The sequence below is a fragment of the Ailuropoda melanoleuca genome, chromosome 18 (genome assembly GCF_002007445.2).
Source record: "Ailuropoda melanoleuca isolate Jingjing chromosome 18, ASM200744v2, whole genome shotgun sequence".
NCBI lineage: Eukaryota > Metazoa > Chordata > Mammalia > Carnivora > Ursidae > Ailuropoda > Ailuropoda melanoleuca.
The window spans coordinates 13,952,067-14,022,951 of record NC_048235.1 but is presented as its reverse complement, the minus strand read 5'-3'; the positions used below and the strand labels follow the sequence as shown (position 1 = coordinate 14,022,951).

Here is a 70,885-nt window from a genome sequence, read left to right as displayed (position 1 = left end):
ACAAAATATTCTGACAGAAAATCACCATGCACCTTTGGAAAGAAGCAAAATTACCTATGACAAAAATACACAAAGGAAGGGTATCCCAGTGAAAGGAGCTTCCTGCTTTTGTAAAATTACGTTCTCTCTTAACTCTATTGAAATTTTACAAGTTTATTCAACTTTAAACTTAATGCCCTAAAATATAGAGCATTAAAAAATACCATTTAATCTAAATATTAAATCCAAAATTTCATATGGAAAATATCCACTATTAGGCTGTAAAGAAAACCAGATATACTTACGATTAAATGCTGACACATATTTATCACCAACAGTAACATATTCCATCTCACTGAAGAGGCCAATCCTCTCCATATCAGTTTTCCCTCCTTCTACAGGCATGGTTCCTTCTGGTGGTGGTATCCTCTATATTGACAACTTCAAAGGGTTCTTTATGGCTATTTTTTTATAGTAAAATCCTAATTTACATTGAAAAATACAGGGAAAAAATTTAGGAAAAAGGCAATTATTAAATTTCAGTCCAAATTACTTTCAGTCTGAGAATTAGCATTCACTATAAAACAATGGTCCCAAACTATGTGGGGAAAGAATCTACTTTGTGGGGCTGAAGGGAATAATAGCATTTAAAATTATCACCACAAACCCTCCCCTGGATTCTCTGTGTGAAGTATCCACAAAGTACGAGGAAATGTGTATGACAGCATCTGTCACATTGCCATTCATCTGTTGTAAATGATAAAATTGTTACTGTATAGTATAGTATAAATACTGTGTAAACAACATCTTTCGAGAAGTTCAAAGTAGATTTAAAAATCATAATTACATAAAGTGGGGTGCACTTTCAGATTAGATCTCAAATGACTGAAACATACTGCATTGTCGCTCATGTTGGAAATTACAACGGTTTTTCAGAATGCACAACACATGAAATTATTATGTGTTATTATCTTACAGTTCTTGAGTTTTCTCAGATTTAAATGAATACAAGAAATATGTCACTGGCAAAATTAGTTCACAACGGGGATGGATGGGAAAGGACAATTGTCCAAGCAAGATAAAAGTTAAGAACAACAAAACAAACGAGAATCCACAATGAATTAAGAGTATTTGTTAAAGGGCAAACTGCAATTGTGAATTTTCTTTTGAAATATCACATTAAACATTCAAGTATTTATTCAGATTTTTTTAAATTAGACTTGTTCTGGAAAGGAAGACCAAAGAGCTAAGGAATATTTGCCTCCATTTAATCATTTTGTATATATATACATACATCTACATATATATTTTCAACAGGCTTCACACTCAGCGTGGAGTCCCAACGGGGGGCGCTTGAAAGCACCACCCTGGGATCAAGACCTGAGCTGAGATCCAGAGTGGGTCACTTAAGGGACTGAGCCACCCCATAAAATTTTTTAAGTACCGACCAGATGTAGGCTCTGGGCATACATTACTGAATAAAACAAACAAGGTAAGAACATTGTACCTTGAATTTCGGTGACACTAAACACACTCGCCTACTTGCACCTGCGGCTCATCTGAGCATCAACACTGCTAACGCGTAGTATCAGAGGCGCAAGGGAAGATTCCGTTTAAACTGAAGCCTAAGAAGATACGCTTCCATTTCCCCACATTGCAACTCCTCCTCTGCTCTGCTCTGTTCTAAAAGCACATGTCAGTCAGCTGGGATGTGCTACCTTCACGTGCGGCGTGTTTCCAGGCTCCATCCCACTGCCCAACCACACGGGCTTCCTGTGCCGTTACCCGGGCTCGAATCCTTTAAATGGCTCCCAGGGTCGGCTATCACCCACACTTGTCACCCTTCGAACCCCACTCGCTGGCACCTGGGCTGCATGTGGCTTCTTTCGGTTCTCCCATCAGGCTCGCTCCAGCCACAGGACCATGGCACATGCTGTTGCACTGCATGCGAGTACTTCATGTGCTGACCCCGTTAGTTCCCCCAGTTGGCACGGACCCTCCGGATTGCAGCCCATTCGTCTGTAATGGCCTCACATCACGCACTTCTCTTCCTAAGCCCTCGCCACGGTTTACCTAACGGGTTACCGGTTCACATACAGCGTGCGAGAGCCCTTTCATTCCCAGCTGTGCTCCCACTAAACGGCTGGCTTCCCGACAGCAGGAACCGGTCTCCGCAGTGTCTGCGCGGCTCCCGCACACGACAACGCGAGCCACCGAGGGAGGAAGGACAGGGGTTCCCGCCTTGAATGTTTCCACTACGTAAGTCTTGCTGAGCACCATTGACAGAACCGTTCATTCATCCCACACACACCTTGCAAACCCCTCCTCTGGGTGAAGCTCTCTGACAGAAGCTAGGACAACATTTCAAAGGGCCTGGGTCCTGACCCCAGGGCGCTTCCAACCTAACACGAGTGAACTCGGCAGGGTCCCTCGTGCTTAAAGCGCTGAGGGGAGGGGGCGGGAAACTGGTGAGGCGACAGGAACGTGATTCCCCATTAAGAAAACAGGCTCGGAGGAGGACGGTATCGAAAGGACAACACCCTGAGGCCCCGAGGACCAAGTCACCTCTCAGAAGGACACCCGGTCCGACAGCCGAGACCAGGTCGTCTGAGGTCGGGTCCGCGTTAACTCCGCGGCAGGAGCTACAAGTGCTGGGGGCCACCTGGCGCACGCGCCTCCCGCGCGAGGCCGCACTGCGAAGCGCCTCCGCACGCTCCGCGCACCGCTGCTAACGACTGTGGCCGCACGTGTTTATTGTGACGCGTTGCCTCGGGTACGGCAGGACTCGTTCCAGAGTGCGCTACGGGAGCCTCCGTGGGGAGTTCTAAGCCGCCTCACGGAATGTACAGAAAGACTGAAGAGTGTGGGTAGAATGCGAAGGACTCAACCAATAGAATTTACTGAGAGAAGGATCCTAGGAGGAAGCCTTATCCGTCCGCGAGGAGCTGTGGTAAAATACGCCCCGCGACGTTACTGCGGTAAAATACGCCCCGCGACGTTACTGCGGGGCATGTTGGGAGTTGTAGTCAGCCTTCCCAGGCTCCACCCCTGGAAACGCCACTTCCGGGCCAGCGTGCTGAAGCCTTGCGCGGACGTCAGCGCGTCTGTCATAGACACGTAGCCGACTTGGTGAGTACCTCCGCTTTCCCTCGACCCCTGCGTTTTCCCTCGGGCTTTCGTAGCCGCCGTGGGTCTAAGCCCTGGAAAGGAGCTGGCACTGCGGGGGCCCACGGTGGCAGCTGCGAACTCGGTGGTCTGGGCCGCCTTTCTCTCGGTCTGTCCCTGGTAGAGCTGGAGGGAAACTGCCCCGCACAGACTAGAATATCCCAGCTCAGCCGCGTTAGGACTTGCGCTCCCCGTGCCGCCTCCTTCTGATCGCATTTTGAGAATGAGGGATTGTTTGGCGTCTTTGAAGGTTTGAAGAAGTGTCGGACCTGGGAAGGATAGGAGTAACTTTCTTGAAATACTCTATTCCCTTAGCTCCGGTGATGTCACAGTCCCCTGGTTTCCCTCCTAATTGCTCCGCCAGGTCCTCCAAGCCCTATCCTAGATGGGGTGTTCTTCTTTGCACCCTGTGCTTCCTCCCAAATTTGTATGTCCGGTTTTTAGAACCGTATTCCTAGCTCTAGGTCTTTATCTACTGATTGTACCTTCACTTGAATAATTCATACGTATTTCAGACTCAGCAAGTTCAAAACTATTTATTTCCACCTCTCCTCATGCCCACACTGCTCTTCCCTCCAAGGATCCGCATGTCAGTAAATCCACCATGTTGTGCCTGCCAACAACCTAGACATCATCCTTGACATCTTCCACTTCTCAGCTCCTGAACATCTGGTCAATGATCAGGTCCTACGCATTCTATTCCTACATGGCTGTCAACTGTCATTCACTCTACTCCTACCATCCCTGTCCTTGCCCTCGCCAGATCTCAACATCTGCGGTAGTTTAAGTATTCTTTCAAGCAGATCTTCGCCAGTCTGTGCCCCTGCCTGGAATGGGTTCTCCCACCTCCATCCCCATCTTTCCTTTACAATTGTTAATACTCATACCTACTTACCCTTCTCATCTTAGCTTAAATATTATTTCTTCAGAGAGGATCTCAGTTCAGAATTCTAGGGAGGCTGTAGTCCTTTCACTTAAGATCTTTTGTGGAATCATCACAACAGCCCTATGAAATAGTAGATTTTTCCAGTTTTACAGAAGAGTACAAAAGTACTGAACGATTAGTTACATTGTGCAAAATCATACAGTTATATTTGCTCTTGCCTTTTTAACTTTTATCTTCGGTATTTTTCATTGTCATTAAATATTTTTTGTTCAAATGGCAGCTGTAGAACTCTTCATCGTGCAATTGTTCAAGTGGTTGCTTAATTTTGTATGGTAGTATTGTTCGTTATTTAACTGACTTCTTATTGATAATTATTTAGGTGGTTTCCAGTTTTTTTTCTATGTTGAACAGCAGTATGATAAGTGGACAACATTGAAGTTAAATTTTTACTGAATTTTGATTATTTCCTTAGAGCAAATTTCCAGAAGTAGAATTGAATCTCATTTGTATGAGGATGAATTTGTTTTGTTTTACAATGGAATTTTGGTTCTATTTATGTTAGGTGATTTCAGAGACTATGGATATACTCTTCAGAATAAGAGGAGGCCTTGATCTAGCTTTTCAGCTAGCTACTGCTAATGGTAGGTCTGACCAAAAAAACTCTCCTTTTTTATTATAAAATCCTTGATGAAATATACTGGGATCCTGCTTCGTGAAGCAAATGAAACTGACTGAGAGAGAGGATAAACTCAAATCATATGGTTAGTGAGTTCTGTAAATTGGATTTAAACTTAGGCACTGTGTTGCAGCATCACTGCTAGCCTGTGAGGCTTCATCTTTTAGAAAAAGATGTCCCCTTTCTTTAAAAAACCTCGCTGCCCACTGGCAGAAAATTGTCACAGTAAATATAAATATCCAGAATGAGCACAATGTAAACGAGGCATGCAGATTTTTACATTGCAGACTTGCAACTATACATAATCCTGAGTCTCCGCTCCACACTCTTGAGACTCATGTTTTGTAATGGTATAAGAATTCTATGGGAGAAGTATCAGCTGAGTTTGTATCAAGCAAATTCTAGAATGCCGTCCTGTTTCTGACTTGGGCTCAGGCCACAAACAGAAATAAAGACTATCAGAAGAGGAAGATGAGTTGTGTTTGAAAGGTGTTTCATTTGAGATGCCAGAGTAGATCAAGTGCAGATTCCCAGCAGGCGTGGGGTAATTTGAATCTGAAATTTAGGGGAGGGTGGGGTGGTCAGGACTAGAGAGAGTATCTCTGAAGGACGATCATTAACACTGTGATAATAAATAAAATCACTCATGAAAAGTATGATCAGTGGTGTCAGAAACCACAGAGAAGTTCAGAAAGATAAGGAATGAAAAGTGCCAAGTTCATTGTAGGAGGTCACTAGCTGGCCATCGTTTCCTGGCCCCATGGAAATAGGAAGGGAGAGAACGCAGAATGTTCTTTCTGACTCATCCCTTCATGCTAAAAAAAAAAAAAAAAAAAAATTGCTCTCGATCTTGGTCCATTGAATCCCCACTCCCAAATGAATGAAAGTAAGTCTCTGGGACAGAGATCCAGGCATCAGTAAGCTTTCTGGGTGTTTCTAATGTGCCAGCAAGATGAGAACCATCTTACAAAGACTAAATCAAACTCATTTTCAGGCATATCTTATTAGTAAAGTGTAGTTCTCTAATATGTTAACTTGTGTGGTTAAAGCCTTATATTTCACAACCTCATATAAGTTGAAGATACACTTTACTATGAACTTATTGCAAAGTATAATTAATCCATTAGTCAGTAGATACAATAATGTAATTTCAAATGTAAACAAGGATTGCAATACTTTTTACTAAGTAATTAACAGATTTGAGTTTGTCTTCTGACTTGATTATATTCTTCCTACAATATGGAACTCTTTCAAATACCCAGTGAAGGGAATCACTAATGAGAAAATATAGAGGTAGGAGGTGCTTAACTTTAAAGACATCATAGTTTTTTTAGATTAGTTTATCTCTTGATCCTTCGGGGATAAACAGAAGATAATCCAGGAATTATGTTTGTCTTTTGTAGTGTAGCTGAAAATCTTTAACTTTAGCCTTCTGAAACATATCAAGATGTCTTAAAATCTGACTTGTTATAAGTAATCTTTTCTCTACCACAGCCCCAAGGTATTTATTTAATGAAGATATCAGTGTGATAGTTAAATAAATATTTTAATCACAAGGTTAAATAGGTTTAGGATTTAAGAATATAAAGCTAAAATAAGTATATATGTATTGTCTTCTTTAAATTATCTTCTCAAACCATGAAAATGTTTTACATATTCCAAAAATTATAGTAAATTAAAAAAAAAAATCCCTGAAAATGAAGTCAAACAAGCGTCAGGCTAACAACACACTACACAGAAAAAACTTTGACTTTAGACTACAGTACTTTGGTTATACTGTATTCTTAGTGGGATAGAGTCCAAAGAGAAAAAGAACTGCAAAGAAATTTGAATTTCATTCAACAGTTTTATTGCTATAAGTTATATGGTATTTTGAAAGTAATTGGAGTCGTCCTACGTTGCTGGTGGAATATAAAATGGTGCGGCTCCTTTGGAAAACAGTTTGGCAGTTCCTCAAAAGTTTAAACACAGAGTTACCCTGTGACCCAGCAATTCTACTCCTAAGTGATCACCTAAGAGAGTTGAAAACATATATGCACACAGTAACTTGCACACAAATGTGCATTGCATTCTTCATGGTAGCCAGAAAGCAGAGAGACCATCCATGTGTGTATCAGTTTATGAATGGATAAACAAGTGTGTTGTATCCATTCAAGGGAATGTTATTGGGCCAGAAAAGAAATGAAGTACTGATTTATGCTACCATATGAATGAATCTTGGAAATACTATACAGGGTGAAAGGTAGACATGAAAGGACACATAAAGTATGATTCCATTTATGGGACATGTCCAGAATAGGCAAATCTGTAGAGACAGAAAGTAGATTAGTGGTTGCCGTGGGTCAGTGTAGGAGGAATGGGGAATGAGTGCTGATAAGTATAGGGTTCTTTTGGGGCGATGACAGTGTTTTGGAATTAGATAGTGATGATTGTAAAACCTTGTCAATATGCTAAAAGCAACTGAATCGTAGACATTAAAAGGATGAATTTTATGGTCTGAATTTTATCTCAATTTTTTTAAAAGAAAGGCAAAAAAATTTTTTATATATTATTGACTCTGGAGAATAATTATTTGGGAGTCACGTTTACTATGTTCTACTTCTGTGTGTTTGGAACCATTCTTGTTGAAAAATATTTTTCTCGTTAACTTCCTATTTGTATTCTTTTACTTTAGAAATATTTATCAAGAAAGCACTAAAACATGTACTGAGTGACCTGTCAACCAAGCTTTCTTCAAATGCACTTGTGTTCAGAATTTGCCACAGTTCAGTGTATATATGGCCTAACAGTGACATAAACACCATTCCAGGAGAACTGAGTGATAGTTCTGCTTGTAAGAACGTAATGCGCTTTATTCAGTGAGTATGTTTGAAAATTGCTAGAAATGTTTTCAAAATGTCATTTCTTATTATAAACATCTTTGTGTATTAAACGTCTAGCTTTGAACAGGAAGAAGATACAAAACGAAAATTTATGAGAAAGAAAGACAAAAAGTTATCGGACATGGTAAGCAAGTCACCTGTCTTCTTAGTGTTAAACATTTGCAATCCTTGAATTTGGACTGGAGTGAGATCTTAGAGATTATTTAATGAAGCTGTCTTATTTTTTACAGATCAGAGATTATTGAGGTCCAGAAAGAGTAAATGACTTGTCAGAAGTTATATCTCTGTTTTACATGTCTAAGCTTTTGTTCCATATTGATACATATCTTAATATGTACCTTTTTTGGGATGCTTTCTTTGCTCCCACAAAAATATACAGCTCGAGTATGTTTCCAAATCACTTAAAAATAAATAAAAAAGAACCATGCTGAAACATGACAGTGACACATTATGCTGTGAGATAATAAATAATAAATTATTTACTTTTCTTCACATTGTTCTTAGTTCTGGTGCTTTTTGAACCATTGTTATTGAGGACCTGCCATACGCCACAAACTTGGCAAATACCGGAGATGAAAAATGGAGCTACTTCAAGGGAGGAAGTGTTTTTCTAGGCTGTTACGGGAAGATAGGGTGGCCATGAGGTTAGAGAGGTAGGCAGGGGCCACTTCAGAAGAAGCAGAACTAAGCCAACAGCTACGGTAATGGAGAGCAGGGAAGGGATCCAAGAGACATTTAGGGGATAAAATGGATGATACTTGGAAATGAATTGGATATGGGATGACTGTTTTCTTGCTTGGGTAAAGATGGGTGATGGGGAAGACATGAGGTCAGTTTTGGTCACGTGGTTTGAGACACCAGTGAGCTGCCCACATGAGCTGTTAGATTTACAAGTATGGAACATATATAAAGAACGTGTAGGCTGTAGATGAAACGATTTGAGACTTACCAGTAGTTGGAGCTTGACATTTTGAGGGGTATGGGTCAGTTATTTTGTAGAGTGTTCCTCAGTGGGGTTTGTTTTAGGTTTCCTCACGATTAGATTCAGGGGGTGCACTGTTGGTAGGAATATGACCGAAGTAATATCTTGTCCTTCTCAGTACGTCACATTAAAGGGGTACGTGCTGTCAGTCTGCCTCTAGTATTGGTGGTGGTAACTCTGCTGGTTTTCTTCTCTGGGAGGGCACTATTTTTTCCCTTGTAAGTAGTCAGTATCTCATGGTAAGATACTTTGAGGCTATCCTATTCCTCACCAAAGTTTTACCCACCACTTTCAGTATCAATTGATCATTTTTGTCTGAATCCAACATTAACCTGATGGTTACAAGGTGGTAATTTTTCTCATTTCCTTCTACAGTTCTTAGATGACATTATACCATAAGGAAGAGCTTTGCTTTTCCCTATTGATTTATTATACGCATGGAAGCATAGGTTCCTGTTTTTTGCAGTGAGTTAGAATCTGTTACTCTCATTAGTTATTTGGATGCTCACAGTTTCCAAGATTTGGCCCATGAAAGCTGCTTCTGGCTGTGGCTCCAATGTCCTTTTGACACTGTGTTTTTGAGTACTTCGAACTTCTTCCACAAGATGTTCTAGGCACATCATGTAGTGTTCATGGTCCAGCTCAGGAATCAGCCATTTCTCTACGGAGCATCCACATGTGTACCTAACATACATGTACACACACGCACACACACACACACAATGTTCCTATGTATCCACGTAAATCATATTTCTATTTCCAGTTCTACGTCTGCCTCACTCAATTCCTAACCTTCAGCCAGTGAGAAACCTGGCTTCCAGTATTCTCAGTGTTTTGCCAGATTTGTTCGAAACAGAAAGTATTTTCAGAGTTGTTATTCCATACCACTGTCAAAATCAAACTTACTAACGGAATTCAGTATTTGTTTATAGTTCCCTGCGCCTTTAGGCCAGGCATTTATAGGTCTAATGTATGTTTAAAAGTTCCTTTGGTGTGTGTTTATTGTATCTTGTTCATTCGATTTTTTTTTTTCACACTCAGACTCTACAAAAGTAGGATAATATATGAATCCTGGTGAACCTCTATACCAGCTGTAATGTTTATCAACACACACACACACACAAATGTTTAAAAAAAAATGTTTATCAACAAATGGTCAGTCTGGGTTCGTCTTCATCCCCACTCCCTTTCCATCTCTCCTCAGATTATTTTGAAGCAGAGAAGTTTTTTTTAAGATAAGATTTGTGCTTTTAAACAATTTACTGTAATACAGCTTTATGTGGCCCTTAAAAAGTCATTTTACTTGCCCTTTATATTTAATGTTCAATGTGCTATAAGTTGACTATTACTGTTTATCTTTATAGCATCAAATAGTAAATATAGATCTTATGCTGGAAATGTCAACCTCTCTGGGAGCTGTAACCCCCATCATTGAAAGAGAAAGCGGAGGACACCACTACGTTAGTATGACTTTACCCGTTGATGTAGTTCTGTCTGTTGCTCCAGAGGAAACATGGGGAAAGTAAGGATTTTGTAATATTACTGACACGTTTCTATAAGCACTCCTCCCCAGAGTAATCAGAGCCTGTTTTTAAATATCATAGACATATCCAGGATTGTTGTTATTTTAATTATGATTTATTCCTTGTTTGTTATTAAACTGAGTCATCTAGTAATTAAATGTTTATTTAGAGGAAGTAGGGTAGTATGCAAAACCTATAAAGTTCTCCCTTTACCTACACATAGGAAATATACAGTCTACTTAATTTTGCATAAATTTAGACTTCGTTTAATAATCCTGGTCCAGTCAAGTTTTTTACTGTATTTGGGATATAGTAACTCTCCATTCTCATTTATCATAGCCACTATAATTTTTGTTAATGCACTTGAATATTTCCCTCTGCAGAGTTCGTAAGCTTCTGGTTGATGCAATTCATAATCAACTAACTGATATGGAGAAGTGCATTTTGAAATATATGAAAGGAACATCTATTGTGGTCCCCGAACCATTGCACTTTTTATTGCCAGGGGAAAAAAATCTTGTGACAATTTCATATCCATCAGGAATTCCAGATGGTCAGCTGCAGGCCTATAGAAAGGTAATACCAAGGGGTGCCTGCGTGGCTCAGTCGGTTAAGCATCTGCCTTCAACTTGGGTCATGATCCCAGGGTCCTGGGGTCAGGCTTCCTGCTCAGTGGGGAGCCTGCTTTTTCCTCTCCCACTGCCACTCCCACTGCTTGTGTTTTCTCTCTCTGTGTGTCAAATAAATAAGATCTTAAAAAAAAAAAAAGAAAGGTAAAGCCAGTATACTTATTCTTAGAAAAGCTATGACCATCATTCGTTTTATATTTACTTAAACATTTCTAATAAATGGAACTTATTTTGTGATTTAATATGAAAGTGGAATCAGACTACTATTTTTACATTATTTAATTTCTGTTGACATACAACTTTTTTAAAAGTATATTACTGAAAAGATGTGCTAAACCATTTGTAACATTTTGATTTCAGACACTCAGTGTGGTTCATATGTTCTGTGCAATTTTTCCATAATGAAATAAATGAAAAGATGCGTACATGCCTTGAGCTGCTGCTGAGTGTTTATAAATAAATTCCTTTTCCCTTCCATTACTTTCAGATTTGTGGAAGAGACAAGATTACAGTTAGGGAAGGAAAGTTAGGATTTATGCTAATTCTAATTAGGATTCATAGTAATACTTTTTCCCCCACCTCCCAGGGTTATTTGGGTTTAATTAGAGGCATTTTGAAGAAAACATGATCAGCATTCAAGGAACTGAGATTTATTAATGAAATGACTGGTTTGGGAGTGTGTATTTTTGATGTGTGGTCTTGTCTGGCACCCATCAGATTATACCACGCGAGCTCCTTGCTCATCCGTCCCTGGGAGGAGGGGGAGTACTGTCGCCCTCTGCTCCGTCTCTGCCTTCTGGTGGAATTGACCTGCGGAGGCACCGGATGATCCCATTCCAGCCGCGAGAGTCCTTAGGAGACACAAAAAAGAGAATGTCAGACTTTACAAAGGAACGGTCACGTTTTTATACAGTTGGGAAAGTTTTGCATTTTAAACATGTATGCATATTTTAATTTTGATGCCATATTGATTGGTTTCCTCCAGAATTTAATCTCCACCCCTTGTATTTGTTAAGTACTCTAAGCATGACTTTTCAGAATACTGTCCTGTAATTCTATCATTGTTAATTACAATTTACTCATTTACAAGGCTGTTTCAAAACCAGTCTTTAGCCTGGATCCGTATTTTAACAGACTGTGTTATAATAAGTAATTAATTTGCAATTATGTTAATTCTCATTCTGACAAATTACAGTCAACCCTTGAATAACACAAGTTTGAACTGCAAGAGTCCACGCGTACAGATTATTTTCAATAAATACATACACTACAGCACTATAAATGTATTTTTCTTTCCTTACGATTTTCTTAATAACATTTTCTTTTCTGTAGCTTACTGTATTGTAAGGATACAGTATATGATACATATGCAAAATATATATTAGTCATTAACGTGTGTGTTCAGAAGCCTTCCAGTCAACAGTAGGCTCTGCAGTTTTGAGGAGTCAGAAGCTACATGTGGCTTTTCAACTGTGAGGGCTCAGTGCCTCTAATCCCCTCATTGTTCATGGCTTAACTGCATTTTCATTTTTTTCTGTGTTCTCTTCCCGTTCCTGTCCATATTCATGGAAAAACATACATGACTTTCATTTGGTTTTAGTTTAAATCTCACCCTCATTGACCTTAGTGAATTATATTATGTGTATTTGATAACTTCTGTAGCCAATATATAGTTAATTTTGTTTTATATCTTTAGTTTGAGTTTCTTTACAGACAGGTGAGGAGTCTAAGTTATTTAACTTTTTTCTCTTCTTTTCTATTGATTCTGATTTCGTTTAGGAATTACATGACCTCTTCAATCTGCCTCATGACAGACCATATTTCAGAAGGTCTAATGCTTACCACTTTCCAGATGAACCGTACAAAGATGGTTACATTAGAAATCCACATACTTACCTCAATCCACCTAACATAGAGACTGGTACGGTGAGTTTAATAATTATTTACAGAGTCCACTGATGGTCAGTGTCAGTAGTGATTTTTCGTGTATATCCAGTGGAAGTTTTAAGGGTTACAGAACGTGTGTCGTCTCTAAAACAAAATTAACCACCCGTTTCTTTTAATAATCGCTTAAAATAGCAGTATTCACGCTAGTCTAAAAAGGTCAGAAGTAGATAGTAGGTACCACAGTTTTCCGACTAAAATTCCATCCCCTGGTTTATTTAAAGGCTTATCCCCATTTATTTTCCTCCTGAACCTGAGAAATCATGCTAACTGAAGAGCAGATTCTGCCCACAGCACGCGGCAGCGGAAGGCCGGTAAGGTCCTGCAGCACGATTCCTCTGCAGCAGCGCCCTGCGTGCAAGTGCTCGATCCCCAGTAAGGGTAGCTCCAGGAGGGGTGGTTGGTGGAGCAGGGGGAGGGGTTCTTTAAGGGCGCGTGTAGGCCGGGAGGAAGGGGTCTCGTGGGCATCCCAGAACAGGAATGCTCCCGCAGCCCGGCCTCTTAGCAGCCCTGTGACTGGCAGCCTCCTGTCTCAGGCATTTGCTACCTCCTTGCTGGCATTTCTGCTGCTTTCCAGGAGTATGATCCTAAATGGCCTGCTTTTACTCCATCTTCTCTCAGCCTGTTTCTCATCGTTTCCAGTTGTTTCCTACCATCCTTAAAGCTGCTCACTCCCACCTCCTTTCAGCTCCATTTCCGCCCCCCGACTGCCTGATGAGCCCTGCACCTCTCAACTCCAGTTCCCAAGAGAGGAAGCCTAATTGTCCATCGTGTCATGACATTTATTCAGTATCTGCTGTGCTCTATGTGCTTTGTAAGGACATCTTAAGAATGAAAAATGAATATATGATACAGTGTCTACATAGAGGACTTAGGGGCCCACTTGTAGTCGTGGCTGTTCCACCCAAGGAGCTTGGACAGACGGGCTTCCCACAGAGAGACCCTGGCTGGACACTCACCATACATGTGCATGTGCACAGATGAGTCTCCAGTCAGCACGTCAGTGATAGAAAATCCTTTCATTCATTTTGCTTATATGGGAGGAAGTCCTGGGAGACCGCCTCCTGGTTAAAAATCTTGCTCTGTCACAGTCACAGAGTCGCCATAGGCCATCCAAAACATAGGGTCTCTGACAAACAACCTAACTCTTGTTGATTTTCCAGTAGATTATTGCATAGACGTCTTCTCTCAGACCATATTTGGAACTCCTCTAGATGGGGGGGTGTATTGTATCATAGATTTATTTTTGGTTCTTAATAGTTCCTTACAAAGTGCTTAGACATTCAGAATGTACCAAATGAATGCTGATTGATTGTTGACAATGAAATGGGTTTATTATTTCTATTACAGATATAAAAAGCATTTATACATTTTTAAGACATTATGTGATGTTTGCTACATACATATATGTATAAATTGTAAAGCATAGTAAGGAGACGAATACCAGCGAGCTCCCTACCCAACTTAAGAACCAGAACATTACCAGTCTGGCTGTGTGTTCCTTCCTTTTCTACTCTACCTCTCCACAGCCTGAGAGGAACTCAGTTTATCCTGAGTTTTATTTATATCACTCATTTCCTTTTTTTAAATAGCTTTATATGTGCATATTTCCTCAACACTTACAGTTTTGCTGATTGTGAGTTTTATAAAAACTGGGTCATTTTATATTTGGTCTTACTCGCTCTTCCACTCACTATTAAGTATCCAAGAGTTAGCCATGGTGTTACGTTGAACTGTGGTTCAGTTGTCTTTATTGCTATATAACAAATCTTTGTATGATTTTTGTCTTAATATTTTGCTCTCCAGCCAACCGTGATAGGAACATTGCTGTACGTGTTTCTTGTTATATATGTGCAACAGCTGTCAAATTGTGCTTCATTTTGCCTTCTCTCTTCTCCCCCCCCAGCCCCCGGGCCATTTCAGAGAAAGTTACAGACAGTGTGGCATTTACCCCTAAATACCATAGCACAAATCTCCAAAGAGTAATAGATTTGCATTCACGGGATAGATGTACTTTGGTTATGATTAATTTTTACTTTTTATTCTCTGCTGGATTTCATTTGCTAACATTTTAAGATTTTTGCATCTGTGTTCATGAATAAGATTGGCTACTGATTTTCTTTTTTCACATTGTTCTTATTTCGTTTTTGTGTCAGTAATATACTGGCTCATTGAAAGAGTTGGGGAGCATTCCCTTTTTTTTTTCTTTTAATTTTCTAGAGGAGTTTCTATAAGATTAGCATCATCTTTTTTTGATCATTTGGTAAAACTTACCTATAATCTGTGTTTAGCCTTTTCTTTGTGAGAACATTTTTAATAAGATTTAATTTTATTAATGGTTATAGGACTTTCTTCATTTTTCTATTTACCTAGGTTTTAGTCTCTTCCATAGTTGTAGTGATGTTTTCTTTTTCATTCTTTATATTTTTATGCTTTTTTTTCAACTTTTGGCTTTATTGACCCCCTTTATCATAACTTCTATATTCCAGTTCATCAGTTTTTTGTTCTTCACTGTCTTCTTCCTTTACTTCCTTTGATTAGTTGTTTTTCTTCTAACTTCTTAAGTTGGGCATTTTGCATATTAATCTTTTTTATTCTCTACTTTAAGGTTTTAAATTTCAAGCAAAGCACTGTTTTCACAGGTTTTAATTTGAAGTATTTTAGTTTTATTCAGTTATAGGTATCTTTACACCTCTATTACTATTCTTCTTTAATCCATGTGTTATTTCCAAGTGTTTTTTTAACATCCAAATACATTAGAATTCATTTATTTATCTAGGTATGTGTGTATGTATTTTTACTGGTAATGTGACTCTTTTGCCTACTGGTCAGAAACAATTTTTATGTGATACAGATTCTGAAATTTATTGAGACATTCATTTCCTGTGGATGCTATAGAAACCACACATTTGGCAGTTTAAAACTACAAAAATGTATCCTCTCAGTTGTGGAGGCCACAAGTGTGAAACCCTATCATGAGGCTGAAATCAAGGTGTCAGCGGATCCACGCTCCCTCCAAAGGCTTTGGGGAGAGTCCATCCCGTGCCCCATCGAGCTGTGGTGGCTGCCGGCGCTCCTTGGCTGCGTTGCTCCCATCAGCCTCTGTGGTCACATTGCCTCCTCTTCTCCCGTGTCAGATTTCCCTCTCTGCTCTCTCACAGGGATACATGTGGTTGCATTTCAGGCCCACCTTGGATAGTCCAGGAACATCTCTCCGTATGTTAAGATCCTTAATTTAATCACATCTGCAGAGAACCCCCCCCCCTTTTTTTTTTTGCTTTTTGACCATATAAGGTACCTTCACAGGTTCCAGGGATTGGGAGATAGGTATCATTTGGGGACCATTTTTCAGCCTACCACAATGTTCTAAGTTGTAAGTTTTCTCTGTGTGCTTGAGAAGAAAATATATTGTCTAATTGTTGGGTGAGGATTCTATATTTGTCTATGCCTACTCTTACCTAATTTTTTAAAAAAATAATACCAGTTTGTGGGGAAAAAAACACATGAGTATTCTTAACATTATACTATAAGAAAAGTTATATGATCTTGGCCTTTATGTAAGGATATTTAAATGTATCCTTGGGCTATAATCAATGGCAGGTTTACTAAATTGGAGAAACATTCTTCATCCCTATTATATGGCCCCTTTTTTGTTCATTCCTCTATTCCTTCCTTCATCCTTTATTCAGTAAACATTTCTGCCAGACCCACTGTAGAAGCTTGGGCCCAGAAAGAAATAAGACACAGTACTTGCCCTTATCAAACTCACATATTAGTGTGGTTAAGCAGAGATTTAAAAGTAATAAGGTGTCAAGTAGTGCTTTGAAAAATAAAAAGTAAAGCAGAATAGAGTGACAGCCAGGGCAGGAGGTGGGTGGTGAGGGAGTAAACGTGCCATTTTTAGGTTGGTGATATGGGAGGCCTCTGACATGTGAGCAGAGACCTGAGTGAAGTGAGGGTGCAGAGCTGCCAATTATTTGGGAAAAAAGTGTTCCAGGCAGAGCAAACAGACTTTGACATCAGGTTGCCCCTGGAATGTCTGAGCCTAAAGCAGAGCAATAGGGGAGAGTTGTACAAGATGAAGTTGGAGAGGAGGCCGGAGAGCAGGACTCGCCAGGCCGTAGAGCCTGTGGTAACGACTCTGGACATTTAATAAAAAGCCAAGAAAGTATAATGTTCAACTGTAGCTCTCTGAGGCATTTTTGTAAGGAACTGAAGTAACAGTCTAGTAAACCCGGCTTGGATGTATGTATAGAATATGTGCGTATATCTTAAGTTAATATGTTACTGTATTTCTTTTTATGTAGATTTATGTGGTCCAGGGCATCTATGGTTATCATCACTACATGCAGGATCGCATGGATGACAACGGCTGGGGCTGTGCTTACCGATCTCTGCAGACAATCTGCTCTTGGTTCAAACACCAAGGCTACACAGAGAGATCCATTCCAACACACAGAGAAATTCAGCAGGTACGGAACATGCCATTTAAAATTCTTATCAATCTTACATTTCATTAGCCCTGCATATACTATTAATAATGATTATTACCTCATGGTACGGACTTATTTCTGTTTTGAAGGGAAAAAAAAACATACTCGTAATCAGGGAAAAGGTTCTAAATGTAGTTTTTAATAGCTGTCTTGTGTGTGCATTTGTTTGTGTTTTTAAATACACGAAGGCCCTAGTTGATGCCGGGGACAAACCAGCGACGTTCGTTGGATCACGGCAGTGGATCGGATCTATCGAGGTGCAGCTGGTACTGAACCAGCTGATCGGCATAACTTCAAAAATACTGTTTGTCAGGTGAGGGCGCTTTAAGAAATTAGTGACGTCATTTCAAAGGAAGTTCCTCATTTTATTAAAAAAGAGGAAAATCGTATAGTTTTCTCCTTTCTCTCCCTCCATACTGTCTTTACTCTCTCTCCTCCACATTGCCTCATTGCTTTACAAATCTCATTTTTTAAACCCTAAATTTTTTGGTTATTTTTTAGAAGACTTTGAGTTGATGAGTAAACTTTGCAAATATATACTTGCGTGGTATAGACTTAATTTAGCCCAGAAGAGGAAGGTGTGGAAATATGTCAGCTTTGACTGGAGTTACAGAAAATCAACTTTTTGTTTATCCTCAAGTCTTTAAAAAGTCTTGAAAGGAGAAAATCAAACGTTGATCTATGACTGCCCTTTTTACGTTCCTCCTGGCCTTTTCCTGAAGATGTCAATAAATAAACAATGTGTTCAAATAATAGATTCATTTTTTCCCAGTACAGTTTAGCCATAATTCTAGCATGAAAATATGAGCAAATATCCGGGTCATGATCTCAGGGTCCTGGGATTGAGTGCTGTGCCAGGCTCCACGCCCAGCACGGAGTCTGCTTAAATTCTCTCTTGCTCACTCTCTCTAAAGTAAATAAATAAATCTTTAAAAAAAAGTAAAAATAAAATATAAGCAAATATTAATTAAATAAGATTGAGTTCTACGACAATAACTAGCTTATTCCTTATTAGTGAACTTCTGCTTTAAATACATTTTCTGTTACGATAACCTTAGTGGATACAGTAACGTTACCCTCTTTTGTCCACGGGCTTATGTCCAAGAACATACGATTTCACAGTTGCAGTTTGGATTGTCTGTGGAAACCAGAGCTAACAAATAAATGATAGATTAAGTAGCAAAGCATATGGTGATTAAAACGTAAACGTTTTGGCACATTAGAACTTTGTACGGCCCTTACTAAGCAAGAGTTTAGGGTTAGCCGCCACCTGGTACCTCCAACCTAAAAGATAATCTCCCTTCATCTGGCCATCTTTCTCTCTTCTCAAAAGTACAAACTGTAGGACATTGAAATATCCTCTAAAATATGTTGTACTTGAAAACGTTTTGCAGTTTTCACTTTAGCTTCACAGATACTGTCTATTTTAGTCCCGAATCTCCTGTCACGTAGACAGGGCAGGGCTGATTGGTTCTAGTCTAAGATGAGGAGGTACAGATTGAGTCTGGTGGCCAGAAGACAAGAACCCAGGCTTAAAACTCACTCTTCTGAAATTAAATCCACCCAGAATAGCCCTGTGGCCATCAAGGTGACCACTTTCACTCTTCCATTAAAAATCCTTCTTTATGCAGTTCCAGAAGCAAAGAAGCAAGGTCTTCTTTCCTTGCACCTTTAGTGGCCTTAAATACTTCGAGAGGTTATGGTGCTTTAAATTGCTCTCAAGTCAGTTCCCTACACTTAATGTTATTTAAATTTATATCATGCTTTTTTCAATAACCAAAAAAGAAAACAAAACGGTAGAGAACATTGGTTCCCAAACTTCTTATTTGACCTTAGTGTGAGAAATCGTTCATCTGATGGAGAATGGTTTCTTTCTAGCCAAGGTTGTGAAATGGCCTCTCAGGGACGGGAGCTGAGTAATCACTTCCAGACTGAAGGAACTCCAGTCATGATCGGTAAGGTGTTTTGGAATCTTGGGCTCTTTGGGTAAAGAGGAGAATATATAAAATCTCTTGTTAATATAAATAATGTCACATAAAATCAGTCATTTTTAAACATTTTAAAATAAGCTTTTATACTGTACATACTGACCTCTGGATTACTTGTTTTTCCATTTTCAAGGTGGGAGGAAAGTTATGAAAAAGATTGTAATAACCACAAGTAAAGGCTAAGAACAGAAGTGATAACTGTTGACATATTTAAAGAGCTGAGAACAGTATAGGAAAGAAGCCACAGTCACTCAGTCAAGCCTAGTAAGCCACGGTGCTGTCTCTAACTTGGCTGGCTGTGTGACATTACACAAATTGCTTCACCTCTCTGGGCTTTATTTGTAAAGAGGATCAGATGAGTAGATCTAAACACTGACGATTCTATGAAAACAAGATTCAATCTGGGATGACAGATGGCAAACTAAGACTGGTACATAGGATATGCAGGCGGACAGATTTCCACAGAATATCAGAAGGACCTGAATGGGTAGGCGGGCTGTCCCATGGGAAGTCCTCAGAGCAGAGGCCGCATGGCCCATTTGCTGAGAGGCCTCCCAGCAGTGATTGTGATCCTCCGTAGCCTTTTCTAAATCCAGTGTAGGTAATTCCGTGGAAATGGCAGTGGAGTAGAAACCTGATATGATTACAAATATGATTGTATCTTTTCTGATTTTAAAGATATAGTTTTATCTTCTCAGGGTATACGTGACATTGTGGTCTCTTATAGGCTAGTCAGTTTTAATGCTGTTAGATCAATTAATAGGCCAAATAATCTTTTTAAAATGAAATTGAATAGGAAGTTGAGATTCATATATGCCCTCTCATATTTCATATTTCCCTTGCTATAGGGGGAGGAGTTTTGGCCCACACAATACTAGGAGTGGCATGGAATGAGATTACAGGGCAGATAAAATTTCTGATTTTAGATCCACATTATACAGGCGCTGAAGATCTACAAGTTATTTTGGAAAAGGTAAGTATCTGTTTAACACAAATTTAGATGCAACGCAAAGACCACGGAAGCAAAGGTGAGCAAACTGGCCGTTAACAGAAAGACTATAAACCAAGGGCTGTGATGCACACTGTCAGGAGGTCTTCCAGGGCTGCGAGGACTGTCTCTCTAGACTGGGAGGACAAGAGGGAGCTAAAGTGAATTGCAGAGAACAAAGTGTAGGTTAGATTTATGAAGACTTTCATAGTTATTAAACTTACTAGTAGAACAAAGAGCTTATACATGTGTTCTTTTGGAGATGTTACAGCTTTGCATAAAACCAATATACTGAAATAAGACAGTGGATTAAATAACCTTTATAATTAACTGTATTATTAACCAAAAATAAACTAGGCAATATATTGCACATTTATGGAGGCTTGACCACTTTTAATTTATTTACATATAATTTATTCTCATTCTATAAAGGATTTGAATTTGAGACAAATTTAAGACCATTCGTTGATACTTAGAGTACCAGTTAATTTAACTTCATGTATAGGCAACTAATTCTCACATGTGAAAACTCATACTAAAACTTTAGGAGGCAAGTATAAGACATAATTAACTTGAATTTTAACTTCTGTATTCTTTGCCAAATATATTAAAATTTCAAAGAATGCATATGACCTTTTCAGCCACAAACCAATGATATATCCTACTATTACCCAGTACCCTTCATTTTTTCATGTTGTCACTTAAGTCAGCATCATAAATACCAATAAAAAGCTTTCTCTGAACTTTGAGGTTGTAGTTTAATTAGGTCATTTTATTTTAAAGCACAGTTGCTAGGGAATTGGGTGGTTTAGCATCGAAATTCATTGGTGAGACCCTTTCAGAAGTTGAACAGAATGTTAACTGCGTGCGGTTACCAAAGCCCCAAGGACGAGGGGTTTATGTAAAGAGCTTTGGTGTGCGTGCAGCTGAATTCTTTTATAGCCAAGTTTAGTAAAGTATTTTGCAAGCGATAAGACTATAAATACTAACAGGAGGTAAATGTGTCCTGCTTTTTTCTTTCAAGGCATTTGGACTTGTAAATCTATGAAATGTTTTCTGCGGCACATGAAAGTGGGAGCAGTATTTTACTCTCTTTCTGTAGCCACGTGTTCGCTCACTCAGCATTAAGTACCTAACACAGGCCGCCCACTGTCCGAAACAACAGGGGTATTAGGAAAGGTCTTTAAGAAGTTCTTAGTCTAGTGTAGAAGACGAGAGAGATCTAAAACGTATTCCCAGGACAAAATACGGTTATCAAAGGTAGGGTTTGCAAGGCCGATCCAGTAGAGGGCTTCCTTACCCAGAACTACGGCAGCTTGGACACGACCCGAGCCGGGGAAGAGGTGTGGCTGGAGGGATGGGCAAGGGCTAAAACTGAGCCAGGCAGAGAAGCAGAGCATTTAGATGGTATCTTCGAGGCAGTACGAAGCCGCCATTATTTTAATGAGAGCTATGAAACAGATAATAAAATTACTTCTTTCCAGCTGGTTTGAGGAACTTTGCAGTAGACGGAATTGTCTAGATAGGGTTTTCTGAAGCAGTTGGATAGGAAAGGCGTTGTCCCTGATTACTTTCTCTGAGGAGTGTACTGTCCTCCTTTCCTAGTTAGGTCTCCAGAATTTTCAGTTGTAGAAAACCCTCTGCCCTTTCAGCACGTATGAGGACCTCTGAAGCCAAGGCCTGGCCATCAGTACAATTATTGGCCCTCACAGAACTCGAGAATCTAGAGCAGTGTCTTAGAGCCTGGGCGGCTTATAAACAATAGAAATTTATTCCTCACACTTCTGGAGGTGCAGAAATCCAAGGCACCAGCGGGTTTGGTCTGGTGAGCCCCACTTACTAGTTCACAGGCAGCAGTCTTTTTCACTGTGTCTACACAAAGTGGAAAGGCTAAGGGACCTTTCTGGGGCCTCCTTAATAAAGGCACTAATCCCATTCATGAGGGCTCCACTCAACCTAGTCACCTCCCAAAGGCTCCACCTCCACATACCATCAGCTTAGGGATTAGGTTTCAACATGAATTTTGGAAGGACACAAACATTCAGCCTAGCAAGGGCTGTAGGGATAGTTCTGCCTCTGCCTGACCTCTCTTCACCCTCTTGTGGAACTTTCCTGTTTGAAGTTCCCAGACTAGTCGCCTCAAAGAGAAAGAGCCTAACTCCCCTATCTACTCCCATCAGTTTCTGGTTTGGGTACCCTCTCTACCCACTTCTCTTTAAAATAATTGGAGTCTGGTTACCTGGAAAGGGCCTAAAAGATTAAAACAGGTGGTATAAGCCTTTATTCATCATTAAGAAAACAGATTTTAGGACTTTAAATTTATTAGAGAAAGTTTTGCTAAAAAAAGATAGGAAAAAGAAGCTTATTTACATATAGAAACAGGTCTCAAAGACAAACAAAAACCCCATAAATTTTGCAGTTACCTGGGGGCAGGGAAATAGGACTGATGGAGGAATTTTTACTTTCATTTGAACTTTAAAATGTGTATCTTATTTTTGCAATCACAGAAAGAAAAATGCAAAAATTAAAGAGCATCTCTACTCAATCCTCCAACCTCCACACTAAAAAGTAGAGCTAACACACTGTCTTCTTCAGAAACCAGCTCTAGATCACTGCCAGAATATGCAGCATCTTCCGAGTTAGTGAGGCTGAAGAATAAGACCACCCTACTTGCCACTCACCCAGTGGTATGTAAGAGTTCTAGCCGGCCCCCTCACAAGTCTCTTGCAAGCAAAGCATTTCATTTCAGAACGATAAAACTCAGACTAGTCATTAGCTGGGTCTTTAAGAAAATAAATCAGTGGCCCTAGAAGAAATCTGATAATCTTTTGTATTCACATTGAGATTTCGTTTGAAGGTAATTTTCTCTGCTGGGGAAAAGGATGGAAACAAATGGAAAGTGGAATGATTACAGCCTGAGGACAGCGAAGGGCAATTCAAGAGGCCAGCACAGATGTCTCCCTGCCACATTTCCCCGTAGCTAAGATGCACAGTGTGGTCCCTAGGACAGCCTTTAGTGGACTACTAAGAAAAACAGATTGCCAGTTCAGCTATCACTCTCAGAATTATAAAACTTTAGAATCAATAAAAATATGGTATTTGGAGTAACAGTTACCATAAAGGCAGCTTTTTCTATCATCTCTATGATTAAATACTATAGAATTAAAAAAATTTTAACTCTATCTGAAATGGACCCAAGTATGTTAGTTTCCCATACTTTTGCAGGAGTTCAAAGCTTTGAGTTGTATAGGTAGAGTCTCATTCTGGGATTCGGGTGACAGAACAGGACCGTAAAATGTTACAGTTTTGATCATGTAATCCTATAATTTAGTAAAAGGTTTTTCTTTCCCTTCTCCCAAATCTAGGGCTGGTGTGGATGGAAGGGCCCAGACTTTTGGAACAAAGATGCTTACTATAATTTATGTCTTCCTCAGCGACCAAATATATTTTAAAATATCTTGGACTCAAAGACTGTAGTAAAGTTGTATTATAAATTTGTTATTAAAAACTAAGTTTAACTTCAAATTAAATCCTGGGTGTAGTCTGATGGTTTAAACTACAATTTTTTTTCAAAGGCTGTAGATACTACACAGAACAGTTTATTCTTTAGACATTCTTTAATAAAAGACAAAGCATGCACAACCAAAATATTACAGGCATGTAAACACACGTATTCTTAAATGTTATCTTCACTTAGAAGAAAGTTTTCCTCCTTCTTAGAAGGAGCTGAGATACACCTGGTGAGCCAAAAGCCATAGCTTGTAGCTGAGCAGTAGATGTGCACAGAGTGAAGGCTTTCTTCAAACCTTCTCAGAACCAACATGAATCTGTGGTTAAAAAACACAGTAACATTAAAAAGTTTTTTAAAAAGAAATTTTCTCTCCAACCTTCCATCGTACATACAGAATGATTTCTGGTCTCTAGAATCTAGCAGTAGTTACTATAACCAGTATTAAAATGTTTTCACGAAAATAAAAAGATACACTAGAAATAAGACTGCCAATATTTAAATGAAACAACTGTGCTGAATAAGCAATCCCAAGGGAGGAAGAAACAGAACTGGGTTACTTACCAACACTTCCTTTTTCCAGTTGTATTTTCTACACTTCCAAAACTTCGTTTCTGTCTGAGCACTGGAACACAATGATCTCTATCGGATTGGTCACTTGATTTTATTGTCTGCATACATTTAATTGTTGTAAGAAACCTGGCACATTCTAGAAATCCACAGGCCCAAGCAAGATCTTCAGCTGTTTGTCCATTCTTATTACATAAACTGAATTTAAGACAAAAATTGAGTTATTTAAAAATTGACAATCGTTTAGCCTTTTTTAAAAATGTATCTTTTCCCAAAGGAGCTTTGGGCTCATACAAATGTTGGTTTCAGAATAGACGTAGTAAAGGAATCAGAAATGCCCATATTCCTGCTATTGCATCCTAAGTGGCCAGCACAGAGTTCAAGCACAGAGTGGACATTCCATTTTTGAATGAATGAAAGAGTGTTCTGTGCTCACTATAATAAGTAAAACTCAAAGGAAGTCAAGGAGAACTTTTACAGAAGGAATTATCTCAAACCAAAACGAAGATGTAATATTGCCACAAAAGATGAACAGAACTGCACCTTTGATTGCTAAGGATCCATTTTTTACTTAAATTTAATAGTATTAGGTATCATTAACAGCCTAAGTTAACATTTAAATAACTCTAAATTGTCAATTAGGCAAGCATCATTTTTAAAAGCACATGTAATTAAGCTTCAGGGGTCTGATTAGCTTAATCCAAGGAAATATGAAATTTGAAGCCACTGATTCTATACTTACTCAATTCGGGCATCCCTGGCTACAAGCAGGCTGAGGCACTCCAGACTTCCCACTTTCGCTGCCTTGTGTAGTGGAGCCTCTCCAAAAACATCCTGAAAATAAGAGCACATTTTAGTCTCTCCCCAAACCAATTTCTGGGGAAGATGGTAAGGGAAGTCTAATTACTATTTAAGAAAGCCACTTACAACTACATTGTATTGAATTTTTTAATTCAAGTTTTTTAAAGTTCACTTGGTGTTCCCTGAAATACAAAGTTTTCATTAATAAAAGCACATGCAGCCACAGCCACCTACATTAAAATTAAGGTGAATAAAAGCAAAGTAGCATATTACAAAAGTAAACAATTTACAACTTAAATCCACCCTACTTTTAATATTCAGTGGAAGACGCAGACTACCAGAAGAAAGTTCTGTAGAAAACTATGCTGGTGGTGAGTTTGCCTCACAGGTGTGTACTGAGGCTTCTAATTGGGTAATGCAGCAAGCGTTCCTTTCCAAATACACTGCAGACCACACTGTGTGCTGTGCAGTCTCCTCGCCGAAGCCGTACAGACGGCTAATGAGCACCTGAAATGTGGCCAGACTGAGATGAAATGTGCTGTAAATGCAAAACACTCACCAGACTGAGATGTCTGAAAATGGAAAACATAAGTAATGTTTTATATGATTACGCACTGAAATAGGTAAATGGAGTTAAATCACCAAATTAAGTTCATGTTTCGTCTCATTCCTGTGGCTACTAGAAAACTTTACAACTGAGGTGTCTCCCGTTGTATTTCTATCGGACACCTCCGCTACAGCCATCTTCGTAACCAGTGAAACGTCTGTGTGGATCCGGGCGGAGGGGAGGGTTGTACACAGCAACAATCCGTAACCTAGTTACCTGTTGGTTGAGGTCAGCTCCGGTTTGCAGCTGCCACAGAAGCAAGCAAGCCAGGCCGCCACCTGCGGCCAAATGGACAGGCGACTGCTCGCAGGGATCCGGGGGCGCGTTGACCGAGNCATTACTGACGTGTCTCCCGTTGTATTTCTATCGGACACCTCCCGCTACAGCCATCTTCGTAACCAGTGAAACGTCTGTGTGGATCCGGGCGGAGGGGAGGGTTGTACACAGCAACAATCCGTAACCTAGTTACCTGTTGGTTGAGGTCAGCTCCGGTTTGCAGCTGCCACAGAAGCAAGCAAGCCAGGCCGCCACCTGCGGCCAAATGGACAGGCGACTGCTCGCAGGGATCCGGGGGCGCGTTGACCGAGGCCCCGGCCTCCAGCAGGTGCTTCAGACTGTCCACCTGCGGGAGGAGAACAGCAGTTCCAGCACCCCTCCTGCCTGTATCCAGTCCCGCGCTCTCCCGCCATCGAAAATCTCCCCCCAGGCCCCAAAACTAACTCTGAAGAGACTTGACTCGGCAGCGCTCAGTGGGCAGTGGTCCCCCTCGCTCGTGCTCTGCTCGAGCAGACAGACACCCGGAAAGGTAAGGCCGCAGGACGGAAGGGCCCCGCGTCTCACCTCGGGGTTGCAATCAAGCAACAGCATCTTCCGCTTGCAGCAGAGGACACGAGGCCGTGGGAGTGCAGAGCGGCGGGGCAGACGCTGCGGACGAGCAGGTAGGAGTGCACAGCCTGCCCGAGCGCGGGAGGATTTGGTGTCGGGGCCAGGACGCCGCCCCTCGCCGCCGTGCCCCAGCCCCCTCACCCCTGCGCGGCCGGGCCTTTCCCCGCCCTGCGGGAGCAGCACGTACACAAACACTGGCACGTGCCCCCGCGAAGCCCGCTGTGGGGAGAGGCGCGGTTCGCCAGCCGATTGGCCAGCCGGGAGGCACCAGGCCGGCCCACCTCGGGGCGGGGCCCGAAGTTCCCCCCCGCGGAGCCCCAGTGCGCGTGCGCCGCCGAGGGCGCCGGGCGGTGGGGCGCCAGCGGCGGCCATGAGGCGCGCTGAGTTTGACACGTCTCACACTGGCGTGCCCAGCCCTTCGGTCCCTGTGGAGAAGCGGGAGTCGCGGGCGAAGGTTTTCGTTTCTGCTCGCGCGCACGTAACCAGGAAACGAGTGAACTCTGGGAACAGCACCTCTGGAAGCCGCTGTGCGTGGTGCTGGCGCCGCGTCGTCCGCCCTCCAGCTCCGGAGGAAGGATGAGAGTTCCTGTGGCGTCACACCCCAAATCGCCCCCGCTCGCCTCCGCCCCGGACATTTAGGGGAGGAGAGCGGGAGCTGCGGGGCCGGAGGGGCGGCTAACGTGAAGTGAGGGGGTGGGTTTTACCAGGCGACTGCTCTGACCACCACCTCCCCCACCAACCGAACGATTTCTCACTCCGGGCCCCAGTTGGGAAATCCGGTAAAAACCGGCCAACCATTGTACTGCGTCCCCTCCCGGGGAAAGGCTGGGAGCCCGCGCCGTTAACCTTGAGCTTGCATAAAGGACAATGACACGCATCGGCCCGACCGCTCACTGTGCGGGGAGTGTGCAAGCAAAGTCGGAGGGACGGGCCAGGGACGTTTGTGACCTAAGGGGCTGGCCCTTCCCGCGGCGGCTCCGAGGGGAAAGCGCGGCGGGGGACGGGGTCTCCCGGGGAGCTCTGCATACTGTCCTGCTCGAGTCATTCCTTTCGGTGCTTGAGAAACAGACTTCCTGACTCCCCATTGCCGCCATCCACCACATCTGTTCTCTCTCGACTGTCTCTCCCTAAACGCTTTTTTTCAGATCAGTCTTGCAGGAAACTACCGCTGCAGCCATACATTCATTTTCCTTAACATCCTCAGTGATTTCCTTCTTCCTACTGATACCTTTGAGAGCGGGACTGATAAGGAGATAGTGTTTATTATTATGCTTTTTGGAGGACAAGCTCAGTGAGCGGCCTCTAAGTTCTAATTTTGGTTGCAGGATCTTGTTTATTTTGTAATAAGAGACATAACATAATTTTACAATATTACATAACATAGATTTACAATATTAAATTTATTATGCACTGACCCAAGGGGTAGTTTTTCTACCTTCTTGTTCATATGTATACCTAAACATAAGTGTGTATATATATAAAAACATATATGTTTAAACACATAGAATCGCGCCTGTGTTCTGTACTTTTTATATTGAAACTATTCAAAATTCCTTCTTTATGATATTTGAAGAATGTCAGAGATATTTGAGAACATACGATCACTGCCAATTTCCTTTTTCTCATGTTTATCAGGCGAGCACTGTTTTTTTTTTTTTAAGATTTTATTTATTTATTCGACAGAGATAGAGAGCCAGCGAGAGAGGGTACACACGCAGAGGGAGAGGAAGAAGCAGGCTCACAGCAGAGGAGCCTGATGTGGGGCTCGATCCCATAACGCCAGGATCACGCCCTGAGCCGAAGGCAGACGCTTAACCGCTGTGCCACCCAGGCGCCCCTATGAGCACTGTTTTTTAAAGCATATAATTGAGTTTCAGGTTCACACAGATGAAAATGAATTTAAGAATTCATTTCCAGGAATTCTTAAATGATACAAGGTATTATCAGAGAAGTTCTTAGAGTTCTAAGCCTACACTGCAGTTAACCTGTGCAATGGGATACTGGTGTGATCATTCTGCCTCCATATTACATCCATTTTATTTAAAACAAGATTCTATTCAGCAAGCGTTAAGTCTGGTAATTAGTGTCAACTTCTTGTTATATATGTAAGTTTACAAGGAAAGGGAATTTTGTGGGTAGTTGGTAAAGCTTTTCTCCTTTTAATCACTTCCTACTTGTCCATTGCTCACAATGTTTCAGAAAAATTATGTCTCAGCTAAGTATCTGGTTTACTCTTAGTAATGCGCCTAAAAGCTTTCTAAAAATGAACAAAGCTGGTGGAACACAAAAATGCGCAGAAATACATTTGGGGAAGAAATACTATCTTGCAAGCAGCTGGAGCTATTACTGAACATGTAGCATGTGGGATCAGTTTTCTAAAGAGGAAAATGATCTAAGATGCATATTCAACGGGCACTCTTCTAAGCAATGTTAATTCTATTTATGTTTAATTTGCCAGATGTGTTTCCAGAAAGGGGATGCCATTTAAAGTGAATGTTTTTAAAAAGTGCTGGATGACTAAGTGACCAAATGAATTAAAGAGATGTGAACTGAGTCTTGAAGGGTGAGTAGGAGGAGCTTGCCAGGTCGTCCATGAAGGGAGGAGTATTTCTAAGGAGTATAAAATATCACAGTATTAAGAATTAACTATGTGCAACTCAATCTAGTTGCAGAATATGATACCCATACAACAGTGATGTAAAATAAAGATTTACAAATAAATTATATTAAATGACCACTAAATGTCTATTCCAATTTATTATAATAAATTGACACTGAGCACTTGCTATGCCCTGAGGTTAGTACAGATATGTATTATTATCTGCTCCATTTTACAGGAAAGGAAATTGAGGCTTAGGGAGGTTCAATAACTTATCTAAGGTTAATGGGTAGAGCTGGAACTCAGACTGTTCGACTCCAGAGACCACATTCTTATATATAAATCTTAAAGAATTTTGGTCATCATTTCAAAGTTACTAAGATTGGCTTCTTAAAAGCAAAAGAAAGTCCTTAGAGAATATTGTTTAAATCCATAGAAAAACAACACTTTCATTCAAGGAAACATACACTAAAGTTGAATCACTAAGTCGTACACCTGAAACTAATGTAACATCAACTATATTCAAATTAAAAAAATTGTAAAGAGTATTTGGCAGAAAATAAACGAAAAGGCAATAGCGGAAACTGAGTGGGGCAATTCTCTGTACTATCTTTGCGATTTTCTGTAAATCTCAGATTGTTCTAAAATATAAAGTTTATTTTAAAAAAGAGGACTTGAGGCAACTTAAAATTAAACCATTACATATTCTTTTTCTTTCTGTAGACCACGGCTATTAGTTTTTGCTTATTCAAATATTTAGTTTCACTTTCCAGTAACCCTCTTTCCAAATACAGTAATAACAGACGATACCTAAAACCTTATGAAGCTAGTTTTTTTTTTTTTAAAGATTTTATTTATTTATTTGACAGAGATAGAGACAGCCAGCGAGAGGGAACACAAGCAGGGGGAGTGGGAGAGGAAGAAGCAGGCTCATAGCGGAGGAGCCTGATGTGGGGCTCGATCCCAAAACGCCGGGATCACGCCCTGAGCTGAAGGCAGACGCTTAACCGCTGTGCCACCCAGGCGCCCCTGAAGCTAGTTTTAATCAAAAGAACAAAAAAATCTCACAAAGTTTTCAAAACCAATCACTCCTTAGTTTTTTGTTCTGATTGACCAATACACTTCAGTTCCTCTGTAAAACACACTGCCCATTGCATTGGTCACTGGGAGGTCTTACCAGGCTGTTTATAGAATGCTCAGTTACTTGGGCTCATATCACTTTAAATTTTTTTCCACATCTATAAAGATTATAATATCTAATATAATTAAATATTACATAACTGGTGAAATAGGAGCAGTGAGAACTATAATTTTTAAGAAAACTAAACTCAGTTCTTTCAAAATCATCAAGTCTCTAAGAAAAATGGTTTCCAAGTAGGTGAGGATAAATCAACCGTAAAAGATGAGAAATAGCTCTACATTCAGACTGTTTCATGGGCATTTTTAAACTCATACTCCATTTGAAAGAAACATAAAATTGAATTCATATGCCTATGGTTTATGAAAGAAAGACAACGCTAAACTCTCACATTCAACCTCTATTTAAGGAAATAGCTTCTGACCCTAGATGAACAGATTGGAAAGTAATATATATTTACATGTTATAAGTTAAAACGTATATGGTATGATAATATACTCTATTAATTACTATATTGATTCTTCTTTAACTGACCAACCACAATAAATGCAGTAAAAGCATTTACTGTGCAACCTATTTCTTTCTTTTAAGGAATATAAAGAGAGTAGCTGAATAGAATGCATTGTGTTTTTTTCAAATTTTTATTTAAATTCTAGTTAGCTAACATGTAGTTTAGTATTGGTTTCAGGAGCAGACTGTAGTGATTCATCAGTTACATACAACACCCAGTGCTCATCGTAACAAGTGCCGTCATTTACCTTTGGATGTTGAGTGAATTCCCTCAGGAAAGACCGTGGTAGCCCTAACTGGCCAAAAAAGGTTTCCACACAGCAGGAACAAGACAGGTGAGGCATGTGAATCCCACGTCATTACCAAGATTTTTAACAAATCAGTCCTTCCTAGTCTGGTTTATTTGCTCACAAAAAACATGGTAAATTGGAGAAAAATGAAAAAGCTACCAGGCTCTTCCACCCATTGCTTATCTGGTAGTAAAAGACATCCTGTCTTTTCCCACACTTTTTTTTTTCTTTTTTTCTCATTTCAGGCCGTGAAAAGGAAGGACATTAAAAAAAAAAACAAAAAAAACAAAACTTTTGTTTTAAATAAACAAATAGACCTAACTGGAAGGGGGGGAAAAATTAAAAAACAGAAGTCCACTGCCTGATTCAATATTATCTTTTTTTTTTTTTTAAAGATTTTATTTATTTATTTTGACAGAGATAGAGACAGCCAGCGAGAGAGGGAACACAAGCAGGGGGAGTGGGAGAGGAAGAAGCAGGCTCATAGTGGAGGAGCCGAATGTGGGGCTCGATCCCATAACGCTGGGATCACGCCCTGAGCCGAAGGCAGATGCTTAACCGCTGTGCCACCCAGGCGCCCCTCAATATTATCTTTTGAGATCTCAGTAATATTCATACTATTCTAAGTTTCCATATATGTGTACAGGTTATGCTTCCAGTTAATATATGAGCCCTACTATTCTTTTAATGACTATTAGACAACAGTAATGAAAGGAGCAATAACAATAAACACAGGCCTTTGCATTTTTGCCCAGGACACTCATTGAACTCTATTTTCGTGGGCACCAGTAACAATGTTTATCTATTATGATAGGAACTTCAGTGTTCTGCCTTGATTTGAAAAGAACTTTAAATAAGTGTGCTCCTTTCTGCAGCAGTAAATAATGCAGGATCCTGTGTGCAATGTTTCTGCCTAAAGAAGCCCATTACAGATGCAGGACCCAAAAAAAAAATTTTTTTTTTGAGGCTGGTCACGTAGGTATCTTCTGCCTACCAACTACTAAAATTACAGAATTCCAGAAGGAAAACATATCCGCCACACATCATCATATTGTTTATATAAACATAAACACTGCAAACTCGTCTTGTCATTTGGGGGACAGCTCAAGTGTCAAGTTCCCAAATGCCAACCAAGGACCAACCTTGCCAGCATGTCCTTCGAAAGACGGCAGCCTCGGGCCAGTTGTGTAACTCTTTTCTGCACAGGAACACAAGAGTAACCCATAAAAGACACTAAAAATCTTAAACTCATTTTCACAGCAGTTTTACATTTAAATTACCTTTAGCTATTCCATAAAAAAATTTACAAACCATTTTTAGACAATTTCATCACATTCCCAAAGGTTTACATTTATACCTAAAAATTTGTTTTAAAAAACAGGGAGGGATACTTTGGTGAGAATTGCTATTTAGGAGTTGCAAACATTCAACTTTTACATGAATAAAATATCAGGCCAACCCAGATGTGCGTACTGTGTTGAGTGTATGATCAACACTGAGGGAAGCAAAAGACACTTTCTTAAGGGCTATCTGCTGCAAGAAATCCCAAGATTCTCCAAGGAGGGAATCTGATTTTGCCAAAATCCAAAGGGAATTGGAGTAAATATTTTTAACACTATCTGTGACATGTTGAAGTGGCCCTATGTGTGATTCTAGGATCTTTCTACTTTGCATTTACATGAGAGCCAATGAGAGGATATCATTTTGTATGTCCAGGTAGCACCTGTCTCCAGGCAAGAGAGGTGCTTCTACCAGAAAGCTCTATGTGCCTCCAGCATTTACATCTTCACTCTCAATTTCACCAAGGACAGCAGAGCTTAGCCACCCTCCATTCTGGCAGTTTTTCATCAAAGACTTCATTCTCTTCCTCCCCATCCTGAGCCCAGCAACAATTTCACAAGACCTTCTCTGACTTTGTCCCTCTTTCTCTAATAATTGTATCCTTCAGCTTGTTGGGGTCCAGGCTGTGCATTATCAGAGATGGGGGACACCTCCAGCATGGCTGAGGCTCACGCGTATTCTCTGCAGCCCCAATAGCCTGGTTCCTCTCCGAAGATCCTTAAACCAGATCTCCTGATACCTTACTGACCATATTGGATAGTAAATTTTTCCCACTTACCGATATTAACCACTTAACATGCTCTCTAATTTTTTATCATACAAAGAGGATGAGGGAAATCTAGCCCCCATGTTCTTTACCATTTCTGAAGCCAAGTTCCTAAATTAAATGAAACCACTTTTTGCTTGATGAGGTAAGTACATAATGGCAGATGCCCTCTATTTCAGTACATAAAGGCCACCTTCACCTAAACAAAATTAAAATAATCTTTAATATTTAAGTTGTATTGTTAAAATAGTTGTAAATTTAACCTAATAGTTATGTATTTTACCTGTTACTGACAATATACAAGTACAAGTTGTAAACAGAAACTACTTTCCATGTACCAAGAGAAGTTTCTGTTCTTAATTTAAGACATTTGTTGATTTACCACTTAAAGTAGAAATTCATTTCTAACTCTCTCTCTAAATAAGTTTTTACCTCTGAAAATAATTAGATTGTTCAGAACAAAATTTAAAGGCCAAAGCTTCCTGTAAAATATTTAATACACATACTTCAAAACAGAACTACTTTAGTTAAAAGTATAACAGAAGCTGGGGGAATAATAGTCTTTGAAACAAATAGTACTGGGACAAATGGGTATCCACATGCAAAAGACTTACTTTGAACCCCTCCCTCACATTGTATACCAAAATAACTCAAAATGGAGCAAAAACCTATAGCTGAAACAATGAAACTTTGGGAAGAAAACAAAGGGGTAGGTCTTTGTGACCTTGGCATAGGCAATGGTTTTCTTATCTTAGATATGACACCTAAAGCACAAACGAAAAAAAAAACAAAACAAATTGGACTTCGATTTGTAAAACTCAACAGCAACAAACAAACAAAAAATACCCAATTTAAAAATGGGCAAAGGAGGATTAAGGGTACAACTTATCATGATGAGCACTGAGTCATGCACAGAGTTGTTGAATCACCGTATTACACCTGAAACTAGTAAAACACTGCACGTTAGCTTCACCGGAATTAAAATTAAATAAATAAATACATACATACATACATACATACAAATGGGCAAAGGACCTGAATAGACATTTCTCAAAAGAAGACATACATATGGCCAAAAGGTATATGAAAAGGTGTTCAACTTCACTGATCATCAGGGAAAGACAAATCAAAACCACAATGAGAAAACCTCGCATCCATTAGAACAACTTTTATCATAAAAACAAAAGACAAGTGTTGGTGAGGATGTGGAAAAAAGGGACCCTCATGAACTGTTGGTGGGAATGGAAATTGGTGCAGCCGCTGTGGAAAACAGTATGGAAGTTCCTCAGAAAATTAAAAACAGAACTACCATATAATCCAGCAAACCTACTTCTGAATATTTTGAATTGAAATTAGAATCTCAAAGTAAGATTTGCACTTCCATGTTCATTGCAGCCATTCGTCACAAAAGCCAAGACACTGAAGCAAACTAAATGTCCACTGACGGGTGAATAAAGAAAATGTGGTATTTACGTAACAGGGGAATATCATTCAGTCTTCAAAAAGGAGGAAATTCTGCCAACTGTGCAGTGTGGATGAACGTGGAGGACATTATAAGTAGAAGAGGCCAGATGCAGAGGGACAAATATAACATGATCCCGCTTACATAAGGGATCTAGAACAGTCAGATTCGCAGAAGCAGAAAGTAGAACGGCAGTTACCAGGGGCTGGGGTGGGGATAATGGCGGGTGTTAGGCAGAGGTCTTACAGAGCTCAGCGGTACAAGATGAACAAGTCCTGAATGGAAGGCTGTCTCATACTTGTCAGAGTCAAGACCACTAAGAACTTGCTACCAGGACTTCTGATAAATTGGCCTAACTGAATGGGTGATTTCAACTGAAAACTCAGATGAACGAAGCAATCTTACCATAAATTACCTAAAGTACCAGAGATCCAAAACAAGCACTTAATTTTAAAAAGTAATTTGTGCACAAGCACTTGGAAACTACTTGGCAGTATCTACTAGAGCTGAACATGCATACCCATCGACAAAGGAATTACTACTCCTATGTTTATACCCAAGAGAAATGCATACAAATGTTTAGGGGAAAAAACAGGTACAAGAATGTTCATAGCAGAACTGTTCTCAAAAGTCCAAAATAGAAACTACCCAAGTGTCCATCAAGTACGAGAAAGATTATGACATATTCACACAATGTACAGCAACAAGAAGTAGAAAGCTACAACCAACACAACAAAATGGATGAATCCCCAAACAATGTTGAACACTAGAAGCCCAGACACAAAATAATACATAGTGCATGACTCCGTTTATATGGTATACAAAGGCTGCAAAAATCACTTATACAATATTGTATTTACATGTAGGTTTATGTAGTAACTAGAAGGGAGTACTAGGGAGGCTTCTGGGGTGCTGGTAATTTTCTCTTTCTTGATCTGAGTGAAAATTCATCAAGCTGTAAACTTACATATATATTTCTGTATTTATATTACACTTCAATAAAAAGTTTTTAAATATTTAATATTAAAATTTTAAATATTAACAGCAGACCAAATGTGGCTAAAGAAAGGATTAATAAAATGGGAGAGAGTGCTGAAGCGATTACTTAGAACACGGCAAAAAGAGACAAACAGATGGGAAATGTGAAAAACAGAGAAAGAGACATGAGAGGAAGGTCTAATTGGAATGCCAGAAAGAGAAGAGGGATAGAACAGGGCAGAAGCCATATCTGAAGAATGCAGGGGGTTGAACTGTGTTCTCCAAAAATATATATTCAAACTCCTAAAACCTAATTCCTGTGAATGTAACCTTATTTGAAAATAAGATCTTTACCAAAAATCAAGGGAAGTTGAGGTCGTACTGGATTAGGGTGGGCCCCAAATCCAGCGGCTGGTGTCCTTATAGGCAGAGGACACACAGGGATAGAGGAGACACATAGAGAAGGCCATGTGAAGACAGAGACAGAGATTGGAGTGACATAGCCTACAAGCCTAGGATCCCCAAAGATTGCCAGCAAACACCAGAAACTAGGAAACAGATCTGGGATGGTTTCTTCCCTAAAACCAGAGGGACCATAGCCCTGATTTGGGACTTCTAGACTCCAAAACTAGGAAAGAACACATTTTTGTTGTTTTAAGCCACAAAGTTTGTGGTAATTTGTTACAGCAGCTTTAGGAAACAGAAACTAACACAAATACATTATGTCTGAGAATTTTTTGGAATTATTAAGAGACACCAGGAAGACTCAGGAAGTTCAACATTCCCAAAGCAAAATAAATACCTAGTCAATTCAATAAATCCAACAGCAGGCAATAAAAGAGAAAAAGAAGCATGAATAAAGCAGATGGATTGGAAGTACAAAATAATTCCAGTTTAATAGTGATTAAAATAAATGTAAAAAAACTAAATGTACCAGTAATAATCAAAGATTATCAGCCTGAGTATAAAAAAGAATCAACAAATCTAAATGTATCCTATTTATATGACACACGCCTGACACATGAAGGACTACAGCTCAACAAGAAAAACAACACAAAGGCGGATACTTAACAGAAGAGAAAACATGAAAAGCTAAGAACCATGAAAAAGGCGAGTGTTTGGGTTAGGCGGATGGAAGGGGGGAGGAAGGGTGAAGACTAAATGAGAAGCCTACAGGAGATTTAAAGGTAATGTACCTTTTAAACATTAAATGCCAGGCAATGGATGTTAATTGTATTGTTTTTCTTCATTCTTTACACATATGCCCAAAAGTTATTTTGTATCTATTCAGTCTAAGTTTTTAAAAATTAAACAGAAGTCTTTCGGCGTTATAATTAAGCCTTACTTAATGATTTCTCACTTGTAGTTCTACAATCTAGTCTGCTCTAAACACTTGTCTCTTTCCCCTGGATTTTCAAGTTTATCATTTCTTTTATTTCCATTCTGATTCGAATCCCTGCTAAGCCATAACCATAGAGAAGTTCCAACTTGCCTGAATCTTAAAGAAATACTCACTTAGCTTCATCTCGTCCTCAGGAGGCGACTCTGTCCTGTAGTTCTATCTGACACGACTCCGCTGACTGCTAGAGGAGTAGCTGTAACTTCCATTTCCGTCTCTGTAGACTTCCGCTGCTCTCAGATCATTCTTTCCTTGCCGTCATCCAGCATTTTCAATAAGGTTATTCATCATTAGACTAATTTTAGTCCTCTTACCAATGATGTATTATTTTATCAAAAAATTCATATACTATACATATTAACCACAGTATACTGTATCTAACATTTTATTGGAAGGAAAGTTATCCTTTATTATGGCAACTTTAGAAAAATAGTAATAAAATACCTCTTCCTCTATACATCTCTGTTGTATTAGGTCAGGTTCCCTAGAAGCAGAGTTTGAGCCAGGGGTTTTTGTTCAAGTGATGCGCTGGGCTCTACTCTCAGCAGAAGGGAAGTGAAAGAAGACAATCTGGCAAGGAGGGGATGCTAAGTAGGAATGTGGGCTCAGATGGCAACTAGCTTCATTCTGATCTCATAGAGAACATCTCACATTTCTGAGTTCATCTCAGCTTGAGGCAAGGGGGTACCAAGAACTGCTCAGGGCCTGAGGGTTTACCCAACTTACAACTAACAAGCCAGCCTGTTTCACGGATGTTGGCAGAACACACAAGACTCCTGGGTCAGAGTAAATGACTTTCTCACTCTTAGCAAAAGCAATAGCCAGAATGTCAGCATGATGCTGAAACTGGTTCCCTACGACCCCTAATTCCCGCAGAGGTCATACAAAGGACCCATGATGTTTGCCTGCATATTCAGTAGGCTGTATTATAAGAGAACAGAACTAAACATTGGAGGAGGGGGAAGGATTTAGTACTTTTTAGAAAAACAAGCCTGTGCTTTATCTGTGGGGAGATATGACCCTATCCCTCAAGGGTACTCACGGCAAACACAACCCTGAGAAATGGCCCAGGTAAAAAGCAATCATGGCCTGTGTTCTTGACATACCCAGAAAGGATGTGCCCCAATGCTCACGACTCATGCAGATCGTGTCTCTCAAGAGGAACTGGCCTTCCAAGTGCTCATGCCAGTGATCAGTCTCTAAGGAGGGAGCAAAGTGTCCAGGAGTGAGGGGACTCAGGTCTGGCAGGGGGACAAAGAAAGAAGGAACAGCTGTGAGTCATTTTCAATTAACACTCACCGCAGCTGGAGACGAGGCCCTAACTAGTAAAGAAGATCTGGGAAGCACACCGTAGCGACCGCTACACCGACACTTCCCTTTAAAGTTGTGGATTTCTCTCAGATTCTATATCATCATTTAATGTCTACAATTTTTATTAGAGAATTTTCTTAAATTTACAGCATGTTACGCAAACAGTTGTCAAGTTTCAAATGATGATTTTATATCTAATCCCAAGATTTGACAGAAATAAACGCAAACTTGCCTTTTAAAAATCATCTCGTATCTCATTTTCTAGACTTAAAAAATACTAAATTTGGTGTATTCTCTTACAGGGGTCCTGCATTTAGGAAAATCATATTAGTCTCAGTTTTTGGAGAACAGTATAGAATAATGATGAGGTGCTGGGTGTCCCAACTGTCCCGCGTCCCAGCCCTGTGACCTTAGGCAAGTTACTTAAACTCTTCGGTGTCCTCAGATGTTAAAAGGGCCTCATAATAGCTCCTATCTCATAAAGTTTTGTAGGGGTTACAAAGTGCCTGTGAAGCACTTAGAACACACCTGGCATTTAAGCAAGAGCTCAATCACCCTTTGCTTATGTTTTCTAGACCCCCTCCAACACTTCTGTTAAGCTACAACAAAACCCACGTGCAGTATCGTAACTACGGAGAGCAAGAGGAGTTCAAAGAAGGTAGAGTATTGTGTTTTGACTTGCTTCATTTCCAATGACCTTTCTGAATATGCCAAGTTTTTTCTTAGCCCTTTTGGATACAATAGCACACAGGTTGACTTCTTCAGTAAAATAAAAACTTCTATAACCGGTTTCTGAGTAAATTGATAATGCTATCCATATCATCCTATTTGAATTGGTTTTCTTCTAAATACTTTACCTATTATTGCTTCAGCCTAAAGCTCACTGGAAACTTTTACATTCACTAATACAAACAAAAGGGTTTTGGAATCATAGCATCAAAAAGTTTATATATCTAGCAACAGACATTTAGAAATCCTCTAGTTCAAACTACTTATAGTCCAGACTACATATGAGGAAGTTGACTTTTTAAAAGATTAAATGCCTCTTCCAAAATGACAGATACTGCAATGGTTTTTTTCCCCCTAATTTACTGAATTATCTCCCTTTTCTGCACTTCATTCTTGTGAACGAAGCAATTTATTGTCTAAAACAGTTTCAGATAATAGTTTAAGTGCAGCTTTCCAATCACACTAAAGGCCCCCTGGGTTCTCCTCAACACCAATCAGGAGCCTGTACCGGAAGCTCATTCCTGATTGGTTAAACTCAGCTGGAACAGTAGAATGCCAAGGAGTAAACAGAAACGCATAGCAACAACTGAGTTTGCTGTCTCACTACCCTCAGCCTGGGCCAACCTGGACTCCTTCATCCCAAATGAGGTGGCCACCATATTTTATATGAAGGCTTTGATTTTCCATGCAACTGTGACCCATCTTAGAACATGGAAATCCAATACAGACGGGAAGATAAAACTGAACAACACAGCTAAAATAAAGTGTATTCCCAGGTAAAAGAGACAAATGCTTTAATTTGAAATGAATCAGTATCATGAGTGTCAATTACAAGGCAAAGTACCAGTACACAAGAACTCTACCTATGGGCAGGGCCCCCCAGTTCCTACTGGTGGCAGGTGTGGTAGGTGACACAAGCCGCCGGAGGTGTGAACTCGCAGCCAGAGAGGACTTACAAATGGCTCTCGTCATTTCCTCCCACACTGTGGAAACAGACTGTGCCTCTCGTGGATATGGAGGGGCCTGGTTTCCTCAGAAAGAACGTGCACATCCCAGAGCTGGTAACGTGCTGCCCTATCCCGAGGCAAATTCGGGGAGGTTGCATTTTATAACGAGCGCCAAGTGAGAATGGAGTCTTTGCATTTTTTCTGAAGGAAGACATTTCTACCATCTTGTTTTTTATTCTTGTTTACAGAATACACATTGTGGAAACAGGATGAAGTTAACCAGTGAAAAGTTGCCCAAGAGCCCCTTTTATACCTCTTTATCCCAGTATGGTGCTAAGAAGCCAAAATTCTTCCAATGGAGGAAGGAAAAGACTGGTACAAATTCTGATAATATTCTCACTATGAGTTAATTCCGTACACCAGAGCAAAAAAGACAAGAAGTAGGAGTCTTAACTGCTGTCAAGGAAGTGGTTAACTTTTTACAGTCCTTTGTAGCTTTCCTGTAAGAATCTGAGACATTGCTGCTTATCTGGTAGCAAATCGTCAGTGGAGAAGTCTCATAATTAGATTCCAATCCTGGTTTTACTCTTAGGATTTTAGGACGCCCTTCTGGAAAAAAGAAGCCAGATGTCACTTCTATTAAAGAAAACAATGCCATTCTTTACTTCAAATTGGCATTTAAAGCTACCATTTTGTTTCTGTAGACTTACTAATATTAAATTGGGAATGGTTACTAGCTCATTTGGTTCGAGTAGTTCTAATTAAGGATCACATTAAGAATTTCACTCATCCACAGGGTAGCTTTGCCCAAAGAACTGCACACAGACTGCACTGCTAGAGCTCCTGTCCTGCCTCGTAGTAAACAGGGTTGATTTGGAAAGCAATCAATACATATTTTATGATTATACAAGGCATGGTGTTAGGTGCTGTGATCATGTTTTTCCCTTGAGCTAAGGAGGCCAGTTTTATGAATGAGAACTAGGAAGGAAACTAGTATAAACAGTGCCAGATGAGTTCTATATAATTCGTGACTTCAAGAGAGGAAATTCATATTATGTGGATAAAGATGGGGTTCTTTACCTTTTAAAAACCAGATCGTTACAACCATGCGAATTTGGTGGATAAGGCATTGCAGCTCTTGAAGGAAAGAATAAGAAGAGGGGATGCTCTGGCATATTTCCTCCGAGGCCAACTATATTTTGAAGAGGTATCATTTCCTGTTTCTTTTTTCCTTTTTTTAAATTTATTTAAATTCAATTTAGTTAACATATAGTGTATTATTAGTTTCAGGGGTACAATTTAGTGATTCATCAGTTGCATAGAACACCCTGTGCTCATTACATCAAGGGCCCTCCTTAATGCCCATCACTCAATTACCCCATTCCCCCACACACCTCCCCTCCAGCAACCCTCAGTTTGTTCCCTAGAGTTACGAGTCTCTTATGGTTTACCTCCCTCTCTGTTTTTATCTTATTTCATTTTTCCTGTTTTTCATTTCATATAATGCTGTTGTTGGATCCTCATAGCAAAACTTCCCACAGAGTTTCTTACATTGTTATGCAGAGGGAATTCTGGTAAATTCCATAGGTTAGGGTTGTGGCTTTTAAGTACAAGATTAAGGAGATATTTGACCTTCCTCCATAAAAGTCGTTCTAATGAAAGTCATTTATAGGAGTCATTCTGGTATATAATCCATTCTCACACTAGAAATTAAAAATATAATTTTTATATTTTTGCCCCAAATAATATCATTTATAAAATCTTTTCATAGGAATAACAACTAAAGACCCTGATTCTTATCTAGTACTTAGAGGCTTTATATGTTCCTCTCCAGAGGTAGGGGGGAACTGCCCTCTCTCTCCACATTATGCTGAGGCATCCTGAGGGGCAGATGTAGGCCAAACTGTGCAAAGCCATCACTCAAGCTTCTGTAATTTAGCAGCAGTCCTTCACTGACCCCCATGGGGAGATGTGAAAACGGACCAGCTGTCCCCAGTCCCTTCACCATTAACGGACTATTTGGGCAGCTATTAACCTATATCCCACTTAACTCTTAAATCTGATGGCTCCATCATTCTTTCTGGCAACAAATATTTGTTGCGGACTCATCATGCACCTGTTACCATGAGCTAACACAGGTTAAGAGAATGATCTCTCAGCTTTGGCCATTGGGTCAGGTACAAGTCCTACTACTGTGTAGCCTTAGACACAAATACTTCATCTCTTGGAGTCTCAGTTTCTTCATCTGTAAAAGGGGGGTAATAATGTGTGTTTCCTAGAGCTACAGTGAGGACGTATTCATTGTAGAAGTACTTACTAACAGGGCCTGGCACTTAATAAGTGTTTTATAGGTGTTTACTATTATTATGCTAAGCTCAGACTATATTGTGATGTGGGATGAGAATGGTCCACATTTCATGAAACTTACAGTCTGCTAGGGGAAGAAAATAAATGAATACATCATTACAAATAAGGAGTACTATGAGAGCAGTTAACTAGGTACCATGATAGAGAATAACTTAGGGAGGGGTGGAAAGACCGTGGTTGAAACTAATTTGAAGAAAACGAAACGAGCAGTGCACACAGCCCAGTAGTGCAAGTGCATTCCAGGCAGAGGGGAGAAAATGCAATGTTTCAGAGATGAGGGGGAGCTCTGTGAGCTCTAGGAATTGAGACCAATATGGTAATAAGCAAGGCAGAGAATGGCTCTAGATGAGCTTTGTCTAAATTGTAGTAAGAAGACACTGAAGGGTCTTGAGTCTGTGATGAACAGATTAGAAGGCAAGCATGGAACCAAGGCCAGTTTAGGGGGAAATCATACCATTTCAAGCAAGAGAGGACGGTAGTCTTGACCAGAGTGGCAGCAGTGGAAACTGGGTCCTGGATTTATTTTGGAGACACAAATAATAGCATCATGGATTGAAAAATAGAGAAGTGGGGAGGGTGAATTTTGAGAAGACAATCAAGAATTCAAGTTTTATACACATTGTGTTTCGGATGTCCATTAGGCATCCAAGTAGACAGGTTTCAAAGTAGAAACTTACACGTTAAGAGTCTAGATCTCCAAGGAGAAGTCTGGGTTGAAAGTATATCTTTGAGATTTTCCAGCATGTAGATGGTATTAAAAATCATGAAAACTAACAGGACCTCTTTTCTCTTCCTTCCTATAGAGTATTCTGACTTCTCCAGCTCTCTCACATCCCGGCCAAACATTAGCCAGAAAGGAGAATGAGTCTTAACAGCTAGGTCATTAACTCATCATTATGTGTTCTTTAAAATTAATACTTCTGGCCCCAGCTCTGAAGTTTCTCAGACTTCAGGAGTGGCGGGGGCTTACGGCAGGATGGACTGAGCAGAGGGCTGGGCTATCATTTTGGGAGAAGTTTGGCAATATCCAAAAGTAAGAGTGAAAGCAAAAAAGAGTCTCATCCAGATTTTTCTGGTCACTTCCCTCAGTTGCCATATTCAGGTCTTGATTTTATAGTTATGTTGACTATTGTCCATGCCATACTTGCAAATTCCGTAAATTTGTTGCTGTCTTTTGTTCTATTTGGTGCTTCTAGGTAGATTTAGGTGGGAATTAAATATTTTGGATCACTTTAAGGTAATAATGAAAATAATTCAGTATTTCCTGGGAGCTTTTAGGGATGGTATGAAGAAGCATTAGAACAGTTTGAAGAAATCAAGGAAAAAGACCATCAAGCAACTTACCAGCTAGGAGTAATGTATTATGATGGCCTGGGGACACCTACAGACGCTGTAAGTTACTGTTTTGTTCACAGTTTTTAAGATTTCATTGTTAATGGATTATATGATACAATTAAAATTATTTATATTTTAATATCTATCCTTTTAGCATTTAAAGGATAACAGTAGTTTTACATGTATGTGAAAAACAAAATTTCTTTTTGCCCCCTCCTTGCTACCACTGTGAATAACATTTTTGTTTTAAAACATTTTCCGTTACTTTTAAAACTTATTCCAATGCTACATGAACATGGAGAAAGGTTAGAAAATAAGCAAATAGGATCACCAAATTCTACTATCAAATATGAACCTGGTTATTATTTTAAAGTATGTTCTTCCATGTATTGCCCCATGTAAAAAATTATATATATAATATATATTATATTATATATGTACGTGTATACATTTTTTCAATGTAGGACTATACTATACATAATGTTTTTTAATATCCTTTTTCACCTAACAATGTATTTTGAATGTCCTTCTTGTCAATAAATATAATCTATATTATCATTTTATTTCCTGCATAATTAATGTATATCAATATTTCTAGGCCTCTTTTATTTGTACATGTTTGAAGATAAAAGAAAGAATAAACTAAGCTCTGAGGTTTAGAGATCAGTATTACAATTTTTTCTATTCCTTATGGGCTTTATTATTTATTGATTTTTTTATTTATTTATTTTGGTCTCATCTTACAAGGAAATTTCACACACTATCAAATAAATACTGGGAATTTCCTTTTACATTTTTCAAATTTCATTTCTCTGTTCACTAGCAAAGCTGTTCTATCCATAATAGTCTTAAAAATTTGTGAAAAGTCATAGGCTTTCAAATCTTCACTGCTTACAAGCAGTATGATCTTGGGGAAATTATTCCTGGGCTATAGTTTCCTCATTTGTAAAATGAGGATAAATAAACCTAAGTTAGACATACATCTGCCATTTCCCCACGCCTTGGCCATGGCCATCCCGGATAATTGATCACGGCCCCCTTTCCAGCTAAACCAGACAGAGCCTCAGAACTTTCATCAACACACAGCTTTAAGGTGACATTACGAATTCAATCCACTGGAGGCAGCATACAAAATAAAACCCATTCACCCAACTCACAGAGTTGTCAAGGAGATTGAACAATCAGTAAAGTAACAGAGGGCTCCTGTACTAAGCACCCAGTGTTTTCTTTCCTGACTTCACATTGTATGAAGTTAACAATGGGGACTACTTTTAATTCCTGAAATTCTTCATTTGTTCTCTTTTATAATCTTAGCATATGAAATAAGTAAATGATGAAAAAATGAGTATTTCCATTAAATACAAGATATTTTATTTTAACCTATTTATAGTTTAGCCTGTTAAAAGCATAGTAACATGTAGAATGCAGGACTACATTGGCGTTACTGTGAATTGAACACAGTTGGCCATACCCTTCTTGAAATATCTTCCTCTTGGTGTCTAAGAGTCTCTCCCATGCTTTAAAAAACTCTTTCCACCATCTTCTATTGTTTGGGATTTTGTTGTTGTTTTTTTAATTTTTTAAAAGATTTTATTTATTTATTTGACAGAGAGAGAGCACAAGCAGGGGGAGTGGCAGGCAGAGGGAGAGGGAGAAGCAGGCTCCCCACGGAGCAGGGAGGGAGCCCAATGCGGGGCTTGATCCCAGGGCCCTGGGATCATGACCTGATCCAAAGGCAGACGCTTAACTGGCTAAGCCACCCAGGTGTCCCAATCTTCTATGTGTTTGTAATACAGTTTTCCCTGTTCACCTCTTCATAGCCGCCCCTTTGTCCTTTGCTAACTGCTTCTCTTCCAAGTGTTGAACTGTGTCAGAACCTAGGCCCCTGCTGCCCCCTTTACTCTCTCAACTCATCCAGCCCCATGGCTAACATCACCTAGACTTGTAAAAGACTTCCAAATTGAGGTTCACCCCAGAACCTCATGCTGAGATCCATACGCCAACTGCCTATCCCTAGATGTTTAGTAAGCATCTCCCGGTTTCCACATCTAGTTCACCTACAAATCCGATGCTCAAAACACACACAGATCCTACTATTTAAGGCAGTGGAGTTTCTTTGTGCACTGGTACCATTCACGGGGGTCATTGTCGTCACTGGAATTGCCTTAAAGGACACAAAAGCAGCAAAAAAACATCCGCCTCTCTTTTTTGCACTGTGAGCACCTACTCTACCATCCCCGAGGTATGTGCTTGGTTTAGTTGGATTCATTGTATCATTCACTCACTCTTCCATTCCATACACATTCACGAGGCAGGAACAGTCTGAGATGCTGGGGAAGCAAAGATAGGTATGAAAAGGAACACACAGTCTGAGAAAAACTACGAGTGCAGTTGTGAGTCCTGGACGGAGACAGATACACCGTACTAGGTACACGGGGTTGGGGGGGGCAGTTTTCACAGAGCAGCTGACACGGGCTGACTCTCAGGAGACAAGAACAGCATGTAAGGTCAGGAATGGCATTCGGATGGAGGGATCAACATGAGCAATGTTAGGAAACCTTGGGTAGCCTGGACCCGACTTCCTCAGTCTTCTCTCCACACATTTCAGTACACGAACTGAACTAGTCTTTTTTTTTTTTTTTAAAGATTTTATTTATTTGAAACTGAGAGAGCGCACACAAGAGAAAGCATAAGCAGGAGGAAGGGGCAGAGGGAGGAGCAGACTCCTGGTTGAGCAGGGAGCCCGATGCGGGGCTTGATCCCAGGACCCTGGGATCATGACCTGAGCCGAAGGCAGATGCCTAACTGACTGAGCCCCCCAGGTACCCCCTAACTGAACTAGTCTCCGCCCAACTACCCACGAACCGTGCTGTATAGGCAGCCGGGCACCGAAAGTCTCACATAAAGAAAGAAGGGCCAGAAGAGTAATCTTAATGCCAATTCTGCATCCATTTAACCGTACTCTTCGAGACAGTCGCCATCTCATCTCTCTGACCATCATGTCCTATGGTAGGTATTAAATAAAGTCAAGAAATGTAAGTTGACATACCAATATTATGACTCTTTTCTCATCTTCAAATAATAAGGCAGTTTTTAGGGAATAGTATTAAAATCCATTCTAGAAAATATTTTAATCAAGATTAAGCACAGTAAGATCAACAAAGGCTATAACGTTCCCATGCTTATTATTTCAGTGATTGACTCCAACATTTAAATATCTGGCAAAAAAAAATGGTTTTAAGTGATTCAGATTCTCTATGATTGTTTTGCCTACAAATGCAGATAGGCTTGAAAATATCATAATTATTTTATTCAATTGATTTTTTGTTAGATTTTCCAGGGACTCTTATTTTTACATCAATTTTAAGTCATTAAAAAACCAAATGTGCTCTTTAAAAAAAAAAAATTACCAAAAAAGTATCAAGACTCTTTCAGGTATTCACTCTATCTCCACACCACTCACTTCTTTGGTATTTATCTATATTCATCATAACAACACATTACAGTCAGTCAGCTGCCCAAATTAACTGCGAACGGGAAGAAATTCTCATAGGCTGCATACCTCACAAGATTCTTTGCAAACTTGCTGAGTACTTTCTCCCTCACCCTTTCCCCTTTCTGCGTCTTTTCCCGCTACTCTTTCCCCGATGCAAAAAAAAAAAAAAAAAAAAGTGATTTATCCCACTTTCTCAGAGAGTAATATAGTACTCTCAACCTTTGCCTTCCCTTCATTCAGGCTGCCGTTCAATGTTACTTCCCTTGAGAGGTTTTCTGTGGCCGTATTACCAAAATTAACACCCCTTATTTTTTTCACAAGCTTTAATGGTGATCTTTATTTGTTACCTGTTTAATTTCTTTCTCCCTAAGTGGAATGTAAGCTCCACAAAATCCAGGGGTTTTATTTATCTTGTGTACTGCTAAATCCCCTAGGAACTTAAGACAGTATTAGAAGCACAGCAGACTCTCAGTAATGTTTATTGACTGACCTTGTGGCCCCCTGCTGACAATACCATTATTAGGGTCACACCTCAAAAGGCTTTTCCACAGACCTTTCCTAGAGAAAGATCCTATCTAAGCAAAATTATGGGGCAGCTGTTAATAAAATATTTGCCCTGGTTATAAACAAAATTAGAAGAATGAGGTATCATAACCAAGTAAAATCTAGCCCCGATATTTAACAATTCAACATAAGGAAATCTATAAATATAGCACATTAGTAGCTTGAATAAAAGACACCATATAATGGTTTTAGTATGTATTGAAAAAACATTTCATAAAACTCATTCGTTTTTGTTCAAAAAACAAAACATAAAAACATTTCATAATGAAAACCTTTTTTAAAAACAATACTAGGAAGTATGTTTCCTTATAACTTAGGAGTAGCCATTTAGAGTTAAAAGCTCAAACTGGAGACACGTTTCCCAAGCAGAAACAAAATCTTTTCCCCTGGTCGTATGTATGGACCTACTCTTCTGTCTCCCGAAAATCTTTCAGATCTGTCCCCAGTCCTTTATTCCCACTCCCTCTGTTCCAGTTCAGGCTCACAATACCCCTTACCCGGGTTACTTCAGAAATAGATCCCCAACTTCTTGCCCTTATCCCAGATTCATTATTCAAACCGCCACCAAAGTCATCTTTCCAAAATACAAATCTGATTACGTCCTGTCCATCTTCCAAAACTTCCAAAGACTTCAATGTTGAAGGTCAAAAGAAGGGCATGATTTGGAATGTTCCCATGGACAGCCAGCTAGCTGGCCACCAAGAGGCCATATAAGGTAACATTTACTTGGGAAATTCTTCAGTCTCAAAACGAATAACTGCCACTGCAAATCCTCACTCTAGTCCCAAGTTTGCGGTCGCTGCCTGATTGCTGCCAACAGGGGGGGCTCTACCAGGCGCCATGAAGCCAACCCACTGTGACTAAACCTGAACTTGACATCAGAGTTCTGTTCGGAACCCTGACTTCACTTGGTCTCAGCAAGCCTCACAGCTGTACCATTGTTGGCCACCACACATAACGTACGCCTCTCTGGTCATTTGTCTTCTCCCATATTCTTGACTCCATATTGCTTTCTGCCTCCTCTCCTGTTCTCACTGCTGCCCTCCTTCCTAAACGTTCCAGCTGGCAAATCCTCAGCCTTTTCTCAGACTTTCACTTACTGCTTTGCCTCATCAGACTTAGCTGTCCCACATCCGCCCCTCTTTGGGTGGAGGGCTCTCCTTCCACGTGGCAGTGTGCCACGGAGCTCAAAGGTGGAGCTGCCGTCATTTTCACACACCCCCAATTCATTTTCCAGCTCTTCCTCTCTCCTCTGCCCCAGGCACAAAGTACCGACTCTGAAATTCATACCAACTTACTGACTTTCCTGGTTCTGTCAATTTTCTGGTCCTCAGTCATTCCCTAACATTAATCTGAATGCATTGATTCTGGGATTACACTTTTCTTCCCTGTATTGTTCCATCACTTTATGTGACATTTGAACTACGAACTGAGGACCAAGAGGGAGAAACCATGGATAAAGGCCTGGAGAATCCCCTTCCAGGCAGAGGAAAGAGCTAGTGCTCAGGTCTGAGAAAGAAGGAGGGTGTAACTGGAGAGTTGTCGAACCAGAGAGACAGGGTCACACCACACAGGACTTGGCAAACTAGGGCTGAGAGTGTGGCTTGGGTTACTGATGTAGTGAAAACACTGAAAGGGAGTGAAATTAATAGGATTTCCATTTTTAAAAAATCATTTTTTCTGTTGTGTGGAGAATGGACTGAACAGAGGCAGGAGTAGAAGCAAGAAGCCACTGCTGTTCGGATAAGACCACATAAACTGAAGTACCATCGTGGAAATAGAGAAAAGGGCACAGATTTAGGGTATATTCTTTAGAGGATACAGGCCTTCTGAAAGACTGGCAGAGGGGAAGGAATAATAAATAATAATAAATAAGGGGAGGAATCACGGCAGATGTTGCCATTTAACAACAATGGGATGACTGAGGGAGGCGCAGGTTTGGGCATGACAAGAAAACCTAAATGTTTCTGTTTCCATGTTACTTTTTGAAGTGCCTGCTAAGTCACCTATGCAGAGATGTCACCTAGAGAGTCTGGAGCTCAGGGATGCAGTCAGGACTGGAGAAATCAGCGGGGGCTCTCTGTGGAGCCGCGGTAGTTACAGCACCCAATTGGATATGATTGCTGAATGAGTGAACGCAGAGAAGAGGAAAAGGCCAAGGACGGAGATGGGGAGCCCTCCAATATTTAATGGTCAGACGGGAATAGCCCGCAAAGGAGGGAGGGGAGGAGCAGCCAGGGAGAATGGAGGAAAATCAGGAGTGTGTGGTGATCTGGAAGTCTGATGATGAAACTGCTTCAAGGAGGGAGTAACAGATGCCTGGGTGGCTCAGTTGGTTAAGTGTCTGCCTTCAGCTCAGGTCATGATCCCAGGGTGCTGGGATCGAGCGCCACGTCGTCAGGCTCCCTGCCCCGCGAGGAGCCTGCTTCTCCCTCTGACCTTCCCCTCTCTCTTGTGCGCTCTCTCACTCTCTCTCAAATAAATAAATAAAATCTTAAAAAAAAAAAAAAAAAGAGGAGGAAAGGATCATCTGTCTCAAATTCTGCTGAGATGCGTACAATGAAAACTGAGCATTTACTCTTAGGCACATTAAGATGAATCTCATTAGAGACTCTGACAAGACTTTGCAGTGGACTGGTAAGGGCCAAGGTCAGAGTGGGCTGAGATGCATGGAGGTGAGGAGGAGGACATAAGCACTGAGTTTTGGCATAAAGCAGAACAAATGCATATGCAATAATGAGGGGATCATGGACTCGAGGGGGGGCTCCCCCAGAACAGAGAAACTGCAGTATATTTGTAAGTCGACACACAAGATCTAGTATAGAGGGAAAAAAGGATGAATCAGGTAAATTCACGGATATGGTGTTTCTTTTGATTTTCTGTTTTCCCAGTGAAATAAAAGTGAGGCCATGTGCTTGCTTCAGCAGTATGTATACTAAAATTGGAATGACAGAGAACATTAGCATAGTCCCTGTGTACAAGGATGACACACAAAGTCATGAACCACTCCATGTTTTTTATAAAAATATAAATAAAAATTTTAAAAACGTGAAGCCATGAGCTGAGAAGGTGGGAAAGGGCAGGGAGCAGTGGAGGGGTGAAGAGAAAGTATAATGTCCGAAATAGTACCTTCTCTACCAGGTAAGTGGGAGAGAGAACTGATGAGACAAATTGATAGTACTGCTTGCCGGGGCTCAGCGCTCCCTCTGAAATTTGTGATCACAGGTTTAAAGAAGGACCTGTCACCACGGCTGTGTTTTTCTCCAGCGACACTCAGCTGCTTGAGGGCGGCCGAGTCGGCAGAGAAATGGTTTATTTGCCAGATAAATGAGTGCCAAGGAGGGAAAGAGTAACAAAGAAATGAGTGTGATCACAGATACGGGTCAGCCGAAAATGTGGGAATTAAGGACATGAGGAGCTGGGGGAACCAGGGAGGTTGGATTCAGTGGCTGGTACAGCAACTCCAAAATAGAGTGGCTCGAATGTGATTACATATGGAGGCCAGAGGAGCATAAAGATGGCCTCTGCAGGTCCCTCCTTACCTAGAATGACACTGTTGCCTTGACCATACTCAACCTGCAGTAAAGGGGCAAAGATCCAACTCTTAATTGTTATCACTTCCTTTTATTAATTTACCAAGTCGTTCTTGATATTCATTTGGTCCTGAGGCTGTCTGAACCGCATATGCTTTGGGCGGTAAACTGGAACTGTTTTCTTCAGGGAGCATTCCAAGGCCATTATCACCCCACAGAGAGAACAATCACACGGGAGACCCAAAATCTGGGGAAGCTACAAACGGAAACTGGAAATAGCACTGGGGGAAAACGGGTAAAGCAACCAAATTTTGGCTGAGATGAAATTAGCAGTGAGGACAAGTTCACCTGTTTTAGCCTTTCTTTACCTATCTCACAAAATCCTGAAGAGGTTTTTAAACACTTTCCCTAGCGTCAGGCAGTAAACATTGGAGTGTAATTTAGTGCCAGACTGCAGGTCATTACGAAATTCACTGTCTCTGGGCTCGTCAGGCAGCAGCACCTCTGTTTTCCAGAGACACTACTTTTCTACATCTCACCTCTAACCACTCCCCGGACAACTTCGTGTATTAAATGCAATCAGAATCAAATTTCCTGTGAGATTTTTTTTATGGCATGTGACAAGCTGATTAAAACTTCATATGGAAAGAGCAAAAATGCAAATATATATCTGTGGTACTTAAAGCAATGCTGTTTTTGTTCAAGAACAAGGCAAAGAGCAAAAGAACAAGAGTCCAGAAAGAGATGTACATCGATACAGGAGTAGTTAGCATATCATAAAATTGCTATTTCAACTCTGTGAGAAATGGTGATGGAACAATTTGATTACTTTTTTAACTTATTTTCTAGTTATATATATTTTTAATAGTTGCTCTAGAGATTACAATATGCACTTTTATCACAATTTACATGGAGTTTATATTGTATTACTTCAGGTGAAATAAGAGAACCCCGAATAAGTATGCTTTCATTTACCCACCTACCCCCAATCTTCAGTGTTATCATAGTATACTTCTTAAATTTACATTATGTAATAAATCTCAAATATAAAAGTGTAATTTTTGCTTTAGTCATATCTTTTGAAGAAACTAAGAGGAAAATAATTATGCACACATGTATATATATGTGTATCTTTTTATATTTGTTACATATTTACCATTTCTGGAACTCTTCATTCCTTCCTATCAACCTGCGTAGCCATCTGGCCCCATGTTCCTTTCCTTTCAACCTGAAGAATTTCCTTTGAAGGGCATTTCTTATTGTACAAGTTGCAGGTGATGAATTATCTCTGATTTTGATCATATAAAAATGTCTTTAATCTGCCTTCATTTTTGATGAATTGTTTTGCTGGTTGAGTTTTTCTTTTCCACATTTTAAATATGCTATTCTCAAATCTTCTGGCCTACATTAATTCCCATGGGAAGTCACTCACTACTTCCATTGTTCCCCCCTGCCAGTTTTATTGAGATATAATCAACATATAACATTGCATTAATTTAAGGTGTATGTGTGCATACAGCTACACACACACCACATCTTCCTTATCCATTCATCTATCAGTGGACACTTAGGTTGCTTCCATATCTTGGTTTTTGTAAATAATTCTGCAACAAACATAGAGGTGCATATATACTTCCAAATTACTATTTTCATTATCTTTGGGTAAATACCCAGTAGTGGAATTATTGGATCATATGGTGTTTTTATTTTTAACTTTTTTTGAGGAACCTCCGTACTGTTTTCCACAGTGGCTGCACCAGTTTGCATTCCCATCAACAGTGTACGAGGGTTCCTTTTTCTCTATATCCTCGCCAACACTCATGTCTTGTCTTTTTGATTTTAGCTATTCTGACAGGTGTGAAGTGATATCTCCTCAAAGTTTTGATTTGCATTTTCTTAACGACAAGGGATGTTGAGTATTTTTCCATGCGTCTGTTGGCCATCTGTAGGTCGTCTTTGGAAAAATGGCTATTCAGGTCTTCTGCCCATTTCTTAATTGGATTGTGTGTGTGACAGAGTTGGGTAAGTTCGTTATATATTTTGGATATTAACTGCCTATCAGATATATCATTTGCAAATATCTTCTCCCGTTAAGTAGGTTTTTGGCCTTTTTCTTTTGGTGGTGGTTTCCTTCACTGTGCTGCAAAATCTTTTTATTTTGAAGTGGTCCCATTAGTTTATTTTGGCTTTTGCTTCCCTTGCCTTAGGAGATATATCTAGAAAAAGGTTGCTATGGCCAACATCAGAGAAATACTACCTGTTTTCTAGGAATTTTATGGTTTCAGGTCTCACATTTAAGTCTTTAGTCCCTTCTGAGTTGATTTTTGTTTATGGTGTTAGAAAGCAGTACAGCTTCATTCTAAGTAGCTGTCCACTCTTCTCAGCACCATTTATTGAAGACTGTCTTTCTCTCATTGTATAGTCTTGCCTCCTTTGTCATGGATTAATTGCCCATATAATTGTGGGTTGCCTTCTGGGCTCTATCTTCTGTTCTGTTGATCCCTGTGTCTGTTTTTGTGCCAGTACCATACTGTTTTGATTACTACAGCTTTGTAGTGTATCTTGAAATCTGGAATTGTGATACCTCCAGCTTTGTTGTTCTTTATCAAGATTACTTTGTCTATCCAGGGTGTTTTATAATTCCATGAAAATTTTAGTAATTTTTGTTCTAGTTTTGTGAAAAATGCTGTTGATATTTTGATAGGGATTGCACTGAATTTGATAGTAGATTGCTTTGGGTAATACAGACATTTTAACTATGTTAATTCTCCCAATCCAGGAGTATGGAATATCTTTCCATTTGTTTGTGTCATCGTCAATTTCTTTTCATCTGTGTTTTATAGTTTTCACAGTACAGGTCTTTCACCTCTTTGGTTAAGTTTATTCCTAGGTATTTTATTCTCTTTGGTTCAATTGTAAATGGAGTTTCTTTTTTTTTAAAGATTTTATTTATTTGAGAGAGTGTGAGCATGAGCAAGGGTGGGAGGTGGAGAGCAGAGGGAGAGAGAGAAGCAGATTCCCCCAGTGACCAGGGAGCACAACACAGGGCTCGATCCCAGGACCCTGAGATCATGACCTGAGACACTTAACCAACTGAGCCACCCAGGCACTCCATGTAAATGGAGTTTCTTAATTTCTCTTTCTGCTACTTTGTTGTTAGTGTATAGACATACTACTAATTTCTGAGTATTAATATTACATCCTGCAACTTTTCTGACTTCATTTATTACTTCCAGTAGTTTTCTGTGGAATCTTTAGGATTTTCTACATATAGTATCATGTCATCTGTAAACAGTGACAGTTTAGCTTATTTCCAAAATGAATACTTCTTTTTCTTGTCTGATTGCTGTGGCTAGGACTTCCAGTATTATGTTGAATAAAAGTGGTAAGAGTGGACATCCTTGTCTTCTTCCTGATCTTCGGGGAAAAGTTCTCAGTTTTTCACCAGTGAGTAAGATGTTAGCTGTGGGTTTTTCATATATGGCCTTTATTGTGTTGAGGTATGCTTCCTCTAAACCCACTTTGTTGAGATCTTTATCATAAATGGATGTTGAATCCTATCAGATGCTTTTTCTGCATCTATTGAGGTGATCATATTATTTGTATCCTTTGTTTTGCGGATGTGGTGTATCACACTGATTGATTTGAGAATATTGAACCATCCTTGCATCCCTGGAATAAATTCCATTTGATTTAATGTATTGGTGGATTCAGTTTGCTAATATTTTGTTGAGGATTTTTGCATCTATGTTCATCAGGAATATTAGCCTGCAGTTTTCTTTTTTTGTGGTGTCTTTGTCTTGTTTTGGCATCAGTTAATGCTAGCCTCACAGAATATATGTGGAACCTTTCCTTCCTCTTCTATTTTTTTGGAATAATTTGAGGAGAATAGGTATTACCTCTTCTTTAAATGTTTGGTAGAATTTACCTGTGAAGCCATCTGTTCCTGGACTTTTTTGTTAGTAATTTGATTACTGATTAAATTTCATTACTAGTAATCAATCTTTTTGGATTTTTTATTTCTACTTCATTCAGTTTCAGAAGATTGTATGTTTTTAGGAATTTATCCATTTCTCCATGGTCAACCTTCATCAAGATTGTCCAATTTGTTGGCATATGTTTTTCTTTTCAAAGAACTAGCTCTGGGTTTCATTGACATTTTTTTTCAGTCTGTCACTTATTTCTGCTCTGATCTTTATTATTTCCTTCCTTCCTACATACCTTGAGCTTTGTTCTTCTTTTTCTAGTTCCTTTAGGTGTAAGATTAGATTGCTTATTTGAGCTTTTTCTTGTTTCTTGAGGTAGGCCTGTATTGCTATATATTTTCCCCTTAGAACTGCCTTTGCTGTGTCCCAGTATTTGGGAATGTTGTGTTTCCATTTTCATTTGTCTCCACATAGTTTGCTGATTTCTTCTTTGCTTTGTTGACCCACGGCTGTTCAGTATCATGCTGTTTAACCTCCATGTGTTTCACCTCCCCGCTTTTTTCTTGTGATTTCTAGTTTTATACTGTTGTAGACAAAAAAGATGCATGGTGTGATTCCAATCTTCTGAAGTACTAATTATATAGTTGTCCTCCCGTATATGGTATGTCATTTTTCTCTCGCTGCTTTCAAGATTTCTTTGGCTTTCAGCAGTTTGACTATTATATAGGCCTAGGAAAGCTACTTTCTGTTTATCCAGCCTGTTGTTCACTGAACTTCATGGATCCCTTCCACTTGCAGTTTTTAAGAGTAATCTCTCCTCCAACTTGTGTATGCTCAGGTAAATTTTCCAGTGTCTTTAAAAATTTGTGGGGTTTTTTGAAACCTACTTTAAAAAGTTCGTTATTTTTTAATGTTTGTTCCAGATTTAAACATTGATATCTGTGGAATTCACAAAAATAAATCCTTATAAATTAGGACTCACTAGAAGACAAACACCTTTATCTTCTATTATTGTGGTGTTCAGCCAGCAACAGAACTTGGAGAGAGCAGTGAAGGATAAAAGCTAGCATGTAGTATATAGAAAATGTGTTTGATGGTCAAACATTTTCTTCTTTGGAGTGATGTTTGAAAGTTTGTGTCTGATGGATTTTTTTGGAGAGGGCAATGTCTTCTGTGTGCTCTTTGTGACTATGCAGATGTCATATGAAGATTAGCATATTGGATGTAAATTATCACTGAACATACTTGGTGTGCTCGAAGAGAGAAAAAAGTGTTTGGGGCTCACAAATGTACTCTAATTATAAATGTGGAAGACGTTACAGCTATTCCTATATTTTGCTAAGTTGTAAAAACTGTGCCCATGCAGTAAGGGCTAAAAGGTAGGAGGGAGGAGAGAAAAAAAGAAACCATATTGAAACATAGTGCAACTCTGGAAGCTATAAAATGAGGGAAATGGCTTATATCCTGGAGCTCTGGGAATGCCTCCTCAGGAGATGCTTTCCCCCTCCTTCCCCCCATCTTTCCCTTCCAGCTCTGCAGACTAAGGCACAACCATCCTGTCTGGGCACAGAGTCATGACATCAAACATGTCAGAGGGTGAACATTTTAAAATATTATTGGGAGAAAGAATTTAGTTTGGGTAAAATTAAAAACTAGGGTTTTTTGTTCTTTTCCTTTGTGGAAGGAAAAAGGAGTGGAATATATGAAGAAAATTGTTGATTCTCCATGTCCCAAAGCAAGACACTTAAAATTTGCAGCTGCCTACAACCTTGGAAGAGCTTATTATGAAGGGAAAGGCGTCAAACGATCAGATGAGGAAGCTGAAAGGTAGTTTTACCTGAGAAGAAGATTTTTTTTTTTAATCAAATGCTGACACAAAGAATAACTTGCCTTGCCTTTCTTTTTTAGACTGTGGCTTTTTGCTGCAGACAATGGAAATCCAAAAGCTAGTGTGAAGGCTCAAAGTATCCTAGGATTGTATTATTCAACAAAAGAGCCTAAAGACTTAGAAAAGGTAACACTGGTCTATTTGTTTTTAATGTTAACACCACATGTAGATTAATACTTCACTATTTCTTTTTTGAACGGAGGGTGGTGAGGAATGAGTGTTTAGTTTTAAAGATCTCTCATAGTTTTTTAAAATGTAAAGAAAGTTCACATTTTAGGATCTCAAAGCTCATTTCATGCTCTATTCATCTGCACCTCTACAAAAGGAGTCCACAGATGTGAGAGCATTTTGTATGCGATGAAAAGCCACATGTACAAAATATTATTATACCATGAAAGCTAAGAGAGTCCTGAAATATAGCCCAAATCCTTTTACATGTGAATAAATTAAAATTAATTTGTTCTGAGAAAGTAATGATGCTAATAAATAAAATACACACATACACAAACCCTAGTTACAAATTAAATCCGTTTAAGATTTTTACAGAAATACAATCTCTTTAATCATCGGTGACTGAAGCATTTTCCAAGAAATCCTTAGAGGGAGAAGGAAATGTAGAGCCAAGTCCTACTTGTAAGAGGCGTTAAGGACAAACTTACAAGGATCACAAAGCAACCAGGAACCTCTTCCGATAACTGAGCAGCCACTTGGAAATAATTTTTTGAACTAATTCCAATTCACAGTAGTTGCATATTGAGCAAATGTGCTTGTGACCACATGCAGCTTTTATCTTGGTTGCCTTTGATCTCGATAGGCACCATCTCCGTGATCCACTCGGAGCTCTGACTGTCCCTCAGCATCAACTGTTCCCCTCTCCCTGCTGTGCCTCATTGCAGGTGTGTCTCAAAGCCTAGCAGACACTTAACTTCCTACTTCCTATCCTCCCAATCCTTCCTCTGGAAAAATGTGACGATATTGAATCCTGAGACAGCTGAACTGTCTAGACTGTGACCTAACCTACACTGTGGGTAGAAAACAGGTGGGCTCGCCTTGGCACTCTCTTCTAGGTATGTGAAATTGGTGCTAACCTGAAATACACTCAAGGTGCTAGACCTATTTCCTAGAGATTAATGAAGAGTACTATCTTGTAATGAGAGATTTTCTTCTTTCTAGTATTCCTTTGTAATTTTGCCTGATGAATAATAAATAAGATGAGATTGTTTTTTTCTTAGGCATTTTATTGGCACTCGGAAGCATGTGGCAATGGAAATCTGGAGTCCCAGGGTGCACTTGGACTCATGTATTTTTACGGACAAGGCATCCGCCAGGACACTGAAGCTGCCCTGCAGTGCTTAAGAGAAGCAGCGGGACGTGGAAATGTCTATGCTCAAGGGAGTCTTGTGGAGTATTACTATAAGATGAAATTTTTTACTAAGTGTGTTACATTTTCCAAAAGGTAAATAAGCTGGACAGCAGTATTTACAACACCTCCTACTAGATGTTCTGTGCCAGGTCTGTTCGATAGAACTTGCTGCAATATTGGAAAGGACAGCTATCGAGCACTGGAAATGTGGCTAGTGCCACTGAGGGCTGAACTGTCACATTTAATTGGATTTTAATTAATTTAAATAGCCACCTGTAGCTAGTGGCTACCATATTGAATAGTATAATTCTACACCATTAGTCTTCAGGATTTCAGTGCTATTTGCTGAGTGATCTTAATCAAGTTTAACTTTTTGGGGCATCAATTTCCTTTTTCATAAAGAAGGTATGTTTCCACAGCATTATACAGTGTACACAAAGTACTTAATATAGTTCAGCATATAAGAAATGCTTATTAAATATGCTTTAATTTCTTCCTAGACTCTTCAGCCACATGTTCTATAACTGCACAATTGCAAGATAGCTTGATAAAGATTGTAAAATGAGAATAATGGTTAATAGCCGTCAACATTAACATCTTACAAAATATATGGAGATTTCTCTCCTCTGAGCCCATGTACTTCCCTACACTTATTTGCTCATAACTTACAAATGCAATGTACCAAAAAAAAAGCAAACGTGATGTCCTCAAGAGAGGCTATGAGGCCATGCTGATGTGTTTCCCTCCCAATAATGCCTGAAAGCAGCCCCCAAGCCTCCTCTTCCCTAGCTCAGGGTGAGGCAGTCATCAACAATGTAGGATGAAAGAGCTCCTTCCACCCTCCTTCCCTCAACATCATGGCTTCCAGGCAGAGGGCCTCTTAAAAACATGATCCCCAAAGTCCCAAATCTCCAATTACCTATCTGGTTAACACCAAGACTTTAAATAGTTCTTAAAATCTTTCAGACTTTCCATTATTATCCACATTCCTATGCCCTGTAATATTACGGGTGACATGGAGTTCAGTAGATCTTATTCCCATACAACTCTCCACACTTGTGTCAGGGTGATAACGGAGGACTTCTTTTTATTGCCCATTTTTTAACAAAGATGATGTGTCAGTTACTTAATATGTTTTCTGATCCAATGGGACTAAAGTCAAAATTTAAGGTCAATGTTTGAATAAATGATCCAAAGAAAGAGAAAATGCTTTTTCCCCCACTGTTTAAATCTGCAAAGTGATATTGTTTAAAATATTAATATTACAATAAAAAAAGGAAAACTTTTTGTTTTCTAGTGGTTATTAAGCCTGAGAAGTATTATCACAGAAAAGCCGTGACGTAACCACTCTGGTAGTTCCTCTTCCCCTGGTTTTTAACTGATTATTGTATTTACCCTCTACCATATAACAAACAAGTTAGTTCTCAAATGGGTAGAAATAGGGAAATCACTTTGGGCACAAGGACAATCTCTGAACATGTCGTTTGTAAACACATAAACCAAAACAATATCCTTTTTAATGTCACAATTAAACATCACAACAGGATTGCTGACTACGATGAGGTCCATGACATCCCCATGATAGCGCAGGTCACGGACTGTCTCCCGGAATTCATCATCAGAGGCATGGCCATGGCATCTTTCTATCATGCCCGATGCCTTCAGCTTGGCTTGGGTGTCACAAAGGATGAAGCAACAGCTAAACACTACTATTCTAAAGTAAGTAAGCCTGAGAATCTATGTAAATTGACCCAAATAGAAATTTCTGAGCTTTTAGTTAAGACTTAAACATCTTTATGGATTAGTATTTTTTTCTCCTACTTAACTAATTGTGCAGATAACCTGAGAGAGGTTGTCAGACACATGGATTGTTTGCAGACAATTCTGCCAGATTCTACTTAGCATAATTAAACTCAGATGATAAAAGTCCCATTTTGATGCAAATTATTCCCTCTCACATTGCTACTCTGCAGCCTAAGGCCCAGCACCAGAGACCTTAAAGCCAGAATATTCATGCCTTCTTCGACCCAGAAGAAGTGTTGAATCTATTCCCATTCTAGTACCTTAATGAAATGCAGTTTTTAAAAATACTATGTAGGACATCTACCACACTTAGGAGGGATATTAATGAGTTTGAGATAATCAGTGAAGTAAGACTTTTCATGTTTCAATTCATGTGATTTAGATTCCAAATGGATTTCACATCTAAAATCATGCAACTTCAAAAGTGGGAAGAGGGTGGGGAAAGGGGGAAGCATTATGAATAGTAACTGCAAGTAAAGTTTTTAAAAAATAAATACAGGGGCGCCTGGGTGGCACAGCGGTTAAGCGTCTGCCTTCGGCTCAGGGCGTGGTCCCGGCGTTATGGGATCCAGCCCCACATCAGGCTCCTCTGCTATGAGCCTGCTTCTTCCTCTCCCACTCCCCCTGCTTGGTGTTCCCTCTCTCGCTGGCTGTCTCTATCTCTGTCGAATAAATAAATAAAATCTTAAAAAAAAAAAAAAGATTAAAAAATAAATACAATAAAAACTGTGCATGCCTTAGGTCCATGACCCCCCCTGGAGTCCAAACTAGAATTATGTCTTCTTAAAGTTTATAAAGCAATTCGTGGGGTGCACAAGTTGCTTAGCTGGAGCAGGGGAACAAGGGAAGGAAGAGTTTTCTAAGTCCTTTGCCTGAAATCTGACCACAGTGCTTCAGTGGTTCCCAAACTTGTCTGCATATAAAATCACCTGGGGAGGGGCACCTGGCTGGCTCAGTGAGAAGGCATCTGCCTTCACCTCAGGTCATGATCCTGGGGTCCTGGGGTCACCCAGGCTCCCTGCTCAGTGGGGAGTCTGCTTCTCCCTCTTCTTCTGCCCCCCACCCTTGCTGGTGCTCTTTCTCACACTCTTTCTCTCTCTCAAAAAAAGTAAAAAAACAAAGCTAGGGGCATCACATTACCTGACTTTCAGCTCTACTACAAAGCTGTGATCACCAAGACAGTATGGTACTGGCACAAAAACAGACACATAGATCAACGGAACAGAATAGAGACTCCAGAAATAGACCCTCTACTCTACACCCAACTAATCTTTGACAAAGCGGGAAAAAATACCCAATGGAAAAAAGACAGTCTCTTCAATAAATGGTGCTGGGAAAACTGGACAGTCACATGCAGAAGAATGAAACCCTTACACCATACACAAAGATAAACTCCAAATGGATGAAAGACCTCAATGTGAGACAAGGATCCATCAAAATCCTAGAGGAGAACATAGGCAGTAACCTCTACGACATCGACCATAGTAACTTCTCTCAAGGGCAAGTGAAACAAAAGCAAAAATGAACTTCTGGGACTTCATCAAGATAAAAAGCTTCTGCACACAATGAATCATGGAATACTACATCAAAAACTAAGGATGTACTGCACAGTGACTAACAACATAATAAAAAATTTTTATTAAAAAAAAAAAAAAGCTTCTGCACAGCAAAGGAAACAGTCAACAAAACTAAGAGGCAACCCACGGAATGGGAGAACATATTTGGAAATGACGTTACAGTTAAAGGGCTGATATCCAAGATCTATAAAGAACTTCCTCAAACTCAACACTGAAAAAACGAACAACCCAGTCAACAAATGGGCAGAAGACATGAACAGACACTTCTCCAAAAAAGACATACAGATGGCTAACAGACACATGAGAAAACGCTCAACATCACTAGCCATCAGGGAAATAGAAATCAAAACCACAATGAGATACCACCTTACACCAGTTAGAATCGCAAAAATTAACAAAATAGGAAACAACAAATGTTGGCGAGGATGTGGAGAAAGGGGAACTCTCTTACACTGTTGGTGGGAATGCAAGCTGGTACAGCCACTTTGGAAAACAGTATGAAGGTGCCTCAAGATCTTAAGAATAGAGCTACCCTACGACCCAGCAATTGCACTACAAGGTATTTACCCCAAAGATACAGATGTAGTGAAAAGAAGGGGCATGTGTACCCCAATGTTCATAGCATCAAGGTCCACAGTGGCCAAGCTATGGAAGGAGCCAAGATGCCCTTCAACAGATGAATGGATAAAGAAGATGAGGTCCATATATACAATGGACTATTACTTAGCCATCAGAAAGGATGAATACCCACCATTTGCGTTGCCATGGATGGAACTGAAAAAAATTATGCTAAGTGAAATAAGTCAGACAGAGAAAGACAGTTATCATATGGTTTCACTTATATGTGGAACATAAGCAATAGCATGGAGGACATTAGGGGAAGGAAGGGGAAAATGAAGGGGACAAAATCAGAGGGGGAGAAGAACCATAAGAGACTATGGACTCTGGGAAACAAACTGAGGGTTTCAGAGGGGAGGGGATGGTGGGATGAACTGGCCCGGTGATGGGTATTAAGGAAGGAACGTATTGCATGGAGCACTGGGTGTTATACACAAACAATGAATCATGGAACACTACATCAAAAACTAATGATGTACCGTATGGTGACTAATATAACGTAATAAAATTTTAAAAAACATGAAAAAATAATAAAAATAATTAGTACAATAAAATAAAATCACCTGGGGATCTTTTAAAAATTCCAAAGCCCAGGACTTATTTCAGAACAATTAAATCATGAGCTTTCCAGGGGACTGCAATGTGCAGGCAACTTTGGAAACCCTAAATTGTTTGAAATTAAAATTACCAGAGCATTAAGCCCATATCGACACACAAATATAGGAACACAGTACACAAATACAACCAATGTTTGAGAGATTTACCACTACACAATTCTACCAGTAAGAAAAATAGTTGTGTTTAATTATTTAAAAATCCAAATGCTCTGTATTATAACAATTTCCCATCCAAGTCAATTTCAGATTCTGTGCTATCCATCATGTCCTTCCTAAATAAATATAAGCAGAGAAAATTCTGGGTCAAAAATGTTCTGAAATGTGGTATATATTCATCCCAAATAAAACAGCAAAACAGACTGCAATCTTAAACCTATTTTCCACATGGTAGGAGATAATACCCCCATTACTCAATTTTGACCACTGTATTTTACAGAAGATGCTCTTAAAAATGGAGAAAATTCAAAAGTAGCAAGCCAGTGACGGGTCTGGAATCCTGTCATAGGAGGCGATTGCCAACTACTTTGCCCCTCAGGGTCTCCATGAAACCAGCTTCATGTATTTTCCTAGGACCCCTTCATTGATTCTAAAGTACACAGAGGGAAATTTTAGCTTAGCATAAAGAAAAATCTTCTGATAAAACTGCTCGGGAAATAAACAATAATAAAAGTTTTTCCTATAAAATGGGGACTTAGCAACCAAGCAAGTACCTAGTGACCAACTGTCATGGCTCCTAAAGGGACAATTACTGCACAGAGTCAGGTGTGGATGAGATAACCTCCCATGTCCCTTCCAAATTCTTGACGTTCTTCTATGCAGTTATGTGCACTATTACTTCTTGCTACTTACTTTATCATAATAAAATGTTATTTTAAAATAAAACTGTCATAGTTGCTGCTATTCATATAAGATAATAGCAAGTTTGAGACCTTTAAATGCTAATGCTTTCCATGTTAATTATTTTAATAATTCACAACCTAGAATGCTATCATCAGTGTGTAAATTCCCTTTATTCTTTGGCACTCATAAAATTTTCTCTTTCAAGTGACAGTGACATGGTTATTTTCAGTGTGATCTTTTTTGCATAGGCTAATCTGAACTTCCTTAATCAAGAAATCAAAATAGAAATGGGTCAAAACTAAGAAATTCCCTTGAAATTCATTGTAGTTCTTAAAAACAAACCAAAAACTTTTTAAAAAAGTTTTAGTAAGACCTAAAAATTCAAAACGTATCTAAATAACTGACTCTTTACCTTTGACTTTCAGGCTTGTCATCTGAATCCCGCATTGGCAGATGAACTTCACTGTTTACTTATTCGTCAAAGAATTTAGACCATAATGCATTTCAACAAAGATCATCGACCCTAACACCTTAGAATGTGTGTATTTTTGTAGGACCTGTGTTTGGTTATTTTCTGCATCCCAAGTGACATTATCTTGGGTATTTTACTGATGACCTGTTATCTTCATTCTTAAATCTCTATTTTGCAACTTGAAACCTAGCTATAGGATCAAATTGCAAAAAGAGTCCTTAAGGATCCAGCTCTTAGCCTGCAGACTGGTCTAGATCACATCAAATACAGAAAACCATCCCACAAAGCAAATACCTTTCTCTTTTCTTTAAACAGAGTGTCTAAAAGACTCAGTGCAGTCTTAGCTGTAATTCCTTCAGAAATATAAATGCTACAAACATAAAAAACACCACTTGCAAGTTTAATTCCTTAAGTTTCTTTGACTCTTAGTTTTGTGATTTTGGATAGATTATTAATTTTCATTTGTTGTCATTTAAAATTTTTAATTTAAGATTCACAAAAGCAATAAGAAATAAAAAGAAATGTAAAGAAACTTTCTAATAATGTTTTTAAATAAATTCATGTAGCATTCATACTTAGGAAGACATTAAAGCTAAGACTGCACTAAGTCTTTTGGGACATCTTTATTCTTAAAAGAGATTCTTATAAATAATTTGTTAACTTATTATAAACTTCAAAAAAAGTAGGTTTAAGAATTTGCTTAGAATCTTGCCTCTCCTCCTCTCCCCTTAAAAATCTTAATGAGTAAAACCACTGCTATATTCCTGCTAAGATAATTGGTTAAGCAAGACGTTACTTTGTGCTTAGACGCATTTTCTAGATTTAAAAAACCTTAGATGCATTTCATAGCAAGAAAAATTTGAAAAAATCTCACTTAAATCATCTATCAATATAAGAACTGTAACTAAATATGCTAAAAATTTAAATTAGCAAGAGGCTTTCCTCATATTAATGAGATCTATGAAGATAAAAGTTGACAATATAAATCGTAGGATCCAGATGGAGAACATGGTTATAGCAGTGTACATGTGTCAAACAGATACACTGGAAACAATGTCTTAAAGATACCTTCATAGGGCGCCTGGGTGGCTCAGTCGTTAAGCATCTGCCTTTGGCTCAGGGCGTGATCCTCGAGTCCTGGGATTGAGCCCCACATCAGGCTCCTCTGCTAGGAGCCTGCTTCTTCCTCTCCCACTCCCCCTGCTTGTGTTCCCTCTCTCGCTGGCTGTCTCTCTCTGTCGAATAAATAAATAAAATATTTTTTAAAAATTTTTTTTAAAAAAGATACCTTCACAACACCTTCTCTGTAAACATCCTAAACCTGATGTGGCTTTATTTCATAAATCACATTTTTTTAAAAAAGATACCTTCACAACACCTTCTCTGTAAACATCCTAAACCTGATGTGGCTTTATTTCATAAATCACAATCATCCTTTCCAAAAGTGGATCTAAACAAGACCTCACCTTAGTATAATTAATACGCAGGTACCAGTCACTAATGAAGTATTGTATGGCAGAAAATTACTTGTTCTTGTTTTACGTTCTGGTTTTTCCATGTTACTTGAACTTCTATCTCTATATAAAGGAAAGCAATTTTCATAGACTTAGGTCTGTGTGACACCCTCAAAAGATCACATACTTCTCCCTTCAATCTCTCAAGACATATAAACTTAAACCATCCCTGAAAACGAATCCTTTTCTTTTAAAACCTCTACCCAAGACTCTCTATTCTCCCCCACTAATGTTTCAATATATCAAGTCCTTGACAAGACTTCATAATACCTAGCTTAAATCTCCTTCTACAATACAAGCCCACTTGCTTCACCCTTGTTCTCTTAATACCATCCATATATAATATGGCTTCAACCACTTGAATATCTAAATCCCCAACCAGTATTCTCTTCTCCACACTGAATCCCTTAAGCCTTTAAGAATCCTAAAATAGGAACATGGTAAGGTGGTGCTTGTTGGCTTTGACAGCACACTTAATAGATATGCTATCTTTCTTCACCCGAGTCAAGACCGCTTTTGTGACTGCCATTAAAACATAGGTCTGAGAAATCCCAAATGTAGGAATTTGACAGGTGTTAATGTGGTGATACGCTACACTTAACTGTCTTCAGTGAATCCGACATAAAATTGAAAATTTCAGTTTACTGTAGTTACCATAAAGCTGGTGCTTCCGGCACAGGGGAGCCCTTGCAAACTGCCACTGCTGCAGACCGTGAAATACACCGTGATCTGTCAGTGGGGACAGTCAGTCTTTAACTCGAGGGAGTTGAGGCTTCCAGATCATTAACCTTAAAAACAAAAAAACCCCAAAACTTCTAAGATTTCTTATAGCTGTTATCTCATGAAAAAGTTGAAATTTATCTTAAAGGAAGACTGAGGACTCAAAATAGTTATTTTTCTCATGTGTAGTATAAACTTGTAACAGCTATGTTTAATTATGCATAAGATGGACATTACCAGTAACTGTGTTGGGGTGAGTTCCCGGGGTTTGATGATCTCACATTGCTTCTCTTCACTGAATGTGTCTTTTCCACATCCCTGTGAAGGATAATTCTTATTCATATAAACAGCCAACTTTGGTTTGTTTTCGCTTTTTTTTTTTCTGAAGTGTCAAATATCATCCTGGTTTGCAAAAAGGATCAAAGAGCTGTGACTAAAAGAATCCCAAAGATAAAATGCTGTTTACTAATTTTTCATTGTTTACCTTTCAGAACTTACATTCTGTATCAAGGACTTGGCAGGTAGGATCTAGCAATGCCATAATCAATACCACCTCAGTATACAGTATTGTGCTTTCATGGATTTCAGGCTGAATTTTTACCTATTAACTGTTTTGCTTTCAATGTTCCTGGGTGGGGGGCAGTTACAGAAGGGAAAGTGTTTTATTATCACTGAATAATAGATGGTGAAAACTGGCTGATTTGTTCATGGCCCCACTATTAATAACAGAACAACACCTGTACCCTGGGTCTCACCCAACGCCCTGACAAGTCCACAAGACTTGATCAAGTCCCTCAAGTCTCTGAAGTAACTTCCCACCTGTGTTTCCTTCTCATTGCTGCCCATCCTTCAACGTTCAGCTCCTATCCCTCTCTCCCAACACATCATTTCAAGCACAAATTTGGCTCTTCTCATTCATACTAAACATTGTATTTTTCACATTATCCATTCTGTGTCTAGAGAAAGGCAGCCAACTTTGTACTTCCTTGCAGAAGTATTTATGTGCACAGTGCTTTTTACAAAAAAAAAAAAAAATGATAAATATTTGAACTGCCTGAAGTGTTTTAACCTCTTTTTTTTGAGATGTAAGCACCTTACATATCATAGAGCTCAATGATTCATTTTTTTATATTTTATTGCTTCAAATGCTTCAAACTATGGGAAATCTTTGGTAAAAATAAAGACAATAAAATTTTCACAATCACTTTCCACAAAGCATTGCACAACAATGTTCTTCAATACACAAGAAATAATACAGGAATGTTCAGAGTCCTCAGTGAGGAAAGTAACTGTACAATAGTCATAGTTCTTCATTTTAAAACAAAACTGTTTTCATAAATATTTAAAATATTTCCTAGGTTCTTATCACATATTAACATTTGTATTTCAATCAGTGTATTGAATTTTATATTATTATTAAAATAAAAAAAAATAATAACAGAAGTGTGTTTTTCTGTTGCCTATGACAGCTTTAAGTACCCACCCCCAACCAATTCTGCTCACTTCACACAAAACTAGGGGGAGGTAACTAACATAAAAATCAATATGGTTCTCGATCAAGCCCTCTGTGGAAAAGAGGAAAATATTTCATGTCTATTGTTACACAGACATTTCTCTGGTGGTTTATTTGTGCAGTCTCAAACTTGACCAGCTTTTAGTTGATCTAAATGACTTCTCAGCTCAGGACACAACTCAATTAGCAGCAGTTCCATCAGCACCTAAACCAAGAAAGAAGAAAAAAAGTAGGAAAATATGTTTTGTTTTTTTCTCTAAGGATTTACTCAAAATAGTTACGTCTAAGAGAAAAGTCTCATTTTAGGTCTGAGGTGATTCTCCATGAACAAGTTATTCTCAAGTGAATGGAACTAATATTATATAAACTCCATTTAGTATCAGATTGATTCATTTCATGGTCTCTTTGCCATTATCACACCATCAACAATAGTTAATATTGCTAATTATAATCAGACGGATGACTGGAAAACAGTCTGCTTTCCTGAAATAAGAAAATTAAGCAGTCATGCAAAAAACGTCACGTGCGTCAAATCAGGAGGGACAACTGGTCTGAGAGAATGAGAAAGCTGCACATGCTCGAGACACTCCTTTTCTTTTTCTTTTCCCAAACCGAACTGAACAGTCAGACAGACAGACAAAAATAAGGCAGAGTAAATACATGGGTTCAGAGTTATAAGTAACAAGAATCACTAAGTATGCAAAGGGTTAAAATCAACCCCCATATGTGAACAAAGACATAAAACTGAATTAACAACTAATCCTCTGGTTGGCTTTAAATTACTCACATATAACAGATGCTTATTGGCTCTCGTTTCTTGAAGTGCATTGAATATTTTTATTATGCCATGACGGGCGTTTTGCTGTCCAACGAGGCTCTGAAGTGTATCTGAAAGATTAGGTTTACGTCTATGCTGTTACTGACCGAGTGCACACTCCAAGCCACACCCAGTGAAGGAGACAGTAAATGATGTATACACAACAAACAAGGACACTGGGCACTGGGCACAAGGCACATGAACGATCAGTTCTTTCAGGCGTTTAAAGAGAAAATAAGTTTATTTAGGATTTTTCAACATTAGGCATTTATACACACTACAATTTTAATATGTTTCTATCCAATTAAAAATTAACCTCTCTAAATAGTATATTTTAGCAGGATTTTTAAAGCACAAAATTTATTATCTGTCCTAAAACATTTTTCTAAGTAAAACAAAGCATTATAATCACTACTGTTCTTATTAGATTCTCAGTATGATTTCTTAGCAAAGGACATGGTTTAAAAGAAAAAAAAGTGTGATCATTTTTCTTGTTGTAAATAAAGTTTCCTGAGAGATGTAAGTGAAAAACGCCTTGGTAGGGTTAACATTCACTCTTTATCTCTGTACTTTTCAGGATCAGAAGCCAGGCCTCACCTGGAATGTTTTCAAGCAGCTTCTGCTGTGCCCTCTGTTTTGTTGCCTGACTTTGTTCTTCGCTTCTGATTGTGGTCGGTGGCGCCAATTTCCCATTTGGCCAAAAAGCATCCCGGAAAACACTGATGTAGTAAACCAACATCTGCTCACTGAAAATCCAGTTCACTGTGTCCCGGATTTGTCTTTAAGAGAAAAATATTTCTTGGATAAGGTTTTTAAAAGTCGTAGACTCTATTCTCAAAAGGCATTTATCAATGGGTAGGTGAAGATACAGCCTGATCTAAATGTTTGATGAATAAACTAGGAATTGGATTTTTAAACTCTGGCTCTGAAAGGTATTTTTTCTTTTGGCGGTACTGGATGACCATTCATTCCGGGAGCTCACATGTCTTGCATGCAGTACCCTGCACTCTGTAAGGACAAGAACCTAGGAGAGACCGACTGGTTTGAAGCTTGCAGCTACTCTAACTGTGCACAGTACTGAATACACTAACTTCTCCATGAAGTGGTATAAACTGAAACCATAAATGCATTTTAAGACTGTTGAAAGTGGTCTGGAAAGCTTCCCTGAGCTGCTGAAGTCTCAGGGAAGAACCTGGCTTTTTCACTAGCTGTCTCTTGGTGTTGCTATGGCAGATCATTCTGGGCAGAGTGCTCTGACCCAGGGTAAGCATTTCACACGCTCACTAGGCAAGGGGAAAAAAAGATTCTTTTCTTTTCTTTTTAAAGATTTTATTTATTTATTTGAGAGAGAGAGAGAGTGAACAAGAGAGAGCACAAGACGGGGGGTGGGGGGTGAGGTTGGGAGGCAGAGGAAGAAGCAGAGTCCCTGCTGAGCAGAGAGCCTCATTCGGGGCTCGATCCCAGGACCCTAAGATCAAGACCCGAGCAGAAGGCAGACGCTTAACTGACTGAGCCACCCAGGTACCCCAAGATACTACCTTTCCTCTTAAAGTGAAGCCCTTTGAAAAGATACATTGCTATCTAGAGCATTCTGCATTTCTCTGGGGATGAAAGTTGGGCAGACATTTGACTTCCACAGTTACAAACAAATGGCTTTTATCTGGTTATCCAGCTCTTCCACATAACCCTATCTCATTAGTCATTAGTAAAATACTAACCCATTCCAGGATTTCTGCTGTCAAGAGACAACACAGTTCAAAGAGCCCAAGAGCAGTTGTGAGGTTGGGAGGGGAAAAGGGGGAAAGAATCATCTTGACAGTGCCAGAAAGATTTGAAATTTCAAACTCAATTCATGAATAATAACAAATCAAAAAGCCCTTCAAGCATCTGACTTCCCAACCATTTAAAGGCTTAATGTAAGGTTTTTAGAAACAGTATCTGAAATA

The 70,885-nt window shown here is 39.4% G+C and overlaps 5 protein-coding genes and 1 non-coding gene across 12 annotated transcripts in view; 3 read left to right on the top strand and 3 right to left on the bottom strand.

Moving 5' to 3' along the window:
* C18H4orf47 (chromosome 18 C4orf47 homolog) overlaps positions 1-3,086 on the bottom strand; it is a 21,372-nt gene extending 18,286 nt beyond the window's left edge. The window contains exons 1-2 of one of the 2 annotated variants that reach the window (XM_034647588.1): positions 1,765-3,086; positions 285-461 (exon numbers count right to left, since the gene is read on the bottom strand). In XM_034647588.1, the coding sequence (XP_034503479.1) occupies positions 285-384 (100 nt within the window). In that variant the 5' untranslated portion in view covers positions 385-461; positions 1,765-3,086. The remainder of the gene's footprint in view (positions 1-284; positions 462-1,764) is intronic. The other variant, XM_019803986.2, reaches the window with a different exon arrangement.
* A 4,342-nt stretch (positions 3,087-7,428) lies between these two features.
* Positions 7,429-23,660, top strand: UFSP2 (UFM1 specific peptidase 2). Of its 2 annotated transcripts, none has more exons than XM_034647587.1 (9): positions 7,429-7,564; positions 9,935-10,030; positions 10,477-10,669; positions 12,502-12,648; positions 16,974-17,138; positions 17,348-17,472; positions 19,038-19,114; positions 19,996-20,120; positions 23,501-23,660. In XM_034647587.1, exons 3-9 carry the CDS (start codon positions 10,523-10,525, stop codon positions 23,585-23,587), a joined length of 873 nt encoding a protein of 290 aa, XP_034503478.1. In that variant the 5' UTR covers positions 7,429-7,564; positions 9,935-10,030; positions 10,477-10,522; the 3' UTR covers positions 23,588-23,660. The 2 variants fall into 2 exon arrangements, with proteins under 2 accessions (XP_034503478.1, XP_019659537.1); XM_019803978.2 differs by having other exon boundaries at positions 9,935-10,092.
* ANKRD37 (ankyrin repeat domain 37) lies at positions 11,402-27,013 on the bottom strand. 5 transcript variants are annotated; one of them, XM_034647584.1, is made up of 6 exons: positions 26,342-27,013; positions 26,209-26,243; positions 25,838-25,955; positions 24,956-25,047; positions 24,208-24,411; positions 11,402-11,573 (listed from the first exon to the last, which is right to left on the bottom strand). In XM_034647584.1, the coding sequence occupies exons 1-6, from the start codon at positions 26,876-26,878 to the stop codon at positions 11,441-11,443; spliced, it is 1,119 nt and encodes a 372-aa protein (XP_034503475.1). In that variant the 5' UTR covers positions 26,879-27,013; the 3' UTR covers positions 11,402-11,440. The 5 variants fall into 5 exon arrangements, with proteins under 5 accessions (XP_034503475.1, XP_034503476.1, XP_019659539.2 ...); XM_034647585.1 differs by having other exon boundaries at positions 26,462-27,013; XM_034647586.1 differs by lacking the exon at positions 11,402-11,573 and adding an exon at positions 23,745-23,962 and having other exon boundaries at positions 26,342-27,008.
* A 13,217-nt stretch (positions 27,014-40,230) lies between these two features.
* LRP2BP (LRP2 binding protein) lies at positions 40,231-64,394 on the top strand. Its single transcript, XM_019803984.2, has 8 exons — positions 40,231-40,351; positions 41,071-41,183; positions 43,622-43,735; positions 56,882-57,024; positions 57,106-57,211; positions 58,318-58,541; positions 59,993-60,167; positions 64,329-64,394. Exons 1-8 carry the CDS (start codon positions 40,246-40,248, stop codon positions 64,392-64,394), a joined length of 1,047 nt encoding a protein of 348 aa, XP_019659543.1. The 5' UTR covers positions 40,231-40,245.
* LOC117797130 lies at positions 50,650-50,756 on the top strand. The gene has a single exon (XR_004622016.1). It is a non-coding gene; the product is annotated as a U6 spliceosomal RNA (small nuclear RNA).
* Positions 64,395-67,726: 3,332 nt separating the features above from the next.
* The window catches only part of SNX25 (sorting nexin 25), a 144,655-nt gene continuing 141,496 nt past the window's right edge, over positions 67,727-70,885 (bottom strand). The window contains exons 17-19 of the mRNA XM_034647767.1: positions 69,537-69,718; positions 68,910-69,010; positions 67,727-68,327 (exon numbers count right to left, since the gene is read on the bottom strand). Of these exons, the coding sequence (XP_034503658.1) occupies positions 68,247-68,327; positions 68,910-69,010; positions 69,537-69,718 (364 nt within the window). The 3' untranslated portion in view covers positions 67,727-68,246. The remainder of the gene's footprint in view (positions 68,328-68,909; positions 69,011-69,536; positions 69,719-70,885) is intronic.

What these genes read in the sequence shown, in the direction of transcription:
- UFSP2 (XM_019803978.2), top strand. Translation starts at nt 9,959, where the DNA reads ATGCTGGAAATGTCAACCTCTCTGGGAGCTGTAACCCCCATCATTGAA. An exon ending in AGCTGCAGGCCTATAGAAAG is followed by an intron (nt 10,670 to 12,501) that starts GTAATACCAAGG and finishes GATTTCGTTTAG; the next exon opens with GAATTACATGACCTCTTCAA. An exon ending in AGGAACTCCAGTCATGATCG is followed by an intron (nt 19,115 to 19,995) that starts GTAAGGTGTTTT and finishes CCCTTGCTATAG; the next exon opens with GGGGAGGAGTTTTGGCCCAC.
- ANKRD37 (XM_019803980.2), bottom strand. Translation starts at nt 26,878, where the DNA reads ATGGCCGCCGCTGGCGCCCCACCGCCCGGCGCCCTCGGCGGCGCACGC. An exon ending in GAGCTGACCTCAACCAACAG is followed by an intron (nt 25,048 to 26,090) that starts GTAACTAGGTTA and finishes TCTTATTTTCAG; the next exon opens with GATGTTTTTGGAGAGGCTCC. An exon ending in ACTGGAAAAAGGAAGTGTTG is followed by an intron (nt 11,574 to 24,207) that starts GTAAGTAACCCA and finishes GTGTCTCCTAAG; the next exon opens with GACTCTCGCGGCTGGAATGG.
- LRP2BP (XM_019803984.2), top strand. Translation starts at nt 40,246, where the DNA reads ATGAAGTTAACCAGTGAAAAGTTGCCCAAGAGCCCCTTTTATACCTCT. An exon ending in GCCAACTATATTTTGAAGAG is followed by an intron (nt 41,184 to 43,621) that starts GTATCATTTCCT and finishes GGGAGCTTTTAG; the next exon opens with GGATGGTATGAAGAAGCATT. An exon ending in TCAGATGAGGAAGCTGAAAG is followed by an intron (nt 57,025 to 57,105) that starts GTAGTTTTACCT and finishes TTTCTTTTTTAG; the next exon opens with ACTGTGGCTTTTTGCTGCAG.